The 62,611-nt window shown below is 30.5% G+C and overlaps 3 protein-coding genes across 5 annotated transcripts in view; 1 reads left to right on the forward strand and 2 right to left on the reverse strand.

The window, feature by feature from the left end:
• The window catches only part of LOC131853894 (uncharacterized), a 1,452-nt gene extending 1,307 nt beyond the window's left edge, over positions 1–145 (forward strand). Inside the window, exon 1 of the mRNA XM_059204973.1 lies at positions 1–145. This exon is cut by the window's left edge and continues 1,307 nt beyond it. Within this exon, the coding sequence (XP_059060956.1) occupies positions 1–145 (145 nt within the window).
• Positions 146–5,293: 5,148 nt separating this feature from the next.
• LOC131853893 (potassium channel subfamily K member 18-like) lies at positions 5,294–27,329 on the reverse strand. 3 transcript variants are annotated; one of them, XM_059204971.1, is made up of 5 exons: positions 26,978–27,329; positions 24,589–24,735; positions 10,893–10,942; positions 6,528–7,196; positions 5,294–6,330 (listed from the first exon to the last, which is right to left on the reverse strand). In XM_059204971.1, exons 4-5 carry the CDS (start codon positions 7,129–7,131, stop codon positions 5,534–5,536), a joined length of 1,401 nt encoding a protein of 466 aa, XP_059060954.1. In that variant the 5' UTR covers positions 7,132–7,196; positions 10,893–10,942; positions 24,589–24,735; positions 26,978–27,329; the 3' UTR covers positions 5,294–5,533. The 3 variants fall into 3 exon arrangements, with proteins under 3 accessions (XP_059060954.1, XP_059060953.1, XP_059060955.1); XM_059204970.1 differs by lacking the exon at positions 10,893–10,942; XM_059204972.1 differs by lacking the exons at positions 10,893–10,942; positions 24,589–24,735.
• An 8,308-nt stretch (positions 27,330–35,637) lies between these two features.
• On the reverse strand, positions 35,638–59,011 carry LOC131853892 (apyrase-like). The gene is made up of 11 exons (XM_059204969.1): positions 58,789–59,011; positions 53,476–53,698; positions 52,920–53,117; positions 52,197–52,327; positions 50,044–50,194; positions 47,667–47,793; positions 46,739–46,896; positions 45,981–46,062; positions 45,083–45,241; positions 40,864–41,009; positions 35,638–35,771 (listed from the first exon to the last, which is right to left on the reverse strand). Exons 1-11 carry the CDS (start codon positions 58,905–58,907, stop codon positions 35,646–35,648), a joined length of 1,620 nt encoding a protein of 539 aa, XP_059060952.1. The 5' UTR covers positions 58,908–59,011; the 3' UTR covers positions 35,638–35,645.
• Positions 59,012–62,611: the final 3,600 nt, after the last annotated feature.

Below are 62,611 nucleotides of genomic sequence, written 5' to 3' on the forward strand. Positions count from 1 at the left end.
AATAGAACTACTTACATGTTCCCTAATTAACATAATTTCTAAATTCTCCGATGCATTACCGTCCAATGTCGTTTTCTTGATTCAGCAACTCCTATCCACTTTAGCCTCTAATAACGGACCAGCTGGTCCTACAGTGGAATACTAGGAGTATCAGACATAAAAAACAAGACCTTACCCATCTCCTCAACAAACATAAACCCACTGTTGCTGCTATCTCTGAGACATGGCTTAAGCCTGGCATTCCATTCAGGATACCGGGCTTTGCAGTCTTACGGGATGACAGAGATGATGGGTGGGCGGGCTCCGCCCTCCTTATATCTAGAAACGTGTCTTACTCAAAAATCTCTCTCCTTCCCACAGCTTAGGCTTTCAGATTGTATCTGTAAGAACCCTTGGTATATCTTTCGTATCTGTATATATCCCCCATCCTAACCATTCACTTATTCTGGAATTACAACACATCCTTTCCAATATCCCTCCCCCCCTCATGGTTCTAGGTGACTTTAATTGCCGGCACACAATGTGGGGATCACATTGCACTGATCCTTCATCTTCATTCCTACTAGATCTATTGGATGATATTAACCTTTGCGTTCTAAATGATGGTACTCCTACCCGCCTTGCAGGTCCTTCCCAGAACCCCAGTTCCATTGATCTAACCCTATCTTCCCCATCTTTAGTAAACAAACTCCTATGGCATGTACTACCAAACTCATTTGGAAGTGACCATACTCCTATTATTATAACAATAATTAACTCCTCCAGCTCCCAAATTGCAAATCCCAAAATTCCACAACCTCTTCTAAAGTATAGAATAACAAAAGCCAACTGGCAAAAATTCTCCTCTCTCCTTGACGAAAAAGTAAACAACATCCCTCCAGATTGTAGCCATATTCAGCAATATAATGATTTCGTTTCTGCATTACTCTCGGCTGCCGATGATTCAATCCCCGTTAAAAACAGTTCCCTTAAAAAATACCTTCCCCTCCTTGGTGGGACTCAGAATGCACTGCCAGCGTTAAACAACGCAACGAGGCTGAGAACAAATATAAACTAAACCTAACTATGGATAATTATGTCAACTTCCGTAAGACCAGCGCCCATACTAAAAGACTATTAGCAAAGAAAAAAAAAATGGGATGGTACACTTTTTGTGGATCATTATCACCAAGAACATCCCCTTCGCTGGTATGGAAAAAAGTCAACTGCTATCGTAAATCACGTAATTGCCCCAATGAGGACTCCAATGACTCAGCATCTTGGTTGGAAGACCTACTCAACAAATTAGCTCCATCATATGTTCCTTCTCAGGACAGTTTCCCATCCTTTCTTCCCTCTTCTACTTCCAATAATAGATTGGATGAGCCGTTTTCGTATGATGAACTTTGTTGTGCACTAGACCATCTTAATGACTCTTCCCCAGGCATAGATGGCATACCCTATTCTTTCATCACAAAATCTTCAGTTCTCGCCCAAAAGAAACTGCTTGATATCATTAATGCTGTTTTCACTACAGGAATCATTCCTGAATCCTGGAAGACTCAAATTATAGTCCCTATTTTAAAGCCTGGGAAAAACCCGTCACATTCTGATTCATATAGACCAATAGCGTTATCCTCCACTCTCGCTAAAATCACGGAACATTTAATTAAAAATAGGCTTGAATGGATCATAGAGACCAAGGGGCTATTAGCAAACAGTCAATTTGGTTTTAGACGGGGAATGGGAACTATTGACAATTTAAGCATTTTGACCACTGAGGTCCGCCTTGCATTCTCAAAAAATGAACACCTTATTGGTACCTTTCTTGACATCTCATCTGCATATGATAATGTCCAACTCCCAGTACTCAGGCAGAAAATGCAACAGCTGAGTATCCCTGCGAGATTAATACATATCATTTGTAACCTCTTTATGTGTAGATCAATTTCTCTACGCGTTAATGGTATTTTGCTTCCCCCGAGGCTAGTTTGGAAAGGCTTACCCCAAGGATCGGTCCTAAGTCCAATTCTTTTCAATATATACACCTCCGACCTAGAGACATCTGTCACATGTTTTTGTAAAATATTACAGTATGCAGATGATATTGTACTGTTTGCAGTATCAGATTCCCCACATGACTCTACATCCCGTTTGAACAGTGCATTGTGGTACCTAAACCAATGGTTAGAAGATCATGGTTTGTCTTTATCGATTCCAAAATGCTCTGCGGTTGTTTTTACTCGCAAGAGGCAAATCCCTACTATCCAACTTGCACTCAATGGTGAATATATCAGGATTGAGGACAAAGTAAAATTCCTTGGCATGATCCTAGATTCTAGGCTCACAGGTCTTCAACACATTGCCTACATATCCAACAAGTGTGAAAGCAGCATTAATATTATAAAAGCTCTCTCTGGAGTTCGATGGGGTTCTCACCCCTATAGTCAAAAACTTCTATATAATGCTTTAATTAGAAGCCACTTTGATTATGGTTGCTTTCTTTTAGAACCATGCAACAAAATTGCCATTGCCAAGTTTGATAGGCTCCAAGCTAAATGTCTGCGCATAATTTTGGGTGCAATGAAGTCGTCTCCGACTAATGCTCTCCAAGTAGAATGTGTTGACCCCCTCTCCACCTCCGTCGCCAATTACTTTCTGACCGATTCTTCTTTAATGTAGCCCAATATAATACTCATCCTTTGTTTCGTGCCCTTGATTCCCTTTCTGATCTAGTCTCTACATCTACTTACTGGTCACACAAAGATCTGCCCCCAATAGTCAATAGTTACCGTAAACTTAAAAACCTACCAACCCAAATTATTAAAGTCCATCGAAATCCAATTTTTGAATTCGACTACGACTCCTTAATATTCCAACCTAGAGTCCTATTTAATCTTGGTATTCAGAAAAACTCTCCGACAGCCAATCAGGACCTAAATAAAATAATATCAGAAAACTTTAATGAATGGACCTTATTCTTTACGGACGCATCTAAAATAGGGGATGATTATGATGTTGGTTTTTCTGTCTGGATCCCTAAATATAAAATAGCTTTGAACTTTAAATCCCCACCTATGACATCTACATTTACTGGAGAAACACTAGCCATTTTAGAGGCCGCCTCGTATATTAAGTCTCACAATATTAACAAGTCCTTGATATTATCAGATTCACTGAGTTGCTTGCAGGATATCACTAGACTACTATTCCACTCTAAAAACATATTTCTTGTCTCCATGCAAATTCGTGAAATTCTACACAAATGCCAGCGTTCTGGACTAGAAGTGGTACTGGCATGGATACCGAGTCATTCTGGTATACTAGGCAATGAAGTTGTAGACTCATGGGCCCGGAAAGCGACATTAATTGGTTGCAACACCCACAATCGTTACCACTCTCGTGATTTGCGAAGTCATATGAAACCTCAAATGTTCAAGGCTTGGAATGACATCTGGCAAAAGTCACGGCTACTAAAAGCGAAATATTACGGAGAAATCCAACCGCTCATTCCCAATAAACCATGGTTCTTCAAACATCGTAAACTGGAAAAATGGGTCACGTCTGTAATATGTCGCCTCCGCTTAGGACATGTCTGCACTCCTACATTTCTATGCAAGATTAGAGTCCGCGATCATTCACTGTGCGAATGTGGCTTGGATGAAGGAACTCTGGAACATCTTTTCTTCAAGTGCCCAAATTTATCAGTCCAACTGTATGATATCCTTCCCCACGACCTTCCCCGTCCTATCAATATATCATTTCTCTTAACTTTGTCCCATCCCTCCATAGTCAGAATACTAGCTAAATTTATAACTAACAATAATCTGAAATTGTAACTCCCAACCGGCTCCCCTTAATAAATTAAGTTAAAATATTAAGTGTCTGTTTGTATTGTCCTACTAACTAGTATTGTCCACCTAATAATGTTTAAATAATAATAAACCCTACTAATAATTGTTTGTTGTCCCTCAGGTGTTGTGCTGTCCTTTACTATAATATACCGAACCCGAACGAAACTGTCAAAGTTTACCGAGTAAACTAAAATAAGCCACAGCTACAAATTACACTGTGTCTCTCAAACCATGACATTGGCAAAATCACCGATCAAAATTGGTGGCGGCCATTTAAAATAAAGAAGAAGAAGAAATACAAGAGCCTTTTTACTTTGCCACAATTAGCATGTCAAAATTTTGAGGCGTAGAGGTTCATTTTTTATTTTTATTCACCCACTGACGGCAAATGATGAAACCTATAAGGCTACTGCCAAAAGATATCGATGTCTGTTCATCTCTGCCGCATATACACAATTAAATGAATACACATGAGACAAAACATAGTCTAATCACCTGCTGGAAAGCAGCATTGCATTTGATCTGATATGTGTATTTGCTGTAGTAGATATCGCGGAAATTATTCGATAGTCAAATTATTTATTATACACAAATTTATTTTGCTATAGTAGATTCTGCTTTTTTAATTTGTAATTTCAAAAATCAACTTCAACAGAAACTATGATTTGTATTTTAAAATATAATTAGCGTAAGTATATGTTCTACAGTAACTGATTAAGGTAAAGTAAGAATAAATCCAATTATTTACAGGAATAATAATCAAAATTGGTTTTAATGTTGTATGATATACACACATAAAAAATCGAATTGAAGTCAGCTGCTTTTATTGTACAAGTATTAATATTGTTATGTCATTAATGCAACATCCTAGCATCTTTCACGTTCTAGTGGTCCTTCCATTTGGTGTAATACTCAGAACGGGAAGTCTTCCAATTTGCTAATATCTTTACTTTTTTTTTTACTTTAATTTTGTTTCTCGTACAATGAAAATAAAAAAAATACGTTTATATAAAAGTTTTATATTATTGATATTTATAATTTTTATACAAGAATTCATATTAAATTGATGTAATAATAAATAAGGGTTAATCTATCTTTGTTACGGTACTTAATCTATTCAGTGTTGTCTTAAATTTGAATGACTACTTGATGTTTTTTTATTGATATGAAATTATATACAGTATACAGTTTTATATCAATAAAAAATTTACTTAAAATAATATTCCTGATTAAAACATTATAAATTAATTAAATTATTCTCAAAAACGCGCTAAGATGTAAGGGCGGAAAATTTCCCTACTCTATTATTATATATTTATTTGTTACTAATAATAATCTGTATGTACATGTAAAGTTAAATTAAGATACTTTTAATTTCAGACATAGTAAAATTACTACGTATAGACAAAATTTTATATTCAACTATACACATACTTGTATAAGCTATATAAATGCTGTTATGTTGGTTATAATTAAAAATCATCACTAACAATAAAATATTTTAAATAATAAGTAATTATCCAAAATTATTACATAGGTGTTAATCTCTCTGGTTCCTTTTCTTCTTTAACAGTATAAACAGATCGTCTAATGGCTCCTCCTTCACATCTAGAACCGGAAACGTGGTTTAAAACTTCCGGCAATGATTCTCCTTCAGAGTTTATTATTGTTTCGTCTGTAAAATTTCCACTTAAATCTCGTCAAGATCGATGCAAAAATTCCGGTGTCAAAACTTTTTGAGTTGTTGCTTTTAATACTTTCTCATGATGCTTCAAACGATGTACAATTTCATCGTGGAGTACGTTAAAGCACATAGCTGTCAGCGCTAATCCAGTCATTATATAGATAGAACAAAACCAAACTGTGCCCGACGAAGCACCATTTTTTTGCGTTGCACCGGGAGCTAAATGACCGAATCCGATAGTACTAAGACTCATAAAGCAAAAATATACACCATCAATGGGACTCCATCCCTCTAATTGGTACAGAACGAGAGCACCGAAAAATATGTATGTAAAAATAGCTGCGAGGCATAAAGAAACTGGTGCAAGAATCGAAAAGCCGCGCAATGAGACTTTAGAATCTGTATCTGTACAGCTCATTGAGTCGCAATCCCTTAGAAAACTCAAACTTTGAGATTTATCTTTAATAGAATTTGTACTGATGGTATGTGCTTGAGATGCTGATATTATAGTACCCGAAGGTGACCGTACGTAATAAGGTTCTTGGAGATGTAAAGTTTGGTTTCTGAAGTCATCGTGTCTTCTTACTTTCTCTTTTCGTTCTTTGCTTGCCATAGTTCTTTCATCGAGGCAACAATATCCACATTTTGTGCACAGACAGCAACATAACGCTCGACTAAAAACACTCCGAGCAAGTCTTGACAATAAAGCTCCAACTACTGATAGATATAGAAGAGTCAGCGGAATACCTACTACGGCATATCCAATTGTAACAGCTTTTCCTAAGGCTGTTTTTGGGGCTACACTTCCATAACCTGCAACATATCCAAAATAATTAACAAAATGTTAATTCCAATTAACTTTTTTGTTTCCAAGCTAAGCTGGATACTTATGTGAAGATTGGGTTCAAATACTATATAATTTTATATGTAATATTTTAAATCATCATCAAATGAACAAATTTATATAGAACTGAAAATTCTCAACAATAATGTAATTATAATATACATACCTATAGTTGTGAGAACTGTCAATGAGTACAAGAACGCTTTAGCGAAATTCCAGTCATACTCATCGACTACCAAAGCTGGGGCTGATTCCAAGGCTCTAGCACCACCATATTGTGCGGACACATCAGCTGCTACTCTTGCCACTAACTTTTCTTGAAATCTAGCTATTTCTTGGGCAGCTAACCTTGTCCAATTTTCTTTATATAGAATATTTAAGGACACAGTTATTTCCCAAATACTTTCAACGGTTTGTGATCGAAGCTCGGCACTGGCCTGTGTTATACTCCCATTAATCTTAGATAATGGCACCTTTTGGTTATCGCTAGCTTGGTAGGAGGTAGTTGCCAATGTTTTCTGATGTATTTTTGAAGCGTTTCCCTCAATAGCTAAAAAAATAAAAGCTCCCAACAGAGTATAAGCTAATAGTAGGACGAATATTCCAAGATTTGTAATACAGCCAGCAACTATCGTTTTCTTTTTGCTCTTTTTAGTCTTAACACAGAAACAGCAAGTTGTGACGACGTCATCATCAGGTCTATAATTATCAGTTTTTCCATTTTTTTTATATTTTCCATTCACATGATTCTTCTTCTTATTCTTGTCCATTTTTTATTTCATAAAGATATACTAAACATTTTTTCGTCTAATTTTCTATTACCGGTTCAAGTTATCTGTAAAAGAAAAAGTATATTTAAACAATGCTCAAACTTGTCCTCTTGTGCCTGCAAGTATCAACAACATAGGGTTTTCTATTATATATATATATATATATATACATATATATGTAACAATATAGGTAATCCCACTTTTACTTCGTGTACTTAAATTTCAAAGCTCAGCAGACCATAATACAAAGTGACTATACCAGTGAAAGGCGTGTCGATAAAAAAAGGAAAAAGGGAGAAAACAAAATCGCGTATTAGCATATGTATTGAGTAGATCCCGATTAGATAATTTTATTGAACACAAAAATTCGTTTTATGTTTGTAAGATATTTAAAAACATTTTTTATTTATTAATAGTTTCAATGTTTTTCTAGAATAATATTAATTCATCCATTAAATTCATTAATAATATATGGTACTGACTTACATAATATTTACCTACAACCAATTGAGTTTTACTACTTATTATATAAATTTATTACTCTAACCTATATACATAGAACTTATACACATACTCTTGATGGGTTAATTTTGTATAAATATGATTAGATAGAGATCATTATTGTTAACATTTTACAATAAGTCTTACTCATTACAATTGTTAATTTGCATAAATGATTAATTGTTATTATTAAAAAAAAATGTTACTGTTGTATGTTACTATGGATTACAAGGATGGCCAAAAATGAAATGGAAAAGTATAAAAGATGATATAGGATGAAAAGGAGTAATAACGAGAAGAATTGATGAGAAAAAAGTGATACGAATTAAATAATTAATTATAATAGTAGATATGAAAAAAACATAAAAAAATATGACTGAACAAGATAATAGCGTTCTGTTGTCTATCCTTTCATAATGAAAAGTGTGTTTCACTTTTCATTATGAAAGGAAAATTTAATAACAATATTTTGTTCCGAGTTATACTTATGAAAACTTATAACCGTCTCATTTGCAACTACAAAACAAGAGTTTTCATCGCTACAGAACATTAAACAAAAACACTAATTACTTCCTACTACAGTATCCATTATATGCGACCTACAGTCTTCAAAGTTCTAAATGGTTTCTAGTAAATTTTAACTGCACAATATAATCCAGACCACTGTCTGTAGTATTTGCGGTACTACAGACAATTTCAACATATAAACCGCACAATAGTTGGAACCACATTACTAAATGACGACTTAAACGTATTAAAAATTCACAGACAGAGAGTGTTTGTCAGTACATTTATTTATTTATTTCAATATAAATAAATAAATGATTAAAAAAATGAACGAAAATAATTCAATACTAATAGTATTTTGTCCGATGTAATCATCCTTCAATCCCGTTATTTTAATAAATCGAAATATTTGTGAAAATTTAGATTATACTAGGAAACTAATTATAAAACAATTGTAAATAATAGTACTCATAAGTACTACGTTTAATAAGGAAATATTATTTTATAAAAATATGTATTGCTCTATGAATTTGCAAAATCGGAAATGTTTCAACTAGAGTCAGATATTTATAGTATATCAAAAAAGTATTCTTAAATTAAAATTTATCGTAATTAATTTAGTGTTATAGCAAATATAATTCGATACAGCAAAATGCCGCGTGCCACTTTGCTATATCGAATTAATAGCCGATATATAGTTTCTACTCTAGAGTAATTCACGTCGAGTATCGTTGCCGACGACAAAGGTACAAAATTAAGCGAACGTTTCATCCTGTATTCCACGGAGAGAAATGGATACGGTAGATAGACGGTGCAGATGTCGCCACTTGTGAACTAGTTAGAATGGCAGTGGTTAACTTGTGGTATTTGCGGTCAGGTCGAGTACCTTCGATACATCGACTACGAGTTCTACAATTATGGATTTAGATTTAATCAATTTTGTCTCTACATGTGCAGATCATCTTTGTGACATTTATTTAGAACTAGAAGTAGCGCGAGGTTCTGTATGTATGATGTCGTTATATTGAAATCTATAAGTATTACTTTAATATACCTTTTATTCGAACTAATAAACTGATTAAAATATAATAATGACATAAAATAAATGTACCAGTTAAGTTTCCTCCTAGTTCTTCTTAACTAAAGTTTCCAAGTAGTAAAGTTAGTCGAATTGAATTGTAAGGAAAGTAAAAATTATATGTATAAGCGGCATGTATAATGCCAATTTATTAATTAGGAAACATTAAATTTCACATTTCTAGACTCAGTAATATTGGCTTGTTAGTTGGTAAAAACATTAATCACAAAGCCTCCAAAAGGAATAGTTCAAACAATCCGAAATATAATTTAGGAACACAAAACTGTGTCTGTTAGTTTTATTTTTACGATTAAACTGCTAGCGAATCAATATGAAATTTAATGTTAAGATAGATTGCATGACGAGAAAGCACCTAGGATATGTATCTTTGAAAAAGGAAACGAAGTCATAGAAAACAGATAGTAGCAAAATATGAGAATAAGGTGCAATAACAGTGCTCATCTAGGTCGCCATTTACATTTTTTAATGCAAAGCAAAACTGTTTACATTTTAGTACTCGCGATATTACTTAAAGAGCTACTATTACAGCTAAAGTCAACTTTATAAAGCGAACTCTCTTGTACAAAGTATCAATTATCGGTTTCATCTCTGCGTTAATGTACCGGAAATGATGTGGCATGCGACTGTGGCTCGGATAACGTCATAACGGCCAAACTTGAACAATTTATTTACAATTTACCAAGTTTAATCCGCTTGTCATTACACTAATTCACTTGCGAGATTAAAATAAGTCTAAACATTAATTAGCTTAATAAAAAATGTGATTTTCATGTGATGTTATATAATGTCTTTGACAATAAATCTCTTACCGATGATTATTTTTCAAACAAAATAATTTACTTTTTCTTTTACTTACTTGCCACAACTTTGTCACGATTAATACTAAATGATTAATATATTATACATTTCTGAACTATATAATCCATACTACATATCCATCCAACTATATACGCTGAGTAACAATGAGTCCTAAATAAAGTGAAAACTAAGTATCAATATTGAATAACTATTAATTCTCTATATTAGCACATTGTAACTGTTCTAGTATAAAGATACAAAAAGATCTTTGATAAATTATTCTAAATCATTGAAACATCATATTAAAAATTGACTGAGTATAGACTTTGTAAAAAGTCATCTGAGTATACTGTTAGTCGCCAGGTATCTTGCTTTGTAAAATATGTTTCAGTTAAAGAATATACAAGACAAGAGGCATGATTTCTTAGTCCGGCGAAATGACAAAACATATAATAAGATGACATCCATGGGATTTTGTTTATAGGCGACGGTTACTGCATCAGTTGGATATTCAGTTTGCTATTTCATTTACATAAAATAAAGGTATTTAAATGGGACAAAATAATTGCTAATATAATAAAATCACTCAATACCACTCTGGAAGATATCTCTTCTAGGGATAAGTCCACATTTGCTCACACTGTCTTTAAATTAAATTATATCATGTATGTGTAATAAAGAATATATAGTTCCAAATATATAAATTTCTACGAACAACAGAAAGTAATCGTCATAGAAATTTAATGAAAAAAAATATTGTCAGTTTGTAAATATTCTACTTAGAAATATAAATAATAATATATATCTAACATGCTCTCTACAATCCCAAGTTACAAGAAGTTGGAATCGTTTTTACCTAGTGGTGCGAACTAATCGCAAACTTCCACAAATTCGCCAATCTCGTATCTGTTGGAAGTGACATTGTGCAAATTAGTTGCGTGATTGATTAACTTATAATATCACCACTGGGAAAACTAGTTTCAAAACATTTTATATATTACAAAGTACGGATTGTAGCGTAAATTATGAATAATTTTCCTAATGCTACTGTCATTTAAGATTCGTCGTTAATCACATAATGTATTTAATATATCTTTGTGATGGTGGTAGAATCGTCTTCTCAAATGTGACATTGAAAATATACTCGGCAAAATAAGTCATATCCAGTGCTATATGCACCACGTAGTCAGTTGAAAATGCCGTTTATCCCATCATTCTGGAATTCATGGGCACATTGGAATGTATTATATATTATTTTTGCTTATATCTGTTACACATAAGTCATTTCGCCCCATTTTAATTACAAATATATTTAACAAATAATAATAATAATATTTATTTCAAGAAAAGGCATTTCACACGAACCTATGACAATTAAACACAGTGGTCAGTTGTGTTTATTTACAACGGTCTCTGCACTAAGCATAGCTTGTATCGCAGGTCCAGACTATGTTTTACCTATTTAGTTTGTTTTAGGGCAGTCAGTTCTAATACAGTACCTATATAGAAATAAAATATAATTTCTTAGTGACTTATCTCTAAATCAATTAACCTAAATCCTTAATAAATATAGGAACCCTGGAACCTAAATTAACCTTATAATGTGTAGTTACTTGTTTTCTCATAAGTCAGTTTTTTAAACAATAATTCACAATATAAGTTTCGAAAATTGACAGGTAACAAAGATTTTGTGAGACTTCGTATAAACGTCCTTGATATTTGTTCTATATAAAAATGAAATGAAAGAATGCTTTGTAAAATTTAATAAAATCAGGTCATTTGAAGTGCTGAATATGAAAAAGTTTAGACGGAAAATTATACAAAGTTCCATTACAGTCGGTTTATTACTTTTCTAACCGTAGGTATAAGAGTATTTGTTAGGAATTCTGCACTATAAACGATCAAACAACGTTGCTGTATATAGAAGGTATGGAAATTATAAAAAAAATTCGAATACTCGGCAATTTCCTGTCCTAGCTACTGCAGTGAAAGGGTGAAAACGATTTTCACTGCTTTTTAATTTCGTCGGCTACTACGCAATAAGCAATAATGAAAACGTGTAAATGTTATTGTGTTTCGTGATTTTTTATTTTAATGACTCAATCTTTAAAATACATTCTACATTCTTTAAGTATGTCTATTTATAAGCGGAAAGTGTATTGACTAACATTATTCCGCGAAATACTCATGATATTTTTCATGAAAAATTTCGCGCGCTAAAAACTCAAAGTATATATATATAATATATGGGACAATGTTTCTCAAGCCGTGCTCGTGACACTGCCTAAAGTATCACCAAAAAATTATAAACCATATATAACCAAAATTAGTATATAATGTCATAATAAGGAACTATTATCATTGTCGGAGAGAACGGAAACAACTGCAACTGCAGCGCTCGGATTTGTAAAGGAAAAATAATCTTACAAGGTAAAATTTAAGTAACGGGCTGTAATATATATCATTAATACATATTTTTTGGGGTATTTCATATTTATATGGTATAAATCAAAACACCGAAATGCAATTGAATTCACAAGTTCCACAACATAGGCAAGTACCTACCTGTCTATGTTGAGATACGATAGTTATAAAAACGGTCATAAGTAGAAACCAGAGTAGTATTTCAAGTTCCATCTTAATATTCAGTAAACGTATGCGAATATCCTCAAAGTTACGAGTACGAAACCCACAAATTCGACGCCGATAGAAAATAACAATTCTCATAATACCCACCTACTAAAATTTTATTATCAAATTCGGAATTTATGCTCACAGATCTCAGTTGGAATCCGTTGGCGGTATGGTTACCAGATGTCGCACATTTTTGGTATAGTCCCAACATTCCTAACTTTACACAAAAGTCCAATTAAGAAAATCGAACATTATACGTTAGTAATGGCTGTGCCCACATCGATTTCAGGTAATAATTTTATAGAAAACAAAAATGTAGTAGTATTCTTTTTTCACAACATATAATATATAAATAAATGAATACCTCAAATATTATTAGGCAATAGAAATTTATAAAGTAAAATAAAAATATATCTACTGTATTAAAAATGGCCACTTAGGTATTATCTCAATTAATTTCTGTGTTAATAAAACATTTGCACATAGATTTACAGAATAAAATAAAACAACAAATAATATAAATAAAATAATAGTAGCTCTCAAAGTACTTAGATTACGTACTTATAAACAAAATAAGTAATTGCCATGACCAAATAAAAATTGTGACAAGTTTGAAAAATAATTAAACATATTAAATTAATTCAGTTCTTAATCTTTTTAAATCGAATTGAATATCAGGTTAAATATATAAATAAACTCTTTTGCTGTATAATTATTCTTATTAATAAATAATTTTAATTTTTTTTTTAATTACTTAACTTTAACTGAATTGAACCTACGTGTTGAAATTCGCTTACAAACCGCAAAATTTCAAAGGTAACATTTTCAAATTCAATAATTTAAAATTCCGGAAATATTCCTCTTTATGGCAACCCTGTTCCGCACGCAGGGTAATGAAATAAGTCATTTAAATTGGAATAGAGATTTCAATGGTGGAACATTAGGCGTTTGGGGTGGCTAAAACGTGGTAATATTGGATTATATCACTGATTTATGCAAAATCTTTATCGAAGATGACACCTGAAATTGAATTTTCGTATCGTCACATTACTTTGGTTGGAATGATCGCAGCACCGAAGGATTTTTCGATCTACCGTAACTTTATTAGCAAATTCACAAACGGGTTAGGTACCTACTAATTTTGCAATTTTTACTTCATTTTGTAAATCATGAGACCATACTTCAATTTAAATATATATCATTCATGACTATTATTATATTTTTCTATACCTAATTATCTCCTTCAATTTTAGAATACAAGGAAGATCATTATTTCGTTAAAAATTCTTTATTGTAGATACCTAAATATTTTTGTCCGTCATTCTAAGATTAATGAGTAAGTAAGAGTTAAGTAAAAAGATGTTCGTACTAAAATAATATGCAATAGTAATACATCGTTTTTAATATCTTACATTCCGCGGTTATATGTTACCGGTAAGCAAATTAGAATGAAAAGTGTTCTACCTAATTGGAATATTAAATAAGCTGACGCTCCATCCAATAGCAAGCTACAATAGTTACAGTGTATGAATATATGAATACCACATTGACATGATGCCCTTGATACCCTTAATGGGTTGCCATATCGGAGTCCTCAAATGTCATGCCTTGCCTGCAAGCAGCTTGGCTGCTAAAATAGGTGGAACCCACGCAGACTACTTTTACAGTCACCTTGGTACGAATATTCAATTTATTAAGTAGTAATATAGTCTATATATTAAGTTACATTCAAATACATTAATCGATTAAATGTTATAGATTAACAAAAACCTAAATATTTTTACAAACTTTTACGTGTTTATAATATTAGTGGAATAAATCTCCATGAATGGAATATTTCAGATATTCAAAGTTAAAATCTCGTTGGAAAATATACTCCAACAGTGCTATTAATACTATAATATTAAGCACCATAAGAATAACTTACCTAGACTTACTTAAGATAGAATATCCAGAGAAAAGGCACTAAAAGTGTCAAACCCGATCGGATTATTGCAATCTGCACTTTCGTAGATACCTTTTAAGTAACTTCAGGTACAGATATAATGAAAGCAAGTGAATAACCAGTTTCAGCTTGGATATATTATTATATTATATATATTATTGTATTAATGTGAATTCTATTGAAATAGGTGCATACAAAATTGTATTTATTATGTATGTATTATGTAAAAGACAAGTTATAAATAGGTAATTATGAATAAAGAAAAAATTATCTTTAAGGACAGAAGCCAATATATATAAGTTCTCTCTGTCTACCACGTAAGAAATAGAGCTTGAGATAAATATATAGAACTTGATGTTATAGATTATCACTAATACCAAATATTATTGTGCCTATTTATCGTGTACAAATATGTAGAATAGGAAAGGAGATAAATATAATATAAACAATAATGAACGTACTGGAACGTACTCTAGAAAATAACAAACTAGATAATTCAAGAGCCAGCCGAGCACCCAATCTTTACGAAGAGGTGCGTCAGAAAACACAATGGGCTTTGTGACTCGAATACATAATAGGATATGTTTTGCATACATTCTGTATTTATATGCACAAAACAGAAATATGCAAATGCATAGGTTTTGTTTATTTGTGTATTTATGACATTAATATGCGTACAGGTGTACCGCTGCACTATTGCTTCTAATATATTAATTATCATCACGCGGATTCCAACAGCGATGTTTTACATGGTCCCAAACCAAATAGAGCCTGTATTTTAGACTTTTTATAGATAATTCGCAGTTATATGAAATACATATTACATATAAAAAATCCATAGATAAATACAAACCCATGAATACATTGCACCAGCACAACACTACATGTATTGTGTGAGGATTGTACCTATAAATATTGGAAGAATCGTAGTTTAAACTCCTACACAACCGAACTTATTTTAATATTCCTAAATTACGGACCATGAAATATAAATTTAAATGAGGGAAGTTACATGTCGCTCACCTAACGCTGAATTTACTCAAACATTTATTTGTTTTTTTTTTTGACTTTCCAACAATTGTATTTTTTTAGTTAATCCACTATCAATAATGTTTACAATATAATATTAATGAAATAAAACAGTAAGATTCGAATAAGAAGTAAATCTGAAATTCAATCAAATTTTAAAAATCCAAATATATTTCTACAGCAGATATCTCGAAATATTATAATAGTCTATTATCTGAATAGATATAGATAGGTACTTTATCAGTCTAAAATAAATATATTTATATTCCACTTAGACGAAACCATCTGTTAAAACATTGTACAAAATACACCCTAAGTCCCCCAACTCGTGATATTTGATCTAAAAGCTTCGAGGAATTAACATTGTATTTGAAAGACGATTGACGTATGACTTCATGAAATAAATATAAGCATTGACTGTTGTTTTCGGTCCTTAGACAATAATAGACATTGGAAGCTTATAACAATAAGAAGCTTAGTCTTAAAAAGCAATCTCACAAATATTGTAGCTAAATCTTTGTTTAGATTTGTGTACATTTAAATTTATTGAATTTACTTGTTATAAGAGCTGTGAGGTATATTTTTTAATATATTGGTTTCAAAGACTGATATTGAAGCCTTTATTATTTTGAGGTTATTTAAGTTTTTTATTATACATTGGGCATAAACTATTATACAGTTTAATGTGAACTAACTTAGTAAACATGATTGTTAACTATAATTTGTAACCACTAGATTGAAAAATAAAATAAAAAACAGTGTAGGAACATATTTCTCAATATTATTATGTTCATATCAAAATATGAAAATTTCGATTATTTACTAATCTTATATTAATTAGTATATAATAAATTGCATCAGATTTCTATTTCTAGTTCTTCATTCAAGTTTTCAATTGCGACTCGATTCAATTGTAGGCTGAATTTTCATTTAGATCGGTTGATTCAATTATTCAATTTCGAATTTTCTATATTTTATCTAGAAATAATTTATAATTCGAAATTAGACTTTTGGTACTAATAATATTAGTTTTATTATATTACATTATTTCAATCTATTATATATATATTATAATTTTACTAAGTTAGTAACATAATCAAGCAATAGTCCAAATACAATAGCTAACCCAACCTTTAGACAGGAAGTATTATTATTTTCAATAACATTTCTAAACAAGTAAAAGTAATCAAAAAGAGAATATAGCGATAAATTTATACAGTTTATCTTACATAAAATATAGTAGAAAACCTCATTAATATTTATAAGCTATTAGTTTCAAATAATTTCTTCATTTTAGCATCTATTTTCCTATATAAAAATGGACAGGGTGTATCTGTATAACAGAGTTATTACAGCTATATATTTGTGGCATTGAAATTTAAAGCTTTTTCAGTTATAAAATGCATAAAAATCTTTATTCTATTCATTTGCTGCACCTGCACTAGTTCCCGTAGCATCCAATTTTCGCAACACTCAACTATTGGGAGTGGAAGTAGGCTACTGTTCAAATAAATTGGGCCCTGTTCTGAACTAACATACACATACTCAATGTTCGACAAGTTGCTTCATGAACATCGACATTATATTGGTAAAATGTACTTTATGTATTTATTTCAAAGCAATAAATATCAGTAATCATACTGTAATATTTAGAGGTTACCTATTGATGCAAATACTTAAATAACCCTGTGTCACTCAATACAAAATAATGTAATATAACTAAAAATTTAATTTCCGAATATAATATGTAAGCATGTTATTTCATTTCCGAACAACTGCTCATATTTAGGTATTCATTTGTTGTATATGTTGTTATCAAATTAAGGTTTGTATAGAAGAAAATATATGTAAAAGCAAAAGCGTTCCTAAAAGTGAACAATTTACGTTAAAAAATTCCATAAATTATTTAACAAAATTGACAGATTGAAGTTCAGTTGTTGGAATGTTTTAGCTGTTACAGTGAGATATTACTCCTCGACGTTACAAAATCATGTGAAGCCGAGGCAGACAGCAAATATGCAATAAATAACTCATAGTATAATATACAATCATAATAAGTAATGAAAGAGCTAAATATTAATAAACCTTTTGCTCTAAATTCATTCGAAGCCTTTAAGTCACGAATTAGACGATTCGTTAAACAGTAATTCGGACTCTTATCTTGTAAGTTCCAATACATATAAGTAAATACGAAAATAAAACCGTTGTTATATCTATTTTAATAATTGAAATAAAATTGTACGTCTACACTTCGTTAGATATTTATAGGTTAACTTGGAATACTAGTAACCAGAGTCATTACGTGTACTGAGTACTATATACAGCTCAGTGAAAATATCTGGAATGTTACCGTATGCACCCACTTACAAATTAGAAGGTATGTTTATTTCGATATGATGGTTTTAATGTATATACAGTAACTTTCATTTAGAAACTGAAAATGTTACTCATGACTGAACGTTCTGTTAATGTCTGACACGTTATTTATTTAAATAACATTATAAAATATTTTAAAGACACACAGTAATTTTATGCTAGCAATCTAAAAGTTTTCCGATTTCAATTTTATAAAAGAATTACTTTTTACTATTTTGTACTATTTACAAACTAAACTAAACTAAAAATTTTTGTGAATGAGCTATTAATAGCTACAGTTTATCAAGCCATAAACAATTAATTTTATGCCTAAATTTGATTATGACTTAGAAAAATTTACTCTACCACTACATATTAGAAGATACCGATACTACAATCAAATGTATAAGTATATTATAATATATGACAAACCATTGTTTATGTTTTCATACAAAAATTTGGTAGTATTGATCTTGATAGGAAACTAATAAATTCTATATCTATTCTTATTTATGTACACTAAATAGTGAAACCATTTCAATAGACAATATAGAACTTAATAACCTAACATACATCCCGTTTTACAAGCGATTCGGTGACCAAAATTAACCAATAACCTTTCATTAGACCCATAAAATGAACCCAGATAATACGTTTAGTAACTACCGCGATATAGAAGGTACAGGGAGCATTTACGATCTATCAACTAAGCATAAAATGGTATATTGTGTTTCATTTCTAAAGCTTGAGTATATAATACGTGTTATTAAAATCTAGTTAGGTACGTGAGTACATTCATAAATCGACATCTACTGGTGATAAAACAAACGTCTACAGTACACGAAGCATCTATATGATGCTATGTATTATTTGATTAATTAATTAAATTGTGGGTGGCATATTAAAAATTGTCATAAAATAAATTAGTTCTCCCATTTGGGGTGTATATGTTTAGCCTATATGTTGAACCATATTTAACGGCGTATTATGTAAGTAAAAATGATAACCTAATTCGTCAAACAGTTTTTACGTGAAATATTAACACACAAATAAATTAATAATCACCTTGTAATGATTTTACAATCTTATTGTATTAATAATTGTAATATATGTGTAATTATAATAATAATTATAATATATGTAAAGATAAAGATTATATCTAACAATTTATTTTAAAAAAGTAAGTTTATATTTCGAACCAACTACATTAAGCTCCAATATGCAGGCTAATTAGAAGTAAGTCGATATCCGCCTGCAGTATTCCACTTAATTATAGTACTAGTATTTAGCAATACTAGTACTTGTTTACTTTAATTATGCTCTTAAAATATAACTATACAATTAGAATTCAACAATGTTTTAGCTTTTACAAATATTGTTGTTTACGTACATGTTCTCACTTTTAAACCTTTATTTATTCACACCTTTGTTTGCTATTGTGACAAGATAAATAGGCTCACGACCCTCCTATCTCTATAGTGTTTTAGAAACTTTATTCAGTCCACAACAAAGATGAAATAGAAAATCAAGATTCAATCAACTTATTAAAATGGACAATGACTAATAAAATTTTATTTCACATTGATCTGAAATATAATTGATTAACAATGTAATATTCCTATTAGCCACTATATAACATGGCAACAAGAAAGTTATAATCGAACTTCGCTTAAGGTCCGTTCGTCAAATTTTTCAGTTTAGTTAAGGTCGGTTGTTTCAAGCTACAGTATTTCGGTCAAATATCGTAAATATACAGAAATCTTTCGAAAAATAAATCACTGAAACTTAGTTATAAATCTTATTAAAATTCGTTATCCGAAAGTGAAGATCTGTATTAATAAATAGGTAAATTTTATACTCGTAATAATACTTCTAAATCTTTATTGACTTGTAATTAGAGAATTTATAAACAGAAGCACCTTTTGTTTGTAAATCGTGAAATATAAGTATTTGATCCTGAAAAACAATTTGAAACCTATAAAATACTGAATTAGATGGTATAAATTATCTGTTTAAACAAAGCTATTCAACTTATTCTTAGTTAAAAACTGACAATAAAATTATCAGTTCTTTAACACTTTATGTTGAAATAGATTTAAAAATAATTGTCATATTTCGTCAGAGAACTAAATTTTAAGAATAATGATTCACTTACATGAATAGTAACTTTGTTTTATTCTATATATCTAATTAATTAGTTTTGAAAATATACATTTACTTATAGGGGGAAGTCCCGTAACGCCGGACGGCACCTAGCGCCGGACACTCCTACTATTTAAGAAAGTATAGCCTGTTCGATTCGAAGTATAAATGAAAGGGGCGCGGGGGACACACACTACAGCATCACGGGATACGGCTCTCCAGTGATGCACAAGGCCACGGCAGGAACGATTTATCGGTGTTTTTGGTGAGAAATCACAGCGTCACCTAAATATCGATGTAAGTAATTCTGGTATATTTATGCATTTACATTTAAGTTGTATTCAAAAATAAAAGTAGTACTTGATTGTTATTCGTAAACTGGTAGAATATTATTAGATTTTTCAAACAAATTTGGTAGGTCAATGTACGAAATTGTCTGTCCCTTAGCACCGGACACTAAGTAATCCCTTAGCACCGGACAGTAAACATATTGATATTTCTTGTGAGAATTTACAAATAAAATTTTGTTAGAGTATAGAAGAACAAAGAGAATTGAAATGGAAGAGAAGAAAAAGAAAGGATCGTGGGAGCTCACAGAGCTTACAAACTGCTATTGTTAAGGTTATGTCAAAAGAACTGAGTGTAAGACAAGCTGCAATAGGATACAATATTCCTGAAATTTAACACCTTTATTATATCTTGTAGAGTGCCTACATAATAAAACAAAGACGTTAAATCGAGGAGAAGAAACGATGAAACAAAAGTTAGGTAGGTTCACTACCACCTTCTCACCAGAGTATGAACAAGTATTGATGGACCACGTTAAAGATTTATCTAATAGATGTATGCCGCTCATGATAAAGGAAAGTAAATCAAAGGAAGGAGCGTAGACAAGGGAAAAGAAGCGAAAAACATGAAGTCTAATGGAAAAATGGAAATAAAGTAGAACTATTAATTGAAACATCTAACTCAAACAAAACAATTGCGTAATTTGTTTAGAAGACACTGACGATTACTGGATCCAGTGCTCATCCTGTCGTGGGAGGAACGTGCATGAAGCATGACTAGCCATGTATACAGACGTTCCGGAGTGTATAGATGGCTACATATGTGATCGATGCAGGCTATTTTGAAATGTCCGGTACTAGGTGCCACTTTTATAAATTACATTTTTTATTATCCATGTTTGATTGATAATATTAATTATTTTTAATCAGAGGTTGTGTTTTTTTTTTATTTAATTTGATTTCTAAGTTTGTTATGTACTATTAGTCATAAATAGATAAACATTCCTTACTAATTATTTTTTTATTTATTTATAAAAAACCTTAGATGTCCACCACTAGGGGACTTCCCCCTAAAAGCTTTTATATAATATTCAATTCTGGAAATTTGTAAGTCTCTACGATAAATCCCTAGTCAAAATAAGATATTTTAACATAGACAAAGCCAAGTACAAAAGAGCAAAAAAGTATGAAGTCATACGACTAAAGGTTCAAAATGGATGTTAATTAAATTTCACGTAAGAACTGACTAGACTAGGCTTTATCGTACATAAATATCATTATTTCAAGAAACCGACAAACTTGCAGATTACATTTAGTAATTTATAAAACGAAATACCTAAGTTTATGAAGCAATACTAAATAACTAACCAAATAAAGAAATTTTAAAAAATCCAGCAACTAGCACTTACTATGCTATAAAAATGAACTTAGAAATTTCTCAATGCAGCTACAACATTTTAAGCGGCAGTAAATTTGTTGCTCGTAAAATCGGTTCATTGCTAGTTTGCTCCAACTCTTCGGAAATCCGCTAACATAATACCTAACTATGTGGGCAAAATGTGGAATATTCACGGAAATATAATTGAATATTATTCATCCAGATATTGTGTTTTTAGTACAATACAAATCCAGTTTTATTAATAATAAAATCGACTTCCATTCTAGAATTAATTAATAATTATAATAATGGCATTCCTGGACAATTCACCTAAAATGCTATCTATGCCCAAGCTAAACAGAGTTTTTATTATGGGTACTAGACAACTGAACACAACACCCAGACCGACATACATTATATTCATGATGTCGGTACAAATATTTATATCCTGCGAGTATTCAAACCCGAAACCAATTGATGTAAAACAGAGTGCTTCATCGCTAGACCACCAAAGCCGTCAATAAATTAACATTTTTTGTTATAGAATTTATGTTTGGTCTAACCTAAAGGTAAATTTAAAACTGCATCGATTTCAAAAACAATACTCAAAATCCGTATGAATGAAAAATAAACACAACGAATTGATAATCTCAAATGATATCATGTTTGGTAACCAAAATATTCAAAGAAACTTTGCAATACGTTACAATATAGGTATATATATAATAATTTCTTAAACCTGGTATTGAAATGATATTATGCTATTATAAAGGAGTGCTCCTATGGATAATGTTTACACAAATTAATTGGCAAACATTATAAAACGTCTTCAAAGAGTAACTTAATAGAATACGGAGAAAATTATAATTGCTTTTCAAAATAATTCTGTCCTTAAACATAAAATTTTAATAAATTTATTAAAATCAACATCAACAACAAAACAGGTATGAGTAATTAATACTAAAGTAATATTTCCATTTTAAAATGTTTGTATGTATATATAATAGTTTTAGTAAACAATCAAATAAAGAAAGTATCTTTATTTGATTGTTTACTAACCGAATTGAAATAGAAGAAAGTCCTTAATTCGATAGTCTTTTTTAAGATACAGATTATGCCAATTTGCTTTATTATTATTGTCAAATGTATTTTATTTAAATAGTTGATATATGTTTACTAATAATATTTTTTAAGAATTAACATTTCAACATCGTACAAAATACCCTAGTTTCATGATGTAACTTAGGACTCGGCCAACGGGATTATACCGGCTAGATGTCTGACCCCAGGATATTAAAGTAGGGCTAGCGATTGAGGTCACAAGCTTAACATTATAAACCATATAAATCCTTGTATCAAAATTATTAAACTATATCATTGAGAGATAAAAACATTTTATTATTGACTAATGTTACTACTTACTAACACTCCACGAAATTCGTCGTTATATAGATTCAATATATATAATATAATAATAACAATAATATCAATCAATAATAATATAGAATTCAAGCACGTCTATTATTTATTAGTCTGTATTATCTAGAAGATACATTTTCTATATACATTTATATCATATTTACAGTTATTTTATATACATATATTTTGTTGCATTTCATAAAACTAAATATGTATAGTTGATAGTGGCAATATGTTGTAAGCCTTTAGCGAATTAATTTTGGCTGTTAATAAAATTATAAAGTATTATAATATCTAATAACTATAACCAAAACCTTACTATATCATACGAATATTTATTGTATCATATAGACGTGTACAATACAGTATGTATTGTACACTTCTACAATAATAATTTCAACAGACAAATTCAAAACTTCTATTGAACTTATTACAATATTTAATAAGAATTTCTTGTTTACCAAACCTCATTATTTGGGTATTTAGTGTAAATTTGTACAAATATCAAAAAGATTACAAATATGTACTGACAACTAATTTCCTTCTGCGTACAGGTGACACTTCATTCCAACACAGTTTTAGGAAACTCCCGGTGTTAGCAACTTGGAAACTTCTTCGTATAAATGATACTTCCTCTATAGTTAATAGCGACATCATGACACTCAGAAAGTAAATGTATGACAGAAGATGCTTTCTTTTATAAAAAGTTAACGTAATTGTGTTTAATGTAATGTGTATTTTAAGACTTTGAGAGTTCCCGGTCAATATCCTAACGCCAACTTGCAGGCATGGAGCCTGTAAGTTGGCATTAGGATTGATGGAGATTGTAAGATCAAAGTAATAACTAGTTTTATCTTTCTGGCAGTTGGTTTTGGTGCATTGTTCTTTGTAATTTTCACCTTTGTCGCTATTTATTTGCGTGGTGATGTAACCTATAAAATTTTGACCCATCACATTACAGTACATGGTTCGTTATTATATTATAGTATACATATGTTATATTAGTAACAACTTCGAACAACATTCAATTTCATTGAGACTGGAAATCAAAATAGTTTAAAACTGCTTTAATAACTATTTCTATAAAATTTAACTACAGGCACTATATAAGATCAGAGTTCAAGATCAAACCATTAGTAATTTACAAATACAAAGCTATGACAGACGGAAATAAAACAGAATCCTTATGGTACGATAGGGATATCGTACCATAAGGATTCCGTTTTACCTTTTTGATTAAAACCAAACGCAATATATAATTATAACCCGACATGTACATATCGGGTTATAAGTACTCGTCTCATAATAAAAAACAAATAAGAATTTTCAATAAGATTACATTTATAATTCAATACGTAAATACCTCGAATCCTTATTCAAAGCACGGCGATCCCAGGAAACACTTTTTAATTCATCGAACTGTACCTTTTGACCCATCTCCCGTTATCCGTTATTCAGATAAGTCCGGGTCCCTGACAGCGGTATAAATACGGCTGTAACCTTTTCATTGCTGTCGAAAAAAGATCAGGTTTGCTCCAATGTTTCTGGAGATAATTGCGAACAGCCTATGTTATAAATCCTGAGCTATATAAAGCCCCTTTATATCTTAATAGAAAAATATTCGTATAAAAGGGCAATTAAAATTTTATTACACGAGCTTAAATCCGCGACTTAATACATGGACGATTTGACAGTTTTTAAATCTTCTTTACTTATTTATTAACCTAACATAATCTGGTATTGAAGATTATTTGTAATGCAGACATACACATACATACATATTTACTATAATAATAATTAATGACTATATATAACATATATTATATATCTACTCACCTATATTATATTATATTATATATAATTATCTTATGCAAGAAAATAACGTTGAAAAATTAATTTAGAACTATTCGTACCAAACTCATAGGGTTTTAAAAAATATTATTATTTTCTACTTTGTTTTATTGTGAAATGTGTTGCACACTCTAACTGGCTATATTCGACTACGTCTATGTGTTATAGATTGACCTAAGTAAAAAGTATATTACTCTCTGTCTTTTACAGAGATATTTCTATAGCGTATATACAGGAATATTTCTACATGCACATTCATACACCTATGATGTTTCTAATAGTATTTAGAACTTAACCAAATAAAAGATTGAATTTAACCTATTTGGTATTGTATGTATGTAAGTTAAGAGAAAACAATCATTAGCATATTAAACACATTGACGGTAAAGAGTATGAATGCAATTAATGTAATCATACAGGACGGCTCACATATATTTTGACATCCATGTATATATATGATGATGTGATGATCGATGTGTATCTATGGTGAAAAAATTCATCTGAGTAAGTGCGCTACATACTAGACAGATGAAGTAAGACCAACCAAACCCATTATTATTTTAAAATATGTGCCAGACATAGGTACTAGGAGACCATAAACATGATGAAAGCGGTATTTTGCATGACATAGACATCTTATTTGTTCGTTTAATAATTATAAATTTGTATTTTTTTTGCTGTAACAATCTTTTAAAAAATCACTCACTCATTATTGAAGGTAAATAATTTCATATTAGCCGTCTAATTAAGAACATAATATATTCTACGCGGCGCATATGTGTAATAAATTGCAACTGGCGCTACATACAAATACAATCATTGTGGTTGTCTATTATATACTCACTGTAACAGTATTAGTTACACTGCTTTTAGTCTATTAATCGGATGTTGGGTTGTAACTCTACTAGTGGTGACTGCAACTTTGTCCGCGTGTATATATGTAGATGCTATCGATCGACTAATCCCAACCAAATGGAAAAAATAAATATATCATTTATAACGTCATCTTTAATGTTATTAATAAATAAATTAGTAATAGTAGATGTCGTATTGGAAGTTAATTAGTAAAAATACAAATTTACAATATTAGGTGATATTTTTCTAAGATTTCTAAGGCTAAGGATTTCTTTAACTCATAATTAAGGACAAACATATTCTATGGAAACTTCATTCTAAATACACTAATTGTTTCTCTGTGAAACCCTAACACACAATACATATTTTATATGTAATTATTAATTACAAATAAATATATGTACTTAATTATGTATATCAGTTGTTTAGTGGCCACAGTAAAGTAGTTCTGCTTAATTTGGAACTAGATAGCACTGCATGAATGTTTCTGGATTATAATTCAGTAGTTTACAGTATTTATAATTGAAACTAATAACAGTCATTGCAGAAATAAAACAGCATCAAGGCACAATCACAGATTCCTGTAGTATCATCCCTAAAGTAGGGATGATTGGCTAATTTAGGGATGATACAGCCTGAGGAGCCTGATATTATACCTCATTCGTACCCTTACGTGTTTTGTTACGTGGGACAAAAATAGGTAAGATAGAGGCACCCAAGTGGATGATTTACTTCAAAGTCTCCATAATACGAGTATAGGATTATAATAATAAGAAATTTAAACATTAACGAACATTTTATTATTAGTATAAGTATTAAAAATATATTTAATTTCTGCGTCAAATAAATTTTTAATTTTGATAAAACAGTGTAAAATGGATATAAGAATTTAAAACAATGTTATATTAAAAATTATAGAATTTATTTGATTAAAGCGCCCTAAAAACCTAATAAAAACTAAATGTCCTTTAACGTTTTTTATTTGTAAATTGTACGACAAAGTAACGTATTGTAATTAAAAGTAATTAAATACAAAAAAATCATACCTTGGCTATATTTCTCGATGTTGGGATGGTCTAATAATATTGAGAGTATTTATTTGTTTCAATGTCATAGAATGATTCTACTAGCATTGTATTATCACATATCTGTTCTTGTATAATATAAATACAATATTATATTTTACTCATATTCACTACAGATCACTGAACTGTCAACATGGTACTGTGCATCTTCACTAACAGCAAAAATCCTTATTTTGTAACAATTACCACCAACACTATTTGACGATTCCCCATATATTTCAAATTTAACATCAAACGTCTTAATTTTGTTCCATTAAAATCGGTTAAATTTACAAATTTATTTGGATTATTGTAACCAATATGTTACTACGAAGATTTGAGCCCAGCTCGCTCCGCCATTTTTCTTTAACTTTACGCATGCGCGTCTTTTGTTTCAGCCTGACACATGCGCTCTGAATGTTTGTAATGAAAAATTAAAGTTGACATTGTTTTGGTTACTGTTCTTATGAAAAATGTAAGAAAAACCACTCCATCGAGGCAGGTCAGGAAAAAAACAAACATTCTGTAATATACGCATGGGAACATGAAGTACTTTTCATTATTTAGCCTCATTCCAAAGTTTGTGTATTATATGTACTCAGAGAAAGATTTTAACGGAAATTAGAAGCGCGGCACTGAAATAGTTATTTACTAATAATAATAATATTTTTAGCAAAGTGAGCACGCTTATTCAATATCGAGTTTAAATAATTGAATATTAGTCTCACATAAAAATAAATAGTTATTTTTATGTCATTTAGATATTTATAAAATACCTAGTATTTTGTATATTTTGTGACTAAGTATACATACCAAATATCTTAATAACTTATAAAAACAGAATGTGTTAGATTACTTTAAAGAAGATGATGAAATAGTTCATTAGATATGTCTGCTGAATATCTAGACTAACTGTTCATCAATTCAAATCCAGGCAACATCAAATCTTTGTGTCCTAATTAGTTTATTTAACAACTCTACTAGGTATAATGATAAACATTGTTAATAAGCTTAATTAATCTAAAGGGTAGAGGCTCGCTTGCCACGGTTAGATTAATATTCTCAGTTAGCTCGCATTATTCTCGTCTGAATTGTCAGTAAACCGGGAGCCATATTTGGTATAAAATTTTATATTATTAAAAACCGATGTCGATCGTGATAATATTGGTGTATTATAAATATTATTATCAAATATAAATATTATTAATTCTCAACAATGGCAATAGTACTGTGATAGTGAAATTTAGTTTTGTTGTTTCTTCCCTCTTGACATTTTTCTGCTCAAGTTATAATAATAATGAAAAACTATCTCGAATAGAATAGAATAGAATAGAATAGAAAATCATTTATTCAAATAAACTTAATTTAAGCACTTTTGAATAGTCATAACAATTTGTTTTTATCTACCACTCGTTCGGAAAGCTGTCTCATCACAAGAAGAACGAGCAAGAAACTTGTGTGTTGCTCTTTTAAATAATCCTTGTAAGTTTACATTTACAAGTCGAAACGAGTGAATACAAACTACCAACAAGCACTAATTTTTTGGGTCAAATATAATCATGCAATAAGATTAAATCAGTCGTAGTGATAAGAGCAGACCAGTCCCTACAAGCAGCACTCGTTCACGAGTATGACGGATGAGCCAGCCATCACTGCGCTCGACCATATTTTAGGAGCCCAATGACCCGGCCCACCACGCCGCCACATGTCTGGACATTTTAGTGAGCATGACTACTCATTCCACATGACCACGTCACAGCTACAAAAATTACTATATGGTAGTTACAGTATTCGCACTTTACATAAGGATGCATGCGGCAATCAATACAAAAGCCGCTACGCTATCATATATCAAGAAAGCAGTATGAAAATTAAAATTATAACGTTGTCCGCAAATAAACTTATTCTTGCTATATATTGCTATCATCTATAAATTCATCTATCTTATAATAGGCTTTTTTACATAACATTTGTTTAATATAAGATTTGAATTGACTCTCTGTAAGATTTAGCGTAGACTCTGGCAGTTTATTATAGAATCTTACGCAATTACCATAAAATGAATTACTAACTTTGTGTAGACGGCATTTAGGTAAAATTAGCTTATTTTTATTGCGTAAGTTTCTACTTGTACAGTCTTTAAGTTTCTTGAAACTATCTAAGTTTTTCCTTGTATACATAATATTTTCATAAATGTACTGTGAGGCAACGGTAAGGATATTTGATTGTTTAAAGCATTGACGTAATGACTCTCTAGAACCCATACCATAAATAGAACGTATGGCTCTCTTTTGTAAAATAAATATAGTATTAAGCAGAACACTACTATAAACTTGATGCAAATATTACTTATATACATAAAATAAATATCATAACGTATGTTATATAGACACGCCAAATATGAAATAAAGAGACTATTTTGCCCTGTTAATCAAAAATTCTGAACAATTAAACAAAGTAGCTAGTAAAAACTAAAGAAAATATAATTTTGTTTAAAACTAGAATATAGTGAAAGCACATTTATTTAATGTCTAAACTAAACACTAGCCGCTAGCGACCTCTCGGGACAAAGGAGTAGTAAAACCAACAAAACATTAACAAAATGTTTCATTAATGTAATAGTATTCTTTAGTGCTAAATGTTAAGGTCTCTATAAATATTACAACTACGAAAATAGAGTAATAAAAACGAAGTTATTTCAAATAATCAAATAGTAGAATATTTTTATATTACTCTGTATACAATAATAATAATAATTCTCTACAAACAGATAGGTGAGATTTTTAAAGCAAATATGGTGCAATCATGATACTTTGTATCAAACGAAATTTGTACATACGCCCCCTGATTTATCCGTTTGGTAAGTTGTCTACAAGAGTACTTATAATCTTCTCGCATGCTGCGCTCTGACGTAAATAGACAGTGAAATGTTATTTTAACTACAAATTTCTAAATTTTTTTTTGTTTCGATCTATTATAATATGTAACTGATTTCGATATAAATAGCTACCTAAGAAAATTCCTTACTATATTATACATTCTTATTATATTGTAAGATCTATGAAAATACATAATGTAAGTAGAGATTTGCAAAAATTAATATAGTCAAATTTCGTAAATATTACTAACTCTGAACTAATTTCAAAAAGATGTATATAGATATGCAAAGTAAACAAATATTTCCAAGTTAATATACCTTTTTTGTTGAGATCTATATTTTAACAGAAAAAAATGTAAGGCATCACTGTGGATACGTGAATTCTAAAGTTATAAGAATTTTAGAGGTAGAGTATAAAAAGTCATCTGCGTGGGTACCTAGAAGTCACCTATTTCACCCGCCAAGCAGCTTGCAGCAGTTCGATTATATTATAGGGTATATATAGATTAGGTATTGAATTACACGCGTTGTCAATGCAGAGGACTAAGATACAAAATAACTCACAAAATTTGAGCTCCTCACAATATTACTGTAGATAAGGATGTGGTTACATCTTTATTACATGTTTTGGCAACTACGTAACTTCATAGAGTATCCTGTCATTGATAGTTACGCCTCTTCCGTGGCTTGATTTATAGAAAGCGTTGTACGATATCGTGTAGGAGCGAGCTACCGGCGATACATCAAAGTTGCAAGTGATCAAATTAGAGCAGTATTATAATAAAATTCAGTTATTAATACTACTGTTACCATGCAAGGCCAGGTAGCTTCTTATAAGATTTTTTTTTGTAGTTTTCCTTCTACTATATATTACACTTGTTGTGCTCGGTTTCCTTAGTATATTGTATGAATATAGGCATTTCATTTGTCATGTATAGTATTAGAAACAATCAACTAAACTCTTGTACTTATACGTATTGTTGTATAACGACGCGCACTTGTGAGTAACCATAAAGGAAAACGAAGGTAATTCGTTTATTAATTCACAATTGTTATCTCTTATTGCTTGAAACATTGTAATCTTCTAGAACAAATGTATTTATTTGCTCCTGAAACATAATTAATATCAATATTTTAAATGAGAATGTTTGTTCTTCTCTCTGTCTGTCTAACTTTTTGTAACTTTAACACTCTACACTCGTTTAGAACAGAACAGACTACACGCACAAAGGCCCAGATGAGAGGCTGATTGCGGAAAATAGAGTCCCATTTACATTTACATTTACGAGTGAATAGTTCTTAATGATAATTAAGATGATAATTATTAGATAACCTAGTACTTCATATTTTATTCTAAAGTATGTATATTAATCGTAATATGACCTTATTATTTATCAGACTACCAGAAAATTATATATTCTTCTGTTTACAATCTATAGAATATATGAAATGTATGTAAGTACCAGTATAATAGTATATAATTATCTACTCTAATAATTCATCTGTGTGGAAAATACACCGCACTAGGCAGAGTTACTGAAATATGTAAATAAGGACTTAATATATTGTTTAGTATTCAAATACATTCAGTTGTTTTTATTCTTTGATCTCATTCTAACTCTTTCATATTATTGAATAAAAATTTAAATTCATGCATTGATGAATTGTTATTTATTTTATAAATTCAGTATTTATTTTAAAGAACAGTTTATTAATATTATTTTATCAAAAATTACCTTCAGGTATCTATTTTAATAATTTATAAATTAGATTAATAGAGAAAAAAAAAATTAAATACATATATTTTATTCTCTCTTATTACAATACTATGGTACAGTTAACAGCTTCTTACGCAGACTAATACTGTTAACAAAACGAAGTATAGTTATTACAAAAATAATCATTTTAAGTAGCCCGAATAAGAAAATCTCTAAATTCCTTGTAACTGAGAACCATGTGAGCTTTCAAACTAACCTGGTTCAAGCACTACTGCATCAAAAAACAATACTGCACAGAATCACCATGTCGAATTATTTGTACATACCGTTTCAAAGTCCTGAAAGTAAAGCCACCGATGTCGCCTAGCTGTAGGCATACATCACAACAAAGTACGTACAAATGACAAACATAAAGCTGCGGGCGGGTCATAGTGTAAATAAATCGGCTCACACTACTGCGATCCCTTCGGGCTCCTAAAGATAGATCAGCTTTAGCGAGGCAAATTACATTTTAACAATTCCAATGTGCAACTGCTGTAACATGCGGGACCACGTGACTTTGACTTTGCAATCAAATTAGTGAAAAGTTTGGAACTTTATTTACCTACTATAGCATATTAGCACAAAGTGGATATCAAGGATTTTTTACCATTTATTTAAGAAATGTGATAATAAAATAGATAATATTCGTGGCATTCATTTTCAGGGAATTATTACATTTCGTCTGTTTGTTTATCTCCTTACTTCTTTTAAATCACGAAACGAATTTTATAGTAATTATATAGTTTTCACTGGCATTTCGATTTTTTTCCGGAAGGTTTATATATTTAATATAATACAGTTATGTACTTTATGATAGCGTCATCTAATCCCAAGCTATGCAGAGCATGTGTTTTTAGTACTAGACAACTTATATAAACACTATTTTTTTTAAAATACATATGGAAGATATATAGAAGACATCTGGTCCAAAACAAACAACATGAATCCAAATGTTTGTACCGTGCAAGGAATCGATCCCGCGACCATAGGAAGCAAAGCGGTGTGCTAGACCACCGACGTTGTCATATTACATGCATACCTACCTACTACCTAATAGATTCTGTCATATTCACTGTACACCTATTCGAATATGAGAAGGGTTGTCAGTATCTAATAAAAAAAATTACAGCTCTATTTATTGTATATCATAAAATGGATTTAATGACATTGAATTAAAAATGGTACCTATCTAGTATTTTTTACAATGTAATTCTTTTATAATAATGTGATTTTTCAAAGAAGAACATACGCTATCCTGTAATACAGGATATACACTGGTATTTTCATGGGCGGCGGTAATCACTAGCACACCATAATTGTGTTTGTGTGTATGTATAAACAACAAGTGTAAATATATTTAAATAACACGATAATAACATCTTCTCGTCGACCTACTGATCTCTGCTATGAGGCCTATTAAAAGCAAGCTAGACAAGCGACTAAGTTATTTCAAGATTTAATTTTTTATTCATCTAGACGCCTTGTAAGCAGCAACTTGCCTAAGAATTACAATAAAATGGTAAATGTTATAAAAAACACGATTTATTTTTACTCGGTCACCAGACGGAAAATAATTGGTATATAAATTTAACAGTATTAATTGTCTATTCGGTGAATAATTTCTCCTACTCCAATAATTATAAAATATCTAAGTTTTAAAATCTAAGCCAGCTGGACCCACGATAAGCGACAGATGGCGGTTCTATTATTCCAACAATTAGCCAGAGCTCATTATCATAGATTTAAATTAATTTTTGAAGAGAAGACTATTTGATTATATTAGAACATTCGGAAGGATTTTCATGAAGACTTAATTAACAAAGAGCATTTTGAATTAAACAAGTTTTCATCAAAAGTGAAAATTGATTGCATACTTGGTGTCTTAGAATTGTTCAATTCTAGTTGAGTAGAATTAATTTGATTCTTTGGCTGATTCTTATTATGTTGCTTAATTTGCTTGCCACCATAACATAATTATGAAAGAATTGTATCGGTATATAATGCAATCACAGGGGGGAGAGAGTTGTTAGTAATGTGGACTATTGACCCATTGCTAGCAATAACATGTCAGGTCACGTCCACGCGGTTTCTCTGGAAAAAGCATTATTAATTCCTGGTGAATTTGTCACTATGTCCTAATTGTACCTTATGCTCATTTTATCATCCTCCACTGGTAGCCAGAGTAAACCGACGGGTGCAACATTTCAATAGTATCCATTAAAAAAAATGCAATCACACTATTATTCGAATAGTGGAAAAAACGAAATCAAAGTTAATGTGAAATTGGACCACCGAATCCACTAGCCCGCATTACAGACTCCCATTTTTTAGCCCCGCCAGATATTTATTTACGTCCGAATCGGCCGCGCCGTCCTATATCAGCTGTCTCAGAACATTTACCTAGTTTTTGTCGCCGTCACTCCACTTTAACGATCTTTACTTATTATAATAAAGAAGAAATAAATTGAATATGTTGTACACTTTGCAATATAGTAAAATTTTATACGTATTTAGAATATAACGACTGTAAAGGAAACGATTCCGAATCTGACAAAAACCAAAATATTTTATATAAAAACGATAACGTGTTTTATTAAATTGCCTGTACAATAAAGACTATATAAAATAAATCAAATGTAGACATGATAACGATGATGATAGATCAAATATATTCGGCGAAATGTAGGTAAGTCAAAAGTTGCGTTCACCTCAATACAAATACCACATTTATACTATTTAATTTGTTTCAATATATTCTAAGAACTAATTAACTCTTATGTCCTTGTTTTATATATTAAATTTCTACCTAAATGCTACTGCGCTGTATAATTTGTACAAAAAATCTTGTAACTATGTCCTACCTATATAAAAATTTGTTTCACTGAGTAATGATCACTACATTAGTTATATATTTTTTTTATCCTAAGATATCGAAGTATATCTTGATCTAAATATCCGTCCTCCAGTATTTTCCTGAGTAACAAACGGCACATTCAATTTTCTATAATTTTCATCTATGTACACAAAACATACCCACTAATAAACAAGTTTTAATTCTACTGTAACATCGGTTGGAATAATTCTAAAAATGGTGACACAAACGGACGTCTGAGAGCGGGTCCATTTTAATGTGTCGCCAAAGAATTTTATTCGTTCACAACAATTTAAACTTTAATATTAGAGTATTAAATGTCAATTTTGTACAGAATATAGGCTCTAGTAAAATATTCGCGAGTCAAATGCAAACAAATATTGGCTAAGTAGTACGTATCTAAACACTCGCATTTCAGTTAAGTAAATTGTTTTTATGTTGACATTTTCTTTGAATTTTGATCTCTCGTAAAGGACAAAATGAGAATATATTTTATTTCATAGCTCGCTTATACATTAAATTTGGCTCGTTCTTTGTATTTACTATAGACAGTTTCTTTTATATGTAACATTATAGCGAAAAGGGTGCAATATACTCGTGTTTTGTCTTTGATGGACTACCCACCCATCCATGAATTAAAGTGAATTGTGCATATCAGTTACATCTTAGAAATAAATGAGTTAGTAAAGTGATTTTTGTCCTGTTACATTTTTTTCTAATTTGTTTACTTTATACTTTGTTAATAAATATTAGGGAACCATCCGTAAGTTACGTCATACCATAAAAATAGTTTAAATGTGAGTGACGTACCTAATTTATTCATAAATTACACTGTCACTTTCTTTTCGGATTATACACTAGACAAACAGATAACTTATTATGACTAAAACTAATTCTACAACATTTTAAAGCGTAGAATTTAGTTCTTTTTATGAATTAGTAAACATACGCATAACGTATGTTTATGAATATTCATAAAAATGAGTTAAACCGTTAATACATGACAGCGTAGCAAACAAACAATCTTACTTTCGCATTACTATTAGTAATTAGTTAAACTAGTGAAAATAAATCTTCAGAGCGTCAAAGTCAATATATTTGAGATTATAAAAAATACAAAAATCACAGTAAATTCTCAGATCAGTTAATCACAGTTATTCTATTATCGACAGTTAGTGTAATGGGTGATATTTTCTTTATATAATTCTCCACCAGATGTGCATCTTGACCGACGTGCAATTTATTCCGTCCATAGTCTTTCAGCATCTGAAAAAATATGTAATATATTTAGTATATATCTTGAGCGTTTATTTAAACATTTTCACAGTGTTTACTGTGAAAATTAAATTATAAAACTAAGACATTTCGAAACGTATATTAAAATAGCAAAATATTAATATCCTCCTCCATTTTATATTTATTCAAGACATAGAAAATTATTCAAATGTCAATACTAATGTCTGCGGTAATAACTGTACGTATTACTAATATCAATATATAAAATAAACAATTATATTTCAACTCTTGAATTTTTTAATGTCATTCTGAATATCATTACTACAGTCTAAACAATTGAATCTAGGTTAGAATTTTCTATTACTTATACTGCTAACATTGTCCTAAAACGAATACTTTTATGGTAAATAAGGTCGAAATGTGGAGAGATTTACCATAAAATTATTCGTGTTAAAATACCGTTACAATATAAATAATGTATATTAGAATAATCCAATTTAAAATGTAGTTTAATTATTCAACGTCAATATTTTTAAAAGGAATCGGTAATAAACAGTCAAAGCAGTTTAAACGCATTATTGATAGAGATATTGAGTGGATTACATATATAGTAGTAAATATAATTTACTTCGTTCCGATTGCAGTTGCACGTTACATACAAACTGTTACTTAGCAACAATACTTATTTTAAATGTGATGGATTATACTTTTTCTACTTCAATCAATGTGCCTAATACGGTCCCTTAATCCATTACATTTAAGACATTTTACATCTCTACATTTAAATAACATACATAATATAAAACAGTATACAGATGAGTAAACAATAGAACTACTAGCAAAAAACAGATCCAAAATTTCTGTTGGACCTATACCGCCCCCTTAACAGAATAATTTTGTAATATTTGAGTCACAACTACCTTTAACTTCGGACCTGATACACATTTCGTCAAGATATCTGCTATCATTTTTTCGGTCGGTAAGTATTTAATTATAATGTTATTATTAGCCACTGCCTCTCTAACGAAATGATATTTTATATCTATGTGTTTAGTCCTATTGTGATTCATTTTATTTGCAGCTATTTTATGCGCAGATTGATTATCATTATAAATCAAAACTGGCTTACTACTTCTCTTAAGTAAACTGTTAAGTATATTATTTAAATATACAGCCTCCTTTGAGGCTTGACACAGAGCTACGTATTCTGCTTCGGTTGAGGAGAGTGATACGCATTGTTGTTTTCGGCTTTCCCACGATATAATATTTGTGCCTAATTTGAAAATAAAACCTGTAAAAGATTTTCTGTCATAAGACCCACCCCAATCCGCATCTGCATAGCCATAAAAGTTAACATCTTTCGATTTTCTAAAAGAAAGACAATGATTCAATGTCCCCTTTAAATAGCGTAAAACACGTTTAGCACAATTGAAATGTAATTCATTATAACAGGAATTAAATTGAGATAATAAACTAACAACATGTGCTATGTCTGGTCTAGTATTTACAGCTAGATAATTAAGACATCCTATTAAATTTTGATATGGCAAGTCGCATTCCGAATTTGATGCTTTTTCTAATTTAAGACCTAGCTCCATTGGGGTTTTAACTGGTTTACAGTCAGTCATCCCGAAGTCGTTCAAGACATTTGTTATATATTGTTCTTGATCGAGATATAAGACACTATTTTCTCTCCTCAGCCGCATACCTAAAATATGCCTAGCAGGACCTAAATCTTTAATTTTAAATTTATTCAGTAGCCCCTCTTTCAGTTTCTGTTTTTCGTTTTCACAATTTCCAAAAACAAAAATATCGTCCACATAAATTACAACAATTAACTTTTTATCACCATCTAACAGTTTTTGATATAAACATGGCTCTATTTTAGATTGTTCGAAACCTAAATTCAACATTTCCCTATCTAACTCATTAAACCAAGCATTCGAAGCTTGTTTCAGACCATAAAGTGATCTTTGCAACTAACATACTTTTGATTCTTGACCTTTAACAAACGCCCCCTCGGGCTGATGCATGTAAATATTTTCTTTTAATTTCCCATATAGAAATGCAGTAGTAACGTCCCATGGATCAATAAACCAATCGTATTCAGAAGCTAATGAGAATAGTAACCTTAAAGTTGAACTTCTTACTACTGGTGAATAGGTTTCATTATAATCTATGCCACGTACCTGTGTGTAGTAGCCCTTGACAACTAATCTAGCCTTATATTTACTTATTTTACCATCACTATCTCTCTTGATTTTGAATATCCATTTGCATTGAATAGCCTTCTTATCAGGTGGAAGGTCTACTATCTTCCAAGTCTGATTTTCTTCTAGTGATCGCAATTCATCATCAATTGCTTTCTGCCATAAATCACGATCAGATCTCGCTAATGCTTGCTTTATTGTTAATGGATCGCCATCAATTTCTGCAATAGCATTACAATGGTAATAATTTACAGGTCTACGTTCTCGAAGAGGGTATCTCCTCTCGGGTTCCACAGGATCAGCTTCGATTTCAGCTTCTGAACTCTCCAAAATTTCACTGTTATCAGGTTCATTAACAAGTGTGCTTGAATCAGCTTCTAAAGAGTTAATGTCATGATTTATGTTCCGTTCAGGGCATGTTCTTGTCACAGATTCTTTTTGAACCTCCTCCAAATTTATAGGAACCACTGTGCTTTTCATTTCATCAGAAACGATATCGCCAAGAAAAATATTTTCTAAAAATTTGACGTCTCTCGCAATTTTTACATTGCCCGTCTTTGGATCGATTAGTCGGTATCCTTTTGTTGTTGTGTAATAACCAACAAAGATCAAAGCTTCCGCCTTTGTATCAAGTTTTTGTCTCTTTTGTTTGGGTTTTAGAGCGTAAGCCAAACAACCAAAAACCTTCAAATGACTTACATCAATTTTTCTTCCTGTCCATAGTTCCTCTGGTACAGCATTGGTAATAGCTTTTGTAGGACTTCTGTTCTTTAAATATGTTACGGTGTTCACTGCCTCTGCCCAAAATTTCTTACTAAGATTTGCTTCATAAAGCAATGTTCTCACCTTCTCCATGATGGATCTGTTTGCTCGTTCAGCTACACCATTTTGTTCAGGTGTATATGGTACGGTGGTCTGATGTTGTATACCTGAGGACTTCAAAAATTTGTCAAAAACACGATTACAATACTCTGAACCGTTGTCAGATCTTAGCCATTTAATAGATTTGTTTGTTTGTTTCTCTACTTCTGCCTTGTATTCGCGAAATTTAGCAAATGTTTGATTTTTATTTCTCAAAAAATATACATGTGTCTTTCTTGAAAAATCGTCAATAAATAATAACATGTACCTGCATCCGCTTAGAGAATTTGTTTCAATTGGGCCACAGAGATCAGTGTGCACTATTTCCAAGATATCCGTAGCTCTCGTACCTTGATTTTTAAAGGGACTTTTGCATGACTTTCCATTAATACAAGGTACACATGGTTCACTTAAATTTGTCGATTTTAAATTCATACCAGTTACTAATCCATTCAATTTGTACATATTTTTTCTACTTAGGTGAGCCAAACGTTTATGCCAAAGATTTGAAATTAATTTATTTGACAATGTCAAGTTGACTATCGGTTTTTCTTTTATTTCATATATTCCGCCAACTTCTTGACAAACCGCAATAATTTTATTTCCTTTCTTAATACTGCAACCTTCTTGGTTTAAATTAATTTCAAAATTATTTTTTATGAGATTGCTTGCCGAGACTAAGTTCATGGACAAATCGGGAACGTGTAAAACATCTTCTAAATTCAATTTAGATGTTCCATTTGTATATAGTTCGACATTTCCTTTTCCCTGTACTGGTAATTCTTGACCATTCGCTACTTTCACTTTTAAGTCACTTTTTTTACTTTTGTAATTCGATATCTTATTTTTATCGTGCGTCATATGATTAGAACAGCCACTGTCCAGATACCAATTTTTCGAATTAGTTTCTCCCATGTTCAGACAAACTAACCCAGAGACATTCTTAGTATATTGCTTTGTCTCTTTGCATTCTGATGCCTTGTGTCCTGGTTTATGACACTTGAAGCACTTAAAAGTCATCTGCTTACGATCGGTTGGTTTTTTATATGATCCCGCAGATTTTCGTGCTTTATTTACAGATAGAGCTTGTACTTCACTTGAGTTTCCTTCCGACTGTCTATTCGATTCCTGTAGCAGTTTGGTTTTTATTTGCTCAAGAGTAATTGTTTTGCCACAATTGTCCACAGCCATTATGAGCGGGTTATATTCCGCAGTCAAACTACTTAACATGATGGAAATAATCCAATCATCTGATATTTCTGCATCAATATCAGCTAACTGCTGTGATAAGTATATTATTTGCGATATATACTTATTCATAGAGTCGAAATTTTCAAGTTTGCATTGCCAAAGCTGTCGCTGTAACGTGATGCGTCTTCCCCAACCTTTATCCTCAAATGCTCTGCAGAGTCTCAACCATACTTCTCTAGCAGTCTTCGCATTATATACATAAGTAAAACATGAGGAATCTAATAATAAATAAATCGTAGTACGGGCTTTACGGTCGTCATCTTTGAATTTGTCATCAAAGTGTTCCAACTCTATTATCTTCCATAAATCCTTATTTTCAAGATAATTACGTACTTGAAATTTCCAGTTGGGAAAGTCCGAAGCACCCTTGAGTTTCATGATACCGTACATTCCATGACTCGACGTATCGTCATCTGCCATTTTCAGAATTTTGATTTGTTTTCACCACTATATTCTAGAATTCACTAAATTATATTCACTTTAGTGCTAGTCCATAACCTGATAGAGATATTGAGTGGATTACATATATAGTAGTAAATATAATTTACTTCGTTCCGATTGCAGTTGCACGTTACATACAAACTGTTACTTAGCAACAATACTTATTTTAAATGTGATGGATTATACTTTTTCTACTTCAATCAATGTGCCTAATAATTATTACCGCAGTAGCAATCTAAAAGATTTATTGCAAATTACATTTTATATATTATATATATGACATACATAAAAAGACCTTATAAAATTGTATTAATTGATTTAGTTATAAAGAAAACTCTGTATAATAAAACATCTCATACCACAAAACCGTTTCCTCCATTCAAAAGGAAATTCACGGTTGTCACTTGATATTCCTTTTCGGCATCTATAGGTTCAAAATCTTCACCTTGTTTCACAAACGCCGTGAGTACTCGACCTTCTGTGGTATTGAATGTTATTTGCATACCTATACAACAAGAAAATATATATTATTATGGTTATTTAATACATATAAACTAGAGCAAGTAAGTCAAATGTATGAGATATTTTAAATAACTGGTATGGTAAACAAGCCGACGACGGCTCACCTGATAGTAAATGAGAACTATCACTAACATACCATATTTTTTTTATATTTGATTATTATATTATATTAATTATACATATTAATATACAAGATATATTTTTTAAATTTATGAAGTCTAAAAGATCCTCTAGATACAAATGGGTTAACAAAAATTATTAAACAACAAACTCTTGAAGCATCCCTTTCAACTAATGTTCAATGCTAATTTAAATAACCTTTCCTAACGAAATCAAATTACACGGTGCTCTCGAGTGCCTCTCCATCAAACAGTAGCGATGTATATACTTCATAGTAATTGACAATATCGTACGCGCTCTACCCTAATTAGCAACCTATAAGTCTAGGCCTATTTATAGCGGTGTTCATTGAGTAACATTACATTAATATTAGTTACCAGACAAACTTATGCTAAAGTTTGTCTAGTATATAATTTTAGCAAGTTTCATGTAGAAAATCTACTACTATATCTACGTTTGAAGATGTGCACCAAACATCACACATTGTTTAGTGCACTACACACATACACATATACAGCATTAATTTATATATTTTACTTTTCAGCTTATTATTCTGCTTCAGAAAACAGGTTTCAATTCAGTATAAACGTAGCCAATAAATAAAAAATTGTTCATGCTCTTTTGTTCTTCACTAAAACTAGTGTAAAATATACATTAGACTAATACAGAGGCGGTGGAAGGGAGGTGATTACCATTAATGGGGATTAGTGCCTCTATTCCTATTATTAGTCTCCTAGACTCTCTACCTTAGAAACCATAGTGAATAATTTCTGAAGAATTCCCCGCATGGGCTAACTGCCTTAACTTTATACTCTTTCCATTATCTGATGCTCTCCGCTGTCTACGTATCAATACGTCTATGCCATATTCATCCATTAAAAATACAGATATACGACGCAAGTACATATTCCTATCTAAAAAATAAGAACAGCAATGAAGCAAAAAAATAAGCGAAAGAAATACAAGTCAATCCGACAATGTCATCCATTTTATTATCTGTTTGACATTGGATTTCCATTATATTTTATAGTTCAGTAAATATAATAAAAAACTGTTATAATAAATATGTGTTATTGGAATCAATCATGCGCATATTTTTTTATTCTACTGCTTTAGTGGCAATAGCATAAGGCCCTCTGATGGTAAACGGTTACCTTAGCTTATGGACGCATGAAATACCAGGGTATCAAGTGCGCGTTGCCGACCCTTAAGAAACCTTAATCTAGACACGCGGTAGCGTGTCAAGCCGAGTTTCAAGTAAACTGGCCTGCAGCACCGTGTGTATATTTACACGAACCATTTGGAGCCACTTTTGACCCCCTCATAACTCAAAAACTCTTTCACACATACCTGTCAAATTTGGTTCATATATTGAGACTTGCGAGATAAATATGTGTTCCAAATTTCATAAACATATCTCAAACGGTTATTTAGATATTAATGTCCAAAAATCGTCATTTTTATCACTGATCAACTATAGATCAAAATTATTACCCACTTCCAGATGACCTAGGAAGTTCAAATTTGGCATGCAGATAGGTAATTAGGTGAATATAAAGGAAAAAATCTGAAACTGGTAAATTGTTATAATTTTACTACAATTTTTCACTTTAATTGATTCTATTTCAACTTATACTGGACTTATACTAAAATTCTATGAAAACGTCGATAGCCACCAATTGACATTGATCCCTGGCGAAAAATCTCATCTTATACTGGACGGAAAGTAATATTGTATGAAAACGTCGATCATTACCAATTTACGTTGACCCCTTCACATCAGTGTCGATAACTAGCAAACTTCAAATATTGCATTGAGCGGTAAACACTAGTTGCTATAATTTAGATTCTGTCTAAAATATACTCGTACTTATAACTAGGAGTATAGTCGAATTTCGTATTTATTATGTTATTAACTGAGATTTGGTATTAATTATTGTTTCAATATTTAGCGCACATCGATAGTGTAAAATCATTATTTTTATAAATAATTATTAAATAATAGGCATTTCGGTATAGGGCGCCGCGGCGGCGCCGTGTGGGAGCGGTGCGATAAAACTCAATGTTTTGTTTCTCGATATCTAACCTATAAGGTTGCGATTTATGCTACGAAATTCATAGCTTTCTTAAATTATACTTATATATTTGTGGTTATATTATTATTACATTATTTTAGTAAATACGTATGGTATAGACAATAGTTTAAACCAAAAATTAATAACAATTTTAGTATAGTTATAAGTAGGAATGTATAGTTAACTCGAGAATGAGAACTTATTGGTAACAAATTGTTTTCTTGAGAATTCAATAGATAACAGTCAATTTGTTACATAATCGTCTTTACTTTCGATTTATAACGTGTCAATACGAAGTTTCAGATATTAAATAATGTATATGTTGAAAGAGAACAATTCCGTATTTGCTTAACATATGCTATTACTATCCACAAATCACAAGGCCTTAGTTTTGGCAGTCCTCTTCTCAACATAGGCTCCTCTATATTTAATAAAGGGCAGGTTTACGTTGGACTCTCCAGAGTTAAAACCTTAGATGGAGTACGTCTTAACAATTTAGATCCAAGTCACGAGAGCTCTATTGTAGAGTACAACCATCTGTGGACGTTATACCGCCCCGATTTGCCCAAAAATTCCTGATACTGAATTGGCATTGCACTTGAACATTTAAAAGTTACAAGAAAATATAGAAAATAACACAAAAAAAGACAATTATACCCCGTAAATATACGAAAATACAGTAATTTATCAAATATAATTTGGTATTAATTTAGTTATAAATAAGTACCTCGTATAATTTATGTACAAAAAGTAATGATATCCCATCAAAAACATAAATGTGAAATGATAGCCGAGTTTAATATTATGATATATGCCTTGATTGTTGACTTCTACGACAAAAGAGATGAGATCTAAATGGGTGCCAAGTTCAATGGTCTGTCCTGAAATGTATTTATAACAATATAAAATATCATTTCTTCTTATAACTTAGGATAATATACTGTAGCCTAAGGTCTAACTTGGCTAGTTTTCATATACGAAATATACTGTAGCCTTCGCAAGTTCTAAACATGTTACTTGACGGTTCCTATTTTAATATTAATAGTAACTAGTAATCGAAAGTAATAATTGGTATATGAGAACTGGCCAAGTTAGACCTTAGGCTACAGTATATTATCCTAAGTTATAAGAAGAAATGATATTTTATATTGTTATAAATACATTTCAGGACAGACCATTGAACTTGGCACCCATTTAGATCTCATCTCTTTTGTCGTAGAAGTCAACAATCAAGGCATATATCATAATATTAAACTCGGCTATCATTTCACATTTATGTTTTTGATGGGATATATCCTTCTTGAAAAACCCCATGCATATATCTATTCATCTCTCGAGAACACCTAAGCAGGTAGTTCTTTCATTATACAACTTGACCCATTTATTATAAACAGAGGTAGGCCGTAAAAAGTCGTATGCGTGGGTACTTCAGTCTCACCTATTTCAGCCTCCAAGCAGCAAGCAGCCTTGTTCTGTAAGCTTGGTTAAAGGATGCAGATTAGGCAGTGAAATTACGATTTCTATAGTACTGTTCATATATATAGGCGACCGCTTACCATCAGGTGGGCCATCAGTTTTATTAATTCATCAAGCGCCATCTAGACCCAAGTTAAGCTAAGCTAAAAGCTTGTGTTATGGGTACTAGATAACTGATACAAAAACATACATTTTTTTTAGATACATACATATTATACATAAAAAACACCCAGACCGATACAAACAATAATACTTATGAATACAAATGTTTGTGCCGTGCGACGAATCGAACCCGCGACCACCTGAAGTAAGGCGGTGTGCTAAAAATTAGAGAGACCATCGACCGAGAATTGTTTGATAAATATGGGTAACATAAAACACTTACCAGCAACTTGCGGCATCCACGGTCCATTAAAAGGTTTGAATACCCAATAGTTCTTAAGACACCGTTCCAAAGCTTGTACCAGATACTTTCCCAGTAGTCTAAACGTCACAACTTCATTGGTGAACGGTAAAGTATTTATAATTGCGCCCCTAGTAATATCTGAAAGTTATTAAAAGTTAAATTAGTTATGAGTATATATGCATTACATACGAAATATCAAATAGTAATGATCCCAAAAAGGTTCGTAGATACGAGAAGGAAACTGGCACAGTCAGTGCTTAAACTTATTTTACATGTCAATTAATATTAATTCTACTTTATAGGTAAATCATTATTAGTATCACCACCTAATAAGATACTCAGAAAATCATAATGTTGCTACCTATAGTTATTTATGTATCCATAATATAAATACTGAATCCGAAAGTGTGTCTGCATGTCTGTCTATTTGTTAGTTCTTCATTCTTCACGACTAAACGGCCCAATGCCTATCAATAAAAGACACGAAAAGTGATAGTATCGTATATACATATATATACACGGTCGGAAAAAATATTAGTACTAAAATCTTGACGTTCATAAGTGGCTAAATGGTCCTTAATGAATAAATTATTTTTGAATTTTAATTTGATTTATTTATTTCAGGCTACTAATAGTCCATATTATAAATAACTTAGAGTAATATAGGTACATATGAAATAATCATATAAGTATAAATTGTCTCTATGGTAACGGCATTAATGAAAATCTGCAATGGTAGCGTCGATTCATCACTCTCTTATATATATGTAGATTGTAATAGTTAGTAATCACTTATATCTAATATATTCTCTAGGAAATTGTATCTGATACACATCATAAAGTCTTCTTCCAAAGACGATTTATTTTCCAAACTTACTGCCACTTCCTATTGAGCCACGAATCATGTTCCTCAGAAGAAAAACGACATGAGGAAGACTCGACACGTTTAATTGTTTAGTCTGCAATAAATAATAATGCATTGGTTAAAATAGTCACAATATGAAATATCCTGATGGGCGTTTCTTCCAGAAGCACCAACTGTTATTATTATTAATGGACCAACTTCACAAAAAGAAGATTCTGAAGATATTTTTTATGTCTTAACACTAGATAATTTTGCACATTCATATTCCCGTGTTGGTCTCATATCATTATAGTAAAATAACATTAATTATTTATACGTGATAAAAATTCAATTAGACATTAAAGTTTTTTTTAAATATTTAGTTTTTTAATTAGTTGGTTTAAAATTTTATAATATTATATATAATATTAATATTACACATTATTCTTAGCACCAGGAAGATATATACTACAATTTGCAATGTTTCTAGAATCGTAATTATTGGTTTTCTTGTTTACTTGCAACTCGCCTTTATTGCAAAATATAATATATTATCGGCCTGTAAAATTGATCTCTAACCTTAAATTAGAGCTCTAGTAATACATTGAACAAAACTTAGAATATAAATAGGTCTTGCATGATTCTTGTATAAACTTATAGACAGGCAATAATTTTGTAAAATGTTTAGGCTACAGTAGCCCAATAATTTACTTATATATATTATACAATTCATGTATAATGTACAGATATCGGCATATTCTAATTGTATTATATGTATAGCATAATCGTACCGCATCCTTAAAGGCATCAGCGATCAGGTCTCCCAATGCGCATTCTTGTTCACCGCAAGTTTTTGCTAACAAATCATCATCAACGAATCCTACCACTTCGTGGACTATTGAGTCAAGTTTTTCTTTATATGGTTTCATAAGTTCTTTAATGGTAGGATCTGAAAAACAAAACACATCACATAGAGGCTGTATGTAATAAAATAAAATATGAACTAAATAAATTAGATTATCTTATATATAAAATTCTCGTGTCACAGTTTTCGTTCCCAAACGACACGTACTCCTCCGAAATGGCTTGACCGATTCTCATGAAATTTTGTGAGCGTATTGAGTAGGTCTGAGAATCCGGCCGATTCTCTTTTTTTCATGCCCCTAAATGTTAGGGATAGTCCACCCCTAATTTTCTTTTTTTAGCTAGAAATTACTTGATAGTTAATTATATGGCAAAACAACGTTTGCCGGGTCAGCTAGTTAATGTATATATATATATATATATATATATATATATATATAAAGCATATTTTTATATATAATTTCTTTACCCACAGTTTCACTTTTATGTACAACTTTTAGACATTTTTCTATAGACAAACCTTGTCCTGACAATTACAAACGTCAAATAATGTAACCTAGTTTTATTCTTTCATTAAATTATACTTGAAAATAGAGTTTTATTTAAATATAGATTACAAGATGACTAACAAGCGCAACCTCGTCTGTGTTACATTTTCCTTGTTTTTGTAACATTTTTCACACCTTGCACCACTAGTACTACTAGTCTTAGCCTTCCGCAAGAAATGGGCTATCCGACACTAAAATGATATTCAAAATCGGATAAGTTGCACCGGAGATTACTCCGAAGATCCAAACTCATAAACATTACCTCATTATAATATTAGTATAGATACACTGTACTATTTAAACTTACCTTCCGGGATCGATCGGTTCAGGAATACCGGAGTTCCGTCATACGTCTGCAAATCACCGGACACATCGAAGTATGTCGTGATATTCCCCACATATTTGGTGAATGCTGACGCTGTGGCTATCAAAACCTAAAACATTTTTTAAATACATTATCAAAGGATGACGATCTCTGTGTCTGTGATGTAGTTATTTTGTATATACACATTTCAATCGTCACGGGTTTAATGACCATGTATAATATATCTGTAAAGTATGGATCGGGGTGGTTTTTTTTATACCACGTTGGTGGCAGAACAAGCATACAGCCCATCTGATTAAACGGTTACCGTAGTTATCTTTGTTATATCAGTATTTATAAAAAAAGTGTATTTATTATGTAGGGCTATTAATTAAAAAAATATCTAAATTAAATGAAAACAGTTATTATACTTATTCTGGATATATATATATATAATATAAAGAGTCTCGTGTGATTCATACTAATATTATTTATAAAAAAGCAAAAGTGTGTCCGTCTGTCTGTTTATTAGTTATTACCGACTAAAGGTCTGAATAAATCTTAATGAAATTTGATACAAAGATAGACTAGGACGGATATAGGGTATTTTTAATTTCAAATAAGTATCTGGAAGGCATTAATATAAGGGATGAAAATTTATGTTAGTTTTTGTAATTATTGAGTGTATGTATGAATATAAATTAAACACATTTTTTAATCTAATTAATAATGTTAATATTAACTAATAAATTACTGTTAGGAAATAATAATAACACTTGTACGCTCAAATACTGACCAAACATCACGTTTTGTTTTAAATATTTCATTATATCATATACACATACTTTAACCATATACACAGATAAATTATAATTATTGAAATAGTTTCATATTTATTACGCTACTTTATATAATTATCAATTATATAAAGTAGAACGTGTTTGAAATAACCAGTTGATTGAAAAATCTAAATTAATGTACTGAGTATCGATTGGTTCAATTACATATTTCGATGGTTTTTAAAAACAACATTCTCTGGAGTTATTAAATATATTATGTTTATATTTATTAGATATTTACATTTTTTCAAAGAATATATGAGAAACTAATAATTGTGAATAAATAGACTATTATTACTAATGCCCTCGGTGGTCTAAACATTTAACACACCGCCTTCCTTTTAGTGGTTACAGGATCGATTCTTCCCACGATACAAGCGTATGTATTCATAAGATTGTTTGTATAGATCTCGGTATTTTCTGTATATATTAGGTACGTATTAAAAACTTTATTTACATAAGTAGTAATGTGTATGTATATGTAAGACTAGATGACAATAGCAATATATAATGTATATATATCTATCAATTGTATAGTCCTCATTAAATAAACTTTTCTTCGCTTGCGTTTAGATGCCGCTTTGTGAATTGAATTGTAACCGTGAGCAAACAGCAAGCAGCAGACAAGAAAATCTCAAGACACTAATCTTAATTTGTAATATCGGTTAACCGTCTCAATACAATCTAAATCTATAGTGAATATTTTACAACAACGCGTACTCATAAAATAAATTGCTAATAATTTACGAATATTCGTATTATATGTGTCCATATAAAACATATAAATATCAAATTTATAGTCCATTTAAATTTTAACTTTGTAAATACAAAGAAGTTTTACTGAATCTATCGATTATTTTATTGCAATGAGGAGTGGCTCTATTGCTACAATGTTTCATGCCAGGTTTTTTATGAATTATAATGAAATGACGTCATCACTGTGTTGGAATGAAGAAAATATTTTAAGAAAGGTGATACACATAAATACGAATGGTTAGGCAGAAAAGAGATCGATAAGGTACAATTACTTAATACCTGGAAGTATAAATTACAAATATAGGTAATTATAATAGAAATATGGAAATATTACATACATATACCATTTGGTAAGTACCGAATTCATAAATATTACACAAAACATATCTCTTTATGTATCTAATATCTATAACTATATTAATATGAACAACAAATAACAAATAATTTATATATTTATATACCTACAATATGGCTGCATTATGTACCTACAATATATATACATTATACTATCCTTTGTTGAACATGAAATAGATTTATTATCGTCTAATTACGTATCACTTTAATTACACGTTGCCTTTCTCCGTAATTTAAAGGAATTTTAATTAAGAATAATTACATTTAAAATACTAATATTATGTTGAAATTTATTAAAATTTACAAGTAAACTGTTTGGATAATATTGTATTTTAATAGATTTATAAAACCAACAAGAGCAACAACTTAAATATAAATTGAAAGAATTTAAAATCTTGCACCTCTATATTAGAACAGATTTCTATTCATACCTTATGTCCCGGACTTGACTTGGGTATTATGATAATAGGATAAGGGCCTGAAGTTTCTTCCTTGCTTGGGGGTTCACCATTCCAAAGCAAACTATGCGAGTGTCCTCCTATTATTATGTCTATATTTTCGCCAACTTCGCTTGCTATTTTCCTAAAATAATTACACATTTTTTTAGTATCTCAAGCATAATATTGATTGTTCATTTTGTATACAGTAGAGCGTTGAAGTGATAAAACCTCACAATGAATTCTATCTAGATCTATGACAACGCATTTTTTTTTTTGCTCAGGAATCCAATTTTGATAGTTCACTTTTATTTATCGCATAATAAAATCAACTGTTATATATTTACATTTTAAGACGCAATATATACATATTAATTAAAAGATAACAATTAATAGAATACATTTATGACGTGACTTTAGTAAATAGATATGTAAAAGTTTTGATAAATATTCTTGTAATTATTATTTGGGATTCGATTTAAATAAAAGAAAGAAAAATAATAATTGAATTTAATTATCAGGAATAAATCTCTAGTAGAAATCAAATATACTAATTAAATTAAAAGTTTATAGACATCTGTATCTTATAAGTCGATGACTTCTCGGTAAAGAATTCTATTTTAGATTTTTATTAATTCTACAAATAAAATTAGTAGGCATTGGTATTTTGTTTTTTAACGAAGCAATTAATTATAAAGTGCCTACAGGATTAATTAGTTTTACTTTTTCTTTACGTTGACTTTATCTAAAGCTTAGAACATATAATGATATTATGTTTTAATAAGATTTAGTAAATTTAGAATATTAATTAATAGGCACAAATGTAGTTTATTGAATGTTATGTTTACATAAATCTGCGAAATTTCTTGCTGTAACCCAATCTATCAAAGTTATATATAGTAAGGTCTCATCCCTTATTATAGACAATTTAAATGCAAAGACAGTAAGAAAGTATCCACATTTTATAATAAAGTTGTCATCCCATAAACTATAAGCACAGAACCCATTAGATGTTGGTTAAAGAAGATAAAATTGGAGAGAATTTTAAACTGAGTGCATATAATGAAAATATATGATAAGATCAAGATAGAGGACACATATTTTTAAAATCACGGTTGAAATCTTAGACAAATTAAAAAGGTTTTATCATTCTTATAACTTTGTAATATATTGTGCTATAATCTAATTATATCTTGTATAATATAATTTTTTAGTTTAAGAATAGTTATTACTTATTTATTGTGCTATAATAATATTAGATACTCTAAGTCAAAGAATAAAAATATAATATAATTAATAAAAATGTTATAGCCTTATGGCAGTACATATATATTTAACTACAATAAAGTAATAAGTAATAAAGTACACACATATACCATCTATGGCTCAATATAGACTTGTATTTCATTGAAATCGGGCTATTTAAAGAAGTCATAGAAAAAAATAAAAATATCAATTCAATTAAAGATTTATTATATTTGCTAGTATTATAGTGACCTACCTCCATTTTATTTCTATTTTTAACTAGCTGTGCCCGCGTTTTTACCCGCGTGAAATTTATAGCCTATATGTTATTCTGATGATTTTGCGTTAAAGAGTAACAAACTTCCATCAATACTCACAAACTATCGCTTAAATTATTAGGATTCATTGTGAATTAATATATACTAACTGTTATCCACGACTTTCTTGTTTTTATTCAAACAAAAGATGTTTGTACTCCGTTTTTATTACACAATCTATCTTTACTTCAAGTTTCATTTCATCCATCCCGTTAGGTAATTGGCAAGCAGGATACTCTTACAGTTTTATAATATTAGCTTGGAAGTATAGATTGTCTAACATATCAACATCATTATGGTTACTAAATATTGTAAACCATCATATTAGAATAGAATAAAAATCTTTTTCATCCTTTCATCTTTTTTCAAATAAAATATAATTTTAAGCACTAATTGAATAGTTGTAATAATTTTATTCTATCGCTCATCCGAAATGTAGTTTCTATAGAAGACTTATTTGATTGTAACAATGGAAACTAATCAGGTCTATAATGTATGCAGTAATAAGCAAACTCATTACTTGTACATTATTAAGTAAAGAACTATAAAAGTAAACATCTATTAAAAGTAATTGTTTCTACTTACTTATCAACCTCTAGGCCACAATGCGATAGAACAATAATAATATCAATTCCTTTCTCTGTCAACGCTTGTGATTCTTTTTTAACAGTTTCTATTGGGTCCAAAAATATCACTTTCTGGGAATTCGATGACGTCTAAAAGTAAATTTGGAAATATTTAAAAAGTAACATAAACGTGAGATTGATTGATGTGAGTATATTCGTGATACATATTCAAAACATTCACAATGCCCCCAATATCTATGTAATTTCACACAAATGTAAATAAGTCTGATGGTTTACCATATTCGATTTTTACATACCTACTTAATTTTGATAATGACAGCCCACATGAATCTCAGTTTATGCTATAGTGAAGAAAATGCCTCTAGATTTTTTAGAACCGCAGTGTGCACATTTATGTGTGCATTTGAGTTTTTAATTAATGAATATAAATTACTAAGAATGCTTAAATGTTTAAGAAAGTTTAACATTATTTTCTGCATTATATAATGCATACAACATATGTATGTTTGTCATAATTTGTTTAAAAAAATCGTATACAGCTAAATTTTAACTTCATTATCTAGTTTGAATTTATTAGGTACAGAAGTATTGTCTTTACTCATACTCCTTACTCATCTTTAATTAATTTTCATAAATTTATATCTTCTATCTATTATTATTATTACTCGTGTTTTGTTTTTCTTACTTTACATAAACATAGAAAAAATATGAATAAACTTACCGCAGTTTCTGTTGTTATTAATCCAATAATTCCTATTTTCCTTCCCTTCCGTTCTAACACCACATGTGACTGATACAAGTCATTAAGTAATGGTTCATTAGTAGTGTCGATATTAGCAGCCAGTACCGGGGCTTGGAGTGCCTCAAGGTAAGGTGCTAGACCCGCTATTCCGTCGTCAAACTCATGGTTACCTATTGCCTAAATAGAAAATAAAATTAAGTAATTGGAAAAATATTATTAGTTACGTCACCAATAATGAACAGAATAATTTTATTTTCTTTATATCCGGACAGATATGATGATTCATTTTCTTTTTAAATGAAGTCAATCGTCATCTAGTAAAACGTTACATACCTAAGTAAATCTGTATGTCTACCAATTTACATTCTTTTCCGTGATTTGTCTTAAATAGTGATAATAAAATCTTTTCTGGAGGTGTTAAATTCACCTCATCAAGAGTGTGTACGAATATAAGACTGTATTACCGCATATTATTAATAGACTATTGGACACTAACCAATTAAAGATAAACATGTTAAATTAAATTACAACTTACGTGTGCATCATTTGGCAGCAAATTTATAAACTTTTGAGTCACGTTCCATTTGAATAGTGTATACCAGTATGTCCCTTGAAATGTATCCCCTGCATTCAACAGTAAAGCTCCAGGTTTCTCTTTCAGTAACGTCTGTATTTCTTGGTACAATCGGGGGAAACCACCGACGCAGTTTGTATCATTTGATTTACATACTGGATACGGTATTGAAGTCTCTTCGAACCTAAAAACAATAATAGGTATTATTTTATTTTTACCAAGGTAGACTTTGTACAAAGTCTTACCGTATCCGTCTTATCTATTTCAGTCGCAAAATAACTAATGTAGCGAAACTATGCCGAATGGCAAAGGCGTGGGAATACAGAGCTCACATTATGATTTTGTTCAGATATATGTATATATAAGACGATTACCACTTATGATGGTAAGTGTTAATCGTCTTATATATAGTCTATCAGATTATTTGCCATTCTACTTAATAAAATAAACGTGATATTATGTCAGTGAAGCGTGACCTGTAGCGCAAAAACTTTATGTACGCGGCTTAAATTTGTTACGTACGGAGCAAAAAAATGTCATTATTATAATAATAAAAGGTGTATAAACAATCTAAAAGATCATTATATCTGTATTACTAGTTTATACAAATTGTTGCATAACTCTCCTTAATCTTATGAATTAAATATTCATCATCGCTGTACAGACATTATTCATTCTATTAAGCCAGTTTTGAGAGTCGGTAGTAGAATAAAATCCTGACAAAAATATGAGCATATCAAACATTATGTTCACCACAATAATGGCGGTTACTAATCCTTATCAGTATTTTGTAATTTCGATAATTGTTTTACAATTTTACATATGTAATCCAGGAATCATTGAAAGCATAGGCCTAAATCTACAAATTACAATGATTGTTATGTCTCACAAAATATTTTGTTCTATTAGAAATGACAAACAAGCTAATGGTGACACCAGGTTACCGTCAACTATAGAATACCATATCAACAACATAAACATATTAATGTTTTCTCAATAGTCATGTCCCATGTTTCGTGGGTTAAAATTTAAAAATTAAAGAACTAGTCCCGCTGCTTACCACTTTTTCTAAAGCGAAGTAGTTGGAACGGAACTACTATTACCGAACTGGATATATAATAAACTATTAATTAACATATCCTATATGTATAAACTATTACATATAAACGATTTTGGCTCTAATATTGTGTATGTATCACAAAAAAAATGCATAATTGCTTTTATTGTGAGTAAAGTTATTATACTCTTAATGACAAGTGCAAAAATGTATACGATGTATAGAAAGATTACGAATTAATAACAATGAATTAAATAAGTTTATACCATGAGTACTCGTCTATTAGGTATTATTACTAGTAAAATAAGTTTTTGTAATAAACCAGTTATTTCAATTACGTTAAGAATGTTGGTGTATTAACATAACTTGTTCCTTAATTGTATTTAAGTGGTCATTCGGGTACGTACCTATAATTAATTTCCTAATTAATCATTAATTAAGAATACCTAATACACAGAAAATTATATATATTACTTTTAAAAGAGGTAAATAGTAGTTGCCTAGTTTTAAATGTTTGAGACGAAACTCAATTATTTACAAATAATAATAAAGGCATTTATTTCGTTGCACTAATAACAATTAAAATTTATTGACAAAGTTCATCGTGAAAAGTATATACTAATCCTAAATCCAGTCCATGGAACAACTTCCCTCAGGAATTAAAACAAACTGCGACGTCATATGATTCATATTACATGAAAAGTTCAACATTTATGTTTCGATTTTCAAATAGTTTCTTCGTGAGAATGGGTCAATGGCATAAGTATTCTACCTAATTTTTAACTCCATATGCAATGTATAACTAACACTGTTTAACATTATTTTAAACATGCTTATATTATTTTCGAAAATGTCCATTCACCGAACTATAGGGATGTCTCAAATGGTGAAAGATCTGCACCTTTCCAATTAAAAAAATATGATTACTGATATGACTGTATATCGCTATTGATATCTGTAACCCGGCTATTTACTGATTGCATTACATCTGCTTACTATACTGCATAATCACATAAGATGGAAACCGGGAGTTCGTATATTTCCAGCAAAGTATTAATGAAATTTCAGATAGCGATGTCTTAACAATATTTGGGGTCTTTATACAATATAATTATTAAGTAATCCGAGTACGCTCTAAAATATATATCTAATAATTAAAGAAAGTTTTTAAACATGTTTGTAAAACAGTAGCACAAGAGGAATGTAAGGGATTTAATACACAATAGTGGAATTATTGCATTCAACCTCTGTGCAGCAGACCTTTGAAAGGAATCAATGTATGGTTGAGGTTGTACATTCAAAGATTCAAATAAATATTATTTTGTTCTCGTATCTAGATTTAAAAACGTATTCAGTCTTGATACTTGCCAAAAATGCTTTCAACCTGAATTTAAATTCAGATAGCGACTGTAATAGAAAACGGAACAGGATATAGGTATATCTGTACCCAAAAAAATTCGGATCGCTGCTTTCAGTTTAATATACATATCTATATATAAATATCGAGTCCACTTCAAATACAAACAAAAGAACTAGATTCAGTGTCTTCGCTAATGAGGAAATTCTTTCGAGGATGTCTTCACTAAATTTATGTATTCTAATGTATCAGGTAAGTAGATAACTTAATATTAAATACGAGTACATAAAAACATAGCTTTGTAAAAAACTTATGAACATTTACTATAAAAATAACATCATATGTTTTTTGCGTAATTTAATTTCATTGTAATATTCAGTTACACAAGAATTTCAATACTGTTACCCATATCAAGTAATTGAATAATCAATATTACATTAAATGAAAGTCGTTAACAAGTTTCCTCATTATACATATTATGGAATTGTGTTCATAAAAATAAAAAAATAAAGTTTTTGCTTGACGGAGTAACAAACACCCATACAAACTTTCGCGTTTAGAATATTATTAAGAGTCACATTCGTAATATTATTACTAATGGACAACACGCGGTCTATGCGCCTTAAGTAGCCCTAGAACTTTAAATATGTAGCCTCGTATGAAATAATAAAAAATCTGATATATTCTCATATATTATTAGCCTGTAATAATTATTTATGATTATTATTTACATAACTTAATTGTACAACTAAGAACCTAAAATTAAAAACCTTAAAATTATATTATTAAAAGGAGTCGCTTTGGGCAAGGTTCCGAAGATACTGACAGTGTTCCCCCTTTGAATTGCTAAAGTAATTCTTTGTCCGAGGTATCTGCCAGCTCTTCGGTCTTCTGTGATGTCGAATAACCTTTTTGTCATTTCCTTGAAATGTCTTATGCGCTAGGACCCCACGGACCAAGGGTTTCGACACCGAATGGGACAAATTCATATTCGGAGTATAGGCCCTGTATTTGCATGCTTTAGCTTTTTAATTTCGTACATCACCGTATTTTGACCGATATCCGAATGTACTGCCTTGTACAAAATTGTACCTACCAGGATGAAACTGTCCTTATAACGAAGGTTAAACTTCTCGGAGCTACTTGTACGAGGAATCTTATACAGTAAGTATCCTGTTAGCTGTTTTGTTATTTCGTAATTGCAATATGCTTTGTTTCATTAACTTTGAAGGAAATAGACTCACAAATTTACCGATTTAGCATTCTCCCAACACATTAATTAAATCTAATAGATATTATTTACCATAACTTATATTATTGACTATAATGGAATTAATTGAAATATTTAACATAGCCTATAAATTTTTGGAGTCGAGTAAGTACATATATGTATATTGTATATATGTAAATCGTAGTAGAAACTGTCTATTAATGAACTACACCACGAAGGTTATTTCAATCAAACCAAATTTCTCCACCAATTCATTATAAGAAATAAACATACGAATATTATTAATAAACAATAGTATTGTACTATTCTTTTAACGAGTATCATTTTAGTTTCAAAACGTTTATGGAATGTGTACCTACACTAAAAACAAATTTCTGTAATTTTCTTTGAGTAGAATATTTTAGGTACACATTTTATATATTTCGTTTTAATTTATAAACTAAACTAATGAAATTAATAAAACAGGAAATTATTGTAATCTATTTCAGTTGTGGTCTACCTATATATCGTGGCCTATTTGTAATGGATGATGATGGAATAACGCACCCGGCTGCGCTAACGGTATACCTGCGACCAGTGCAAAATGATAAGATGAGGATGTATGTGAATTAGCCCGTAATGATGAATTCACCAGAAATTAATCACGATGTTTTTCAGTATGCAAGAGAGTCAACCCAATATTGAACTTTATTAGCAATGTATAGACCAATAGTCCCCATTACTTTCAAGGCCTTTCTCTCCAACGTCCATTGTTACAATAAAAAATAAATCAAGAAAGTGTATCCTTTTAAGTATAGTATAAAATAAAGTCACTGTCGCTACCTATGTATGCTTAAATCTTTAGACACTACGCAACGGATTTTGAAGCGGTTTTTTTAGTAGATAGAGTGATTCAAAAGGAAGGTTTATATTATGTATAATACATGTACACGCGTGCGAAGCCGGGGTGAGTAGCTAGTTTTAACTATATATAGAATATTTGTTAATTTCAACTTTATATACTTAGTTAATTCTTAGTGTTGTTGGATAATCTAAATATATTATATATTTTTTTGTTAAAATTCGATTTTAACACAAAGATATTTTTATTTTGGAATATTTCAAATTATAATAATTTCTATACCACGGACTTTTGACTGACTGTTTTTAAAGATGTCTCATATATAAGTATTTCCATGATACAATTTGTCCTCACGTCAAATTTCATTAGGATCCGTAAAGCCGATTGTTCACTAAAAGATAGCAAAGAAACAGACACACTTTCTAATTAATTATATTAGTACGCATAGATTATGTAGGAACAATTTACCCTATCATGTTGACCTAAACGCGGTCTTCCCTCTAAATCCTAATGGTTAATTACTAATGAATTCACCATGACGTACTAACTGACCAGACTTCATCTTCATCATTTATTTTTCACTAGTGCACCACTTCATAGTCATTCATAAAAAAACAAAGACTGTAAAATATGTCGTTTAAATGTGAATAAACAAGAAATATTTACTATATTTTTTTTAAATTTTATAATTTAATAATAAAATAATGATGCTATGTACAAATTAACATAACAAATATAACAAGTATACTTCACCTTCGACTTTAATAAATTAATTAAAGTTATCTTACCTATCATGGAAATCATTGTAATGTATTATATCCAATCGATATAAATCTGGTAATACTGCACCACTTACGGTATAAAATTGCACATAAATACACAATAAAATACACACATACACATTCATATTGCCAGATTAATATATGTATATTTTACAATATTTACAATGTCTGTAAAACCGAACCATTAATGTAAATTATTAGATTAAAAAGCGTGGTGGTCAGTCCATGTTGAAATTTAAAGTAACACTAAATTATATTCGAGTTCGACATCCAATATCTGTAAGGTCTAAAGAGTAATATCTACAAAACAAAACGTAGTACGCACAAAACAATGAGCTGTAACATTTATTTCTTGTGTCTTACGCAATAAGGTTGAATATAATTCTTTTGCCCGTATTTCAATTGCATATTATATTTTGCAATTGTTGCGTTTACGCATTACTATATAGTTAAATTACTGTACTACCGTAATGACTAAATTAGTGGTAGATAATAATCAAATCAATAAAATAATCTTAATTATAAATATTAAACCAGGTTTATTGAACTGTACTAATATCATAAAACTGAACAGCTTGTCTCTGTAAATTGAAAAAAATGTTTTAATGATACATAGCCTATTTATCGAGGAAGGCAACTCGTATCCCTCAAATTACAAAATCACGCTACGACCAATAGTCAGCTAGTAATTAATATAGCCACAGATAATATAATATTATATAGCTGTAGTCTTCAAGGTAAAAATGCATTTTTATAGAAGGCGAGTGCTCATTATTTCAATGCAACTGCATTGCACTCACACATTGACACTTCACAGTATGGCATTCTACAGTGTTTTTTCTCACTCTACAGCATCCAACGATAATCTTTAATATTGATAAGTGTTTGGAATTCAAACCCTTGCTGTATAATAAGCTAGAAACTTAAAGTATCGAATGACATATGAAATATAAAAGCAATGAAAAAAAAAACATATATATATATATATATATATACATATTATTAAAGTATATTACAATAATACAAGGTTTAGGGAAACTTGTACAGCATTACCTGCATATTTCGAATTTTTTATACAATACACTTCTTCTGAAGTGTATTGTATCCTCCCTTTTGTTAAGAGTTAAGATAAAAGGCAAACGTGTATGAAAGACTGCAACTATTATTAGGAAATGTATTAGTAAGCAGAATTATTTTTGACACCAACGTTAACATTAGGCACGTTTCTTTAATTGAGTTTCAACCTTGGACCAAATGAAAGGCTTATATTGTTATTCGAAGAACGACCTAAATAGCGTAAACATTAAAAACATTTTCTTTATTATAGTAACAAAGAACATTACTAATAGAAAATGTTTTATACCTACTAGCTATATTTGTTTATGCTATAGTAGATTTCTATGCTCTTGAATAATGTCAAGTGACATTTTATACAAGTTAGGATTGACATTAGCTGCTGAGTTCCAGCATCGCACAACGCGTTAGATATTAAAGTAAAGCGGTAGTCCCAGCATGCGGTTTTTCTGGAACTTTTTGTTACGCAAAACCACATTTTACACCTTCCAGTAGTGGTATTTCCGAAACAAAACGATATTGAAACTTTCAAGAACAACTTCTCCTTACCGACGACTTACCTCCAAATTCTCTGGTATTGTTCATGGCCAGAGGCAAAAACTTACCTTCAGATATACATCAGGCTTGACCCAACCGAATAAAAACGTTTTATATTCTTTTATATGTATTGATTCTTTCAGACCTGTCAACTTTCAGCTAAACCTGATTTATAATGTGTATATTTTTAATATCCAAAATACATATAGGTACATACTTTACCTGGATAAAAATACTTACACTACATAGATATAATATTAGACGTACAGTGAAAACGAAGTTATGACATCGAGTAATATTTACACAATTTTTTATTCTGTCTTAGGAAATAGTAACAGAATGTAATATTGATTAAATACTAACGTCCCTCAGTCTCTGTGTACGATACGAAATTTTTTTAATAATATGTGGAAGGTAGGTGGGTACCTACTTACTACATATTATTAAAAAAATATTGTACTTTCAAACGAACGATTGACTACATGATGCAATACGATGATACGAATATTATTATCTTTATAAAAGGCTCTAAAATTAAGTACTAAAAGTACTTTTTTAATTGTATTTATTATTACTAAAAATCTACATATTACATTTAAAGTTAAAATAACACTAAATATATATAAGTAAGTATGTACTTATTTTCCTATATACTAAACAGTGCTTTTTAATTCCACTCGCTCAATTTCTCTTATACTCATATGATACACCGCTAAAAGCTTTATTACACGTAACTCCATTACCTAGCTCTTTGTTGAGGCTGGAAAGAAAAGTGGTTTATGGTGTGCCGTTCCTATTTTAAGTACGTTTTGAAAGACAATTCTGAGTAAAATTACTTTTTTCATTCTATTCGTGAGTACCTGACTTTAAAGGATTTTTCGTATATAATTTCTCACACATACATTACGTACGAAAAATCCGTTAATGTCATTCCGTTTAAAAAAAATCAAAATTGAATTAAAGTACTGTTAACTGAGTAACAAAGTTTTTATTTTAAGATGATAACCTAATTTATTTATTTTACTTAACATGGCTTTTATGAGGACTGTACCCTTAAGCAATTATATACTACTATACTACCTACTCAAACTAACATAATATATAACACTGTTTAGATATTATCTGTGTAATACTCACAGAAATACCTATTTACTGATATTTTTTTATATTTACGCTTTGTAAAATTATTCACTTGTTTGCTAAGCCTAGTTTTATAAAGTAATTGGAAAGAACACATTACCTTACATTCATCTTTTCTGAAAGGATGCTAAACATCACAGATAAAACAACGGTCTTGCATTCCTCAGGGACATTTGCATACCTACATCACAGAAATGGTGAAGGTGTCAGATATTGCGCCCTGAATCTTCGTTCTCATCAGGTTTTACCACTTCGCCCCATTTACCTGATGACTCTTTTGTTTTTGCATGAATAAGCACGTATTTTGGGCTTCTGCTTTAAGAAATTGCTCGCCTCAACTCCTATATTTTCAATACTTTTTGTGGTTGTACTGTAGTATAAGAATTATAGAGATATATAGGGTTCTACCAAATTATTTATAGTCACTGCTACAGTGCAAAATGTTATATATATAAATTTTGTGTTCCTAACGATATTAATTTTACTTGAAAAATTATATACTATTCCTTTTTATGTAAGAATGGCCTAAACAAGAGGTATTGCGGCTGCAGTCACAGAGTAATTTATTATATATAGGAAAGCTGCAGTGCTTGCTTTATTTAATACCTAAATAATGACCTTATTACTGGTACTAAAAAAAATTGTTTTTAAATAACCATATTCTCTAAAAACATATTATTGATTCGTATCGGCGCCGGCGACCAGTGGAAGTACACCGTGGCCATAAATATAGAATAGACTAGAAAATTATTTATTTCAATAAACATAAATTTAAGCACTTTTGAATACTTATTTTTTAATCTACCACTCACTCTAAAATCTGTCTCATCACAAGAAGCATGAGCAAGAAACTAGTTGACCTCTTTTGCAACTTTACGTTTTTAACTTAAAATGTCTGTATACAAAGAATCAAATACGAGTAGTATAGTTACCTACTAGACAATGGAGAGTGAAGATTGTGTGGGTTAGAATTTTATATATCTCTGACTGCATTTAATAGACACTTATAATTAACCGGACCGCAGCAAAGTAATTGAATGATCTGTGTGTAATAGCTTATATACCCTCCTTTTCTACA

Source organism: Achroia grisella, unplaced genomic scaffold (genome assembly GCF_030625045.1).
Source record: "Achroia grisella isolate CSIRO2021 unplaced genomic scaffold, CSIRO_AGI_Agris_v1 utg9096, whole genome shotgun sequence".
NCBI lineage: Eukaryota > Metazoa > Arthropoda > Insecta > Lepidoptera > Pyralidae > Achroia > Achroia grisella.

Excerpts from the sequence above, each read along its gene's own strand:
- LOC131853892 (XM_059204969.1), bottom strand. The coding sequence starts at position 58,907 with ATGAATGTGTATGTGTGTATTTTATTGTGTATTTATGTGCAATTTTAT. Across the intron at positions 50,195-52,196 it reads TGTGGCCTAGAGGTTGATAA|GAAAATAGCAAGCGAAGTTG; the intron begins GTAAGTAGAAAC and ends TAATTATTTTAG. Across the intron at positions 41,010-45,082 it reads GTGGATGCCGCAAGTTGCTG|GTATGCAAATAACATTCAAT; the intron begins GTAAGTGTTTTA and ends CTTGTTGTATAG.
- LOC131853893 (XM_059204972.1), bottom strand. The coding sequence starts at position 7,131 with ATGGACAAGAATAAGAAGAAGAATCATGTGAATGGAAAATATAAAAAA. Across the intron at positions 6,331-6,527 it reads GACAGTTCTCACAACTATAG|GTTATGGAAGTGTAGCCCCA; the intron begins GTATGTATATTA and ends GATATGTTGCAG.